At 42.0% G+C, this 64,825-nt stretch overlaps 4 protein-coding genes and 2 pseudogenes across 8 annotated transcripts; 2 read left to right on the forward strand and 4 right to left on the reverse strand.

The window, feature by feature from the left end:
• The first annotated feature begins 1,586 nt into the window (after positions 1 to 1,586).
• Positions 1,587 to 26,184, forward strand: dnmt1 (DNA (cytosine-5-)-methyltransferase 1). Of its 4 annotated transcripts, none has more exons than XM_088330346.1 (35): positions 1,587 to 1,791; positions 2,111 to 2,147; positions 4,728 to 4,832; positions 5,064 to 5,268; positions 5,337 to 5,412; positions 5,551 to 5,629; positions 5,719 to 5,756; positions 5,827 to 5,878; positions 6,414 to 6,497; positions 6,575 to 6,684; positions 6,762 to 6,880; positions 7,717 to 7,809; positions 7,889 to 8,040; positions 8,156 to 8,343; positions 8,514 to 8,528; positions 11,381 to 11,561; positions 11,850 to 11,947; positions 12,577 to 12,721; positions 12,795 to 12,910; positions 12,984 to 13,185; positions 17,245 to 17,378; positions 17,448 to 17,624; positions 18,349 to 18,573; positions 18,658 to 18,850; positions 19,586 to 19,676; positions 19,843 to 19,983; positions 20,056 to 20,338; positions 20,410 to 20,551; positions 20,918 to 21,084; positions 22,037 to 22,214; positions 22,306 to 22,501; positions 23,009 to 23,172; positions 24,423 to 24,539; positions 24,614 to 24,707; positions 25,678 to 26,184. In XM_088330346.1, the coding sequence occupies exons 1-35, from the start codon at positions 1,745 to 1,747 to the stop codon at positions 25,716 to 25,718; spliced, it is 4,485 nt and encodes a 1,494-aa protein (XP_088186472.1). In that variant the 5' UTR covers positions 1,587 to 1,744; the 3' UTR covers positions 25,719 to 26,184. The 4 variants fall into 4 exon arrangements, with proteins under 4 accessions (XP_088186472.1, XP_088186480.1, XP_088186488.1 ...); XM_088330354.1 differs by having other exon boundaries at positions 25,681 to 26,184; XM_088330362.1 differs by lacking the exon at positions 8,514 to 8,528.
• A 1,228-nt stretch (positions 26,185 to 27,412) lies between these two features.
• On the reverse strand, positions 27,413 to 27,533 carry LOC148373936 (U2 spliceosomal RNA; annotated as a pseudogene).
• A 620-nt stretch (positions 27,534 to 28,153) lies between these two features.
• On the reverse strand, positions 28,154 to 31,478 carry eif3g (eukaryotic translation initiation factor 3, subunit G). 2 transcript variants are annotated; one of them, XM_088330383.1, is made up of 10 exons: positions 31,356 to 31,478; positions 31,232 to 31,278; positions 30,732 to 30,820; positions 29,365 to 29,424; positions 29,189 to 29,293; positions 28,927 to 29,122; positions 28,724 to 28,834; positions 28,503 to 28,639; positions 28,334 to 28,440; positions 28,154 to 28,261 (listed from the first exon to the last, which is right to left on the reverse strand). In XM_088330383.1, the coding sequence occupies exons 1-10, from the start codon at positions 31,376 to 31,378 to the stop codon at positions 28,246 to 28,248; spliced, it is 891 nt and encodes a 296-aa protein (XP_088186509.1). In that variant the 5' UTR covers positions 31,379 to 31,478; the 3' UTR covers positions 28,154 to 28,245. The 2 variants fall into 2 exon arrangements, with proteins under 2 accessions (XP_088186509.1, XP_088186517.1); XM_088330391.1 differs by lacking the exons at positions 31,232 to 31,278; positions 31,356 to 31,478 and adding an exon at positions 30,918 to 31,032 and having other exon boundaries at positions 30,732 to 30,864.
• Positions 31,479 to 34,106: 2,628 nt separating this feature from the next.
• LOC148373938 (U2 spliceosomal RNA) lies at positions 34,107 to 34,254 on the reverse strand (annotated as a pseudogene).
• Positions 34,255 to 36,325: 2,071 nt separating this feature from the next.
• On the reverse strand, positions 36,326 to 41,826 carry ppan (peter pan homolog). Its single transcript, XM_088330404.1, has 12 exons — positions 41,590 to 41,826; positions 41,185 to 41,355; positions 40,992 to 41,093; positions 40,246 to 40,296; positions 39,905 to 40,075; positions 39,535 to 39,611; positions 39,000 to 39,107; positions 38,183 to 38,306; positions 38,021 to 38,099; positions 37,719 to 37,848; positions 37,323 to 37,483; positions 36,326 to 37,252 (listed from the first exon to the last, which is right to left on the reverse strand). Exons 1-12 carry the CDS (start codon positions 41,602 to 41,604, stop codon positions 36,849 to 36,851), a joined length of 1,593 nt encoding a protein of 530 aa, XP_088186530.1. The 5' UTR covers positions 41,605 to 41,826; the 3' UTR covers positions 36,326 to 36,848.
• A 6,241-nt stretch (positions 41,827 to 48,067) lies between these two features.
• angptl6 (angiopoietin like 6) lies at positions 48,068 to 54,722 on the forward strand. The gene is made up of 7 exons (XM_088354118.1): positions 48,068 to 48,243; positions 49,516 to 49,986; positions 51,539 to 51,676; positions 51,751 to 51,943; positions 52,528 to 52,721; positions 54,058 to 54,328; positions 54,394 to 54,722. Exons 2-7 carry the CDS (start codon positions 49,516 to 49,518, stop codon positions 54,576 to 54,578), a joined length of 1,452 nt encoding a protein of 483 aa, XP_088210244.1. The 5' UTR covers positions 48,068 to 48,243; the 3' UTR covers positions 54,579 to 54,722.
• Positions 54,723 to 64,825: the final 10,103 nt, after the last annotated feature.

Here is a 64,825-nt window from a genome sequence, read left to right on the forward strand (position 1 = left end):
GGGAATGGGCCAGTCATGCGCGTGAACACAAACGCCAGTGATTCTGCGATCGCTGAGCGTAAGAAGTAAGACAGAAGTTCAGCGTGGAAAAACAGGAAGCCGGAGGCCGACGAGATCGATACCAGATAACAGACAGACAGGGTCGATACCGGACAGGACGGGACAGACAGGATCGATACCAGATACAGGAGCAGATACCGGACAGGACGGGACAGACAGGATCGATACCAGATACTGGAGTCAGATATCAGACAGGACGAGACAGACTGAATCGATACCGGATACTGGAGACTGGCGCAGGATATCAAACGGGACGAGATAGACGGGATCGATACCCGATACTGGAGACAGATATCAAACAAGACGAGATTGAAGGGATCGATACCGAATACTGGAGTCAGATATCAAACAGGACGAGATAGACGGGAACGATACCGGACAGGATTCACAAGCAGGATAGCGGACAGAGTAAAAACACACGTCTTGCGGGTGCAGAGGTTCGTTGACGGACTGACAAGGGGTGAGTGAGAGTACTGTGTTTACATTGTCAATCAGGCAATGAGCCGCAGCTGGCGCCAAACGAGCGGGGCCAAGTGAGAGCAATGGGCAACCGTGGCACAAATTTGTTTTTGAGGGAATATCGTTTAATGTAATGAACAATACTAAGTACAAGTTATGTACAATATACTTAAAAGTGCGCCGCGTCGTTTGAGGTGTCCTTAAAAAGTTAAAAGTCAAATAATTTACCTATTAATTATGTGTTAACAACGCCCAATGGAGTTTGAAGTGCTTCAATTTCCACCACATTTATGTATCTTTATTTTACTTTTACCAAAGCTGTTCAGGGCGCAACACATTAGGTAGACGGAATAGGGGACAGGGGAAATGCCGGAGAGTGCCATCATGCTTGTCAACTGTTTTTTGTTTTATATTTATTTGTTAGTGTAGCATAAAAAATGGTGAAAGTAATGAGACGCCTTCTTAAAGTACAGTCCAAACCTAAACCAAAATTCCAAGAAAGATTTGAAAAAAGTTTATTGTAGCGTTTAAAGCAATGCACATACTTGCACGCACATCATGGACGAGCTGACAGAGGCTGCAACCCAGGAGATGGCAGCAGAAGGTAAAACTGTTCCAAATTCTGTACATCTCCTTTGAGAGTCGCCTTGTTATTATTTATTCGTGTGTTTAATTGTGTTTTTACTTAGTTATTTCTTTAAAGGCAATTCAGCAGCGTTTATTGCCCCCTTGAAAATGGTCGATTTTGTTTTGTTGTTTGATTGTCGGAACGATGCGATGTTCTATTTCCGTGTGTCCTGTCGTCCATAACTTCCGGTGCAAAATAAGAGGTAGGCATGTGATATTTGTTCGAACTACAGAGTCGTTTAGTACAAATAAAAAGGCATACAATCAACGTTAATGTGGAAGGATTTAATTTTATGTGCAAACACTATGTGGTTTCATAGCACTATACCCTGCATTGAAGTCCAATAACTTACTACTTTTTACGGATCTTACCCGTTATACCTTGCAGTTGGAACAGTCTGAAACGCCCAGATTTCCGCGCGAAAAGACGGCGCAGGGGCGCCAAATGCTTCTTAGGGTCGGTCCCACAACACAACACATGCTAAGACTAAGCAACGCAGTCGCTGTTTGTCTCGCTATCCCGGCCGCCGCTTTTACGTTCTTTTAAATCACCTTTTTTAAAGTTTTGACCTACGCTTTTAAACGTTAACCCTGCGTCATGCCAGCCAGGACCTCCTTGTCTTTGCCAGAGGATGTCAAGAAAAGGTACGGTACCATCGTGCGTGACCCGGATGCTAGCTTTTTGCGTGGCGCTCAGACTCCACCAGTTAATTTTGTCCCTTTCATGGTCTGCCTGACTTCAATTGGGCTTGAATGCATCTTGTAAGCAACTATCTTGGATTAGTTTCGTTAGCTCGCCTCGCCATTAGTATCATCGTTAGCATGCTTGATAGCGCCTGTCAGCGCGTGTGTGCGCTGCTGGATTTGGCGCCATATGAGCCATTGCATGATGGTAAACATAAGGCATGCTAAAATGGCTCAACGTTGTTTGACGTGTGTTTTTCTCCTTTGTATTTGCTTCAAGGCTGAAGGTGCTGCACGAAGATGGATCTTCTGAGGAGGTGAGCTTCATGCAGCCGTAAAGTCAACGTTTCGCTCGCAGAGTAATCTCATGATGTGACTGAACTTCTCGGAAATGCCAGAATTGACAAACAAGTCTGCTTAAAAAATGACGCTGACACTGTTCTCTGGTGACTTCGCTTGGTCATCGCATTTCGCCCTTTGAGTTTAACGGCAGCTGGTATTAGTTTGTATACCACTGCCCGATGGGGTCAGGCCCTAGAAGACAGGTGCATGCTACGCCTTAACAACGCACTGTGAAATGTATAATAGTACAAGGGTTGGGTATTATGATATCCATTATAGGCCATGGCAAAAATTAAGGCAGGGTTTCCCAGTGGTAAATTGTAATGGGAATAACTTACTGCTACTGAATCTAAACTACGTATTACTGTCATATTTACCCAACACTTACCGAATATTGAGAGGTATTTGTTTTTAAAGATTTAGACACGTGTTTTTCATATCAACAAATGTATCTGCATTTTACTAAAGATCTAAAAATCATTTGTCTTGTTAAATGCACATGTAGGAATATAAATTGCTTGTGTGATTCGCAGCTATATTTGTTGATCTCCAAAATACACGATTCACACAGAAAGTCTTTAATAGTCCCGGAGTAAATAAAAAAATATATATTTGAAAGTCCCTAGAAAGTGCTTGGTTTTGGTCATGAACAGGTGCACGAACGTTGTAGAAAGCGTTTGATTTCCAGTGTCAAGGATTATTACCATCTTGGGAATGACAACTTTCAACAGCTATTGCAATTGGTTTTATTTATCCTTCACAATGACAAGCTCTTAAATCTTCCCATCATTGCTCCTGCATCCTTCTTAGGATACTGACATCATTTTGCAAGATTGCCTATTTTACGGGTTCTGACCCTTATGAACTACATTTACTAAAAAAGTGTTTTCCCCTACTCAAAAAAAAATGCTTCATATAATCTTCAAAACACATTTAAAAAATTGAGAATGGGCTAGGTAATATGAATAACCATCAGCAGTTATTTCACTTATCCTGGTTAGTGTGGAAACACTGAATTTGGCAGCCATTCATGAAGGTTTTTGATTTTTCTCTATAGCAGGTCCAAAAGGAAATGTTCCAATGACCTTGTGGTTAATGGATGCAGTACACTGATTTAAGCCCGTGATCTGGTAACTACAGCTGAGTACTCAACTAACAAATACGTTGTAGTTCCAAAGTGCATTTAGCTTACCTGAATGCTGTTAGTTTAAATCCGTGGTTCCCAAAGTGGGTGGTATCGTGGAATGATCTGGGGGCAGTGAGGAAAGCGGGGGCGGCAGTCAGATGTTTCAACGTTTGTTTGACGATTTGTACACAACGCGTTGGGGCTGCACGATTAACCAGAATCGAGTCGACATCGCGATGTGGCGAAGTGCGGCTGAAACTGCAAAGCATTGCGTTTTTTCCCAAAGTTTTGTAGTGAGTGATGAAGTTTTGGCCAACCACAATGTTTATTGTTCGGGTTTTAAATAGGCTGACCAATCAGAGGCAAGTTTTGATAATGGCACAAGCCAATAATTGCGATTCAAAGTTTGCAAGCACCACACGATGACACAACCACCGTGTGAGCTTATTGAGTGTCATGGCGGACTCCGTAAACATGGTCCCATAGTCAACAAACGAGAAGGAAACGCAGTTTGCACCGAAGGGCGGTACATCACTTGTTTGGACCTATTTTTGTTTTGACGAAGCGGACGTGGAATATAATAAGACACCTGTTGCAGAATTTACTTTTGCGTAGTTGCTAGGAAAAAAGAAAAGTTATTTGTACCAGCACCCTAAAAAATGATCACGGCAGGTAAAAAGGATTACAAGTAAATGACGAAGAAGACGTATCTACGAAAGCACTGAGAGGTAAACAAACCTCCATCAAAGCGGCATTTGCGCCGTACGAAAAAAGTTCGCATAGGCACAAATAAATAACCGATGCTGTGACTAGCTAAAAATGGCTAATAGTGTCCAACACCGAAACTGTTAATCAGTTAGAGGTAACACTTTTTATTTATGCAAGTTGATAAGTGAAATGTTGTAAGAGTAATAAATAGTTGTACCAGTAGTGATAATAAGTTAGCAGGAATGGTAGGTTTGAATTGATACTTGAATACATTTCTTGCACTGATGAACATTCTGCAGTAGCACATGGGGAGCCAAGGGGGCATCAGTCTGCAAAAGTCTAGGAACCATTGGTTTAAATGGTATTGTTAGTTGTTGGTTACTCGATGTTTGTATCACAGGGTGAAAAGGTTGTAACCCATAACCTGTCTGTTGTTCTTCTGCCTAGTGTTTTCCATCCCGATGGGTCGACTACTTACTTTACCCCACAATGCACCAACAAGCTTGTTTTGCTTTAGCCTTTATGATTTCTCAAATGCATTCAAAGAGGATATACTTATTTTTCATTTTTGTTTTACATTTGCCGCTGTTTCATTGAAAATTGCTCCTAATTTAAGCTTTTGTAAACATTTAATTCATAAGGTCATGCATTAGTTATTTCACACACGCAGTCGTCCGAATTTTAAGATACCATGTTTGAATTTGCTCTTATTACCATCCAGGATGTAAAAGAGAAGCTGAAGCTTGTGCAAGACTATTTGCATGCTGACACTCGGGATGCACTGGGCACCCTCAAGGAAAAGATGAATAGCTCAGAAATTTCTATGGTGAGCGCTTTTTTTTCATCAGGGATACGTCAGTTTTCCTAGGACTTCATGACGTTTGACATGATGTCATCATAAGGTTCGGTTGCATTTAAACAATTTTTAATTCCTTTTTTTGGCCAAAACTGAAGATTTTTCTCTATTTTCCGTGTGGAAAATTAAGTGCATCCCTACTTTTTATTTTGAAAACTTATTTCTGTAATGTTGTTACTTTTTATATAACCCATTCTTTAGGAAGATTACATCTCCAATGTGAAGTCCCTGCTGGGGAAGGAGTTAAATCTGGAGACTGAGCTGGAGAGCAATGGTCATACAAACGGCCACAGTAATGGCTCTCACAAGAAAGAGGACGATGTCATGGATGTTGTAGACGACAACGAGGACATCAAATCGCCCAGCGCCCGAGGAAAGGGATGCAAAAGCAACGCTGACACCAAAAGTTGGTTAAAAACGCATTACTTTCTGGTGCTTTTATTTATTTACAACTTTTGACGCCCTAACTCTCAGAGTCACCGAGCAGTTCCAGGGTGACGAGGAGTGGTGGCGGCAAGCAACCGACCATTATGTCCATGTTCTCCAAATTGTGGGTTTGCTTCCTTATTTGTACAACTCATATTGTTAGATGACAAAATTAATTCATATTCTAGTGTTGCTGTTGTTGGGTCTTTTGTTTTTCTCTCCATCGTCTCATATGAGTGTTTTGGGACAAAATCTCTTCCAGTCAAAAGCGCAAGTCTGAAGACCTGAATGGCGACGTCATCAATGACGAAACTGCATCAAAGCAAGATTGTGCTGAGGAGGTGAGGTGTCATATTAATGGCTCAAACTCCCCTCCCCCCACACACATCAAGAACTAATGGCCACATCATTTTGTCCACATGTGTCTTAGTCCCAGGAGAAGCGTCTTAAAGTGGAGTCTGATGACCAGTAAGTTCCTCCAAAGCACTACAATGGTGCTTCCCAAAATATGTTTTGCTTAGCTACTTGTTTTTTCCAGAGATACTCCAGAAGAAGCCAAGTCAGAGATCAAAACAACCCCTGCAGCTAAGGTAAGTTTTTGTGCCTGAATGGAAAATAATCCCTTACAACAGGGCTCTAAAACCCAAATATAGGGCCGAACAACAATTATTGCTACAAGAGAAAATCTCAGTTGGAAGGAAAACCTCCCGAAAACTAGACCAATACATTCCGACCTCAAAAGATAAATAATGCAGTGGTTTCTTATAACATTGACTTATGCTAGTTTCACATTCCTATAACTACAAACTTATGCAACCTCATTTTTTTACATCTTGACAAATCTAGTATGTTTATGTTAGTCAATTTCATTGAAGAGCAGATGTACATTGAGTCCGTTTTTTTTTTTTTTTTTTTTTTTTTTTTTTCCCCCTCAATCTTATGTTTGCATTAAAACCTGCCTACGGGCCTTGACTTCAACTTCTGACTTACAAGATTGCAAAGCGTTGACACATTCTAGGTCTAATCAGTTGTTTATTATTTAAAGTAGGATCTAAACGTCCCATAAATAAATAGCACCTTTGTGTATATATTTAATCCCTACATGTATCCTTCTGTTATTTCTAGACTCCACCTCCTAAATGTCCAGATTGCAGGCAATATTTGGACGACTCAGACCTCAAGTTATTTCAAGGGGATCCCGATACTGCGGTGAGCCCTAGGGCTTTCTTGAATCATTTTTTTAATCCGCACAAACGCATATAAAACCAGCCTGGCCGTATCTACAGCTGGACGAGCCGGAAATGCTGACGGACGAGCGCCTCTCCTTGTTCGACTCAAACGAGGATGGGTTTGAGAGCTATGATGATCTGCCTCAGCACAGGATTACAAACTTCAGGTAGAATTCTTAATTTTTAACATCATCATTGACAAGCTTAATGAGAACTAAATTTAGGAAAATACAAATTTTTGCAGCATCTATGACAAGCACGGCCATCTTTGCCCCTTTGATGCTGGACTTATTGAGAGAAACGTGGAGCTCTATTTCAGTTGCGTTGTCAAGCCCATCTATGATGACAACCCATGCTTGGATGGTAAAGACTATTAAGACACATTTCATGTATTCTCATTGAATAACAGATTAGAAACTCCTGCATGCTCTAATTACACACGAGATGTCATTATGAAAATGGACTCCATTTCTGCATTTAACTTTTGACACGAAAGGATGACTTTACACCATCCCCCCAAAAAGTACCATAGTTGTTTGCTCCTCACTCCAGAAGTGGGTTCCATCACTGTCACTACCGTCGGTTTTACAAGTTCAGCTTGTAAATGACTTACCAGAAGCATAGACTTACACTATACACGGATTAAATACAGCCGTCATTTTAGCCATTGGGGCATAAAACAATGGAAATGTCCCCGAGAAATCTAACACACGAGGCTTTTATGGTGAATAAGTGGAAGTTTGCATGTATCAAGTCTCTCTAGTACACGTCTACAGTATTTTGCGGCATAAAAATTTCCAATATGAGGGAAATGGTGCATGAGCAGTAATGCTTACCAATAAACTCATCGTGTTACACTATAGTGCTTGTGTGAGTGTATTATATGTAGTAGTTTTGTGCGAGTGGGTTTTTTTTATGCATACTGTAATAATACTCATGTGTATACGGTTCTTACTTTGCAGAAATTCCCTTGTGTAAAAGATAAAGTGCCAAAATCAAGGGAATACTTTATTGCGATTACAGTGTTTGCAGTGGTTGGACTTAATGCTACTTTATGGAACAGTTAAATTATAGCAAACATTCCACGTAATTTTTAAATAATCTTATAGCCATAATTATCTTTTGAATATATCTTGACTCTTATGACACAAAATCAGATGTTATCAATATATATGTGGATTAATGTCTTCCTTCTATAGGTGGCGTCCCTGCAAAAAAACTTGGACCCATAAATGCCTGGTGGATTACTGGTTTTGATGGAGGAGAAAAAGCTCTCATTGGGTTCACCACAGGTATTGCAACCGCCATCATTGTTGAACACTAAATCTTCCTGACTAATGGAAATAACACTTTTTTTATTCTCTCCTCCAGCGTTTGCTGACTACATTCTCATGAATTCCAGTGAAGAGTACTCCCGTATCTTTGCCTTGATGCAAGAGAAGATCTACATGAGCAAAATTGTAGTAGAGTTCCTACAGAAGAACAGAGATGCCAGTTACGAGGACCTGCTCAACAAGATTGAGGTGAGGATGAGGCCACTACGGAATTCAATGCTTTTGCATGCATGGTTAAAAGTCATTTGAAGAACTAAGCTAAACCAAAACGTCCATTGCTGTATTTTTCTTTGCCTTCCTTCAGACCACAGTCCCACCACCAGGCCTTAACTTCAACTGCTTCACTGAGGATACACTGCTTCGCCACGCCCAGTTTGTGGTTGAGCAGGTGGAGAGCTACGATGAAGCGGGCGACTCTGATGAACAGCCGATCATCGTCACACCCTGCATGCGGGACCTCATCAAGCTGGCCGGCGTCACGCTAGGGAAAAGGTCTCACTCACTTTGCCAAAATGTTCCGATTCATGTGAGGGTTCTGCCTTGGCTGGCTTTTACTTTGCAGCTCCTTCAAATGATATCCAAGTTTAAGTGTTTCTTTGAAAGAATAATTGGCTTGAAGTGCTGGCTAACGTCTGCAATTCTTCTGACATTTCTAAACGCAGCATGCTGCTGTACTGGTGGGTAGGATGAAATGCATTATTGGCTTGTGTGATGAGAAAACATCCATGCTTCCCATGTTTTGGTGGCTTCACATCGTAGGTTGTGTGCATTAGTGTCATAGTGCCATCCAGTTTTCAATTTCATGGCATTCCATGAGCTGTGTGCTGCAGAATGACAACACCTAATGTAATATAATCCAAACAGAACGACGGTTCCTTCTGATCTTAATGGGAATACTGAGAATTGATCAAAATATTTTATGTAACCGCTAAAAAAATCTTGAATGCCTTAAACTATTTAGGAGCAGACAGGAAAATGGAAAGTCTTTTGTCTACTACTGCCTTGCCGGGGCAACCTGGGTTGCCATGGAAACTAAATGTTCTTCCAATTTGGAATCCTCCTCTGTCTCAGTGACATTCTTTGAATTACTTTCATTAAAGCTCAGATAATGATCTCTGAAGAGTGCGCCACAAACATGGACTGACTGACCTGTTGATTTGTTAATTAGTTTAGTTTTGGAATGTCTTTATGGCAAAACTGGATTTTGTTATTGAGCTGATGCACTTGTTTGTAGGGCTGCAACTTACTTATAATAGTCTTAGACTATTTAACTGATTACCTTAAATTCCAGACTAAAGAGCACACCTGATTATAAGCCGCACCCAACACATTTTAAGAAGAAAACCGATTTTTTTTACATGCACAAGCCGCACCTGTTTATAAGCCGCATGCGCCCACATTAAACAAATGTAACACAAACACAAAACCAACCCAGACCAGACTTTAAGTCCCGCGATTGAAACTGAATGTCCTTCATTAAAGTAACTAGTCCAAAAGTCACAGCCGGCAAAATTAAGGGAAAATTATACCGGTACTTAAGGTAGAGTCCGGGTCCCGTTGAAAGTAATCCAAAGAAAAAAGTGTATATTTCCAAAGGTAAGGGTGGGAAAATTATATGTCCACAAACACTCACCTTTACCGGTCCCCACTTCCCGTCAGCCCGCGTTTGTTACGCCCCTTCTTTTTAATTTGCTTGTCCAAAACATATCAGAATAAGTGTCCAAAATAAATACAAATAAATCCATTTCAAAATATACAGTTGCAAATACATATTATACATGGGTACACATATTTACAAAGAAAGACGGTACACCTAGAGAGTTTTCAAAGCTTTGATAATATAACTTTCATCCAGGCAGTTAATGGTAGCAACACAGTAAACGGGTCTGTTAAAAAAAACATACGGTACTTGTAAAACTAGCGATGAAACGTCCTCCTCTTCCTCCATAGAACTGAAGCCATCAAAGTCGTCTTCCTCAGTTTTGGAAAGAAACTTTGTCGTATAGACATCGTCCCACGCTCCCGCAGCCGGTGTTATGCCGAGAAATGCATCCTTGCCAAGAATTGCATCCTCTGTCGCGGGAGCGTGCACCTGTCACTCCCGCTACTACAACCACTTTTACTTACCTCGTTTTATCTAACTTTTATATCTGTTGATGATTTGACAGTTCGTTCCAGCATAATAAGCTTTATGGTTGAGTGCATTTAAATACGAGCGATTTGAGTGGAAAAAGGCAAAATAAACACGTTACCTCCTCAAAAGTGGTTTACATTCGGTGTGCATTACCGTTCAATTACATTCCCAACAAATACAAGACGAAGTGGTCTGGGATATATGTTCGCCATTACATTCCCGAAAAGTGAGATAAAACGAGGTAAAAGTGGTTGTAGTAGCGGAAGTGACGTGTGCGCGCTCCAGCGACAGGGGATGCAATTCTCGGCATAACACCGGCTTTTCGGAACCCGCTGGTGATGGTGGATTTTTTTGATGCTGCCCCACGGTGTCAGGATCCACTGGCAGACTTGCGAAAAAGTTGCCTTTCGCATGCGGCCAGTTTTAGTGAAGTTGCAGTCTTCCTCGGCGCATATATTCCACCAGTATAAATCTTACCTTTTGTACTCGAGCGCCGCTGGCGGCCGTTAGAAAAATTTCATTCATTGGCCGCATCACTGAATAAGCCGCAGGGTTGAAAGTTTGGGGGGAAGTAGCGGCTTAGAGTCCGGAATTTACGGTAGTCTGATAATTCTTTTTTTTTTCTTAAACTTGGGATCAGGTTGATGTAATTATGTGATAAAAACATCAAAAATAGGTACAAAGAAAAATGCATCTTTTATTGAAAATACTGTGGATTCGTTAAGTTGAATAAAAACGGAGACAAATTCATGAATAAGCCTCTGTCTCAGCTTAGAATATAATCCTGTAGCAACGCCTCTGTGTTGGACAACAATGAAATCATTGTCAAGTATTCAGCTTATCGATTAGGCAACATCAATTAATTATTGCAGCCCTACTTATGGGCAGTAATGTTGCTTTTGGTTTAAAACAAAAAGCTATTACCGGGAAACGTGTGTGTGTGTATATATACACTCCCATTAATTATCGGCACAGCTTATCCTCAGTAGGGTCGTGGGTTTCCTGTAGCCCATCCCAGCTGTCATTGAATTGGTTGCCATCTAGTCGCATGCATGTTTTTGGAATGTGGGAGGAAACCGGGGTACCTGGAGGAAACCCACGCAAGCACGGGAAGAACTTACAATCTCCCACGGGAAGGCTGATAGCTGGATTCGATCCCATGACCTCAGAACATGCAAACCACTCAGCCGGCGTGTCACCCCATCATACCCTTGTCCTGGTTTATTTTTTCTCCTGCTAAACTGTTTTGCTGGTTTGGTTTGCATGATTGAACACTTCAGCTAGATGTTTGACCCACACTTCATCAGGCCTTTACCTCACAGAACTACCAGCAGCCCTCCTGCTCCCGATTAATAAACGACTGAACACAAATGATCCTTTTTGTATTGAAAAAAGGCGCGCTGCCCGACGGCAAACCATCCGTCACCCCACCAAGATTGAGAAAGACAGCAAGGGTCCCACCAAAGCCACCACCACTAAGCTGGTCTACCTGATCTTCGATGCCTTCTTCTCTGAGCAGCTTGAACAGGACGACAAGGAGACCGCCACCAAACGCCAGCGCTGTGGTGTGTGTGAGGTGAGCTTTTGCCACAAAAGAATGTGTGTGAATTTTTGAACGGGGATTTTCGACAATCTTTTTTTTTTTTTTTTTTTTTTTTTTTCATTGATGGCCAAAAGTAATTGATTCAATCTTCCAAAATATCCAAGGACTTTAATTATATTGCTAGGTGACTCCATCAAAAGGTCATTATTATTATTAGTTTTCGCAAAGTAAGTTTTTTTTTTTTTTTAATGATACAATTTGAATGCATTTGTGATACCTGCGTTAGAAACTAAATATGAATATTTTTTAAATTGTATTTAGGTTTGCCAATCACCAGACTGTGGGAAATGCGCCGCTTGCAAGGATAAGATCAAATTTGGAGGAAGTGGCAAAAGCAAGCAGGCTTGTAAGCAGAGAAGGCAAGTGTGTAGAACTAACACACACCATGTTTTGTGACTTTTCTTTTTCCCATCAGGGATGTTGTTACCTTCTGAAACTCTTGAGAAACTTGCGAAGCCTTTTTGAGAATGTTTTTTTGATTTTAGTACTATGCAAGTAGTTGTGACTAGAAGCTCCAAAATGTCCCCCATACCAGAAATCATCCTTTTTTTTTTTACAATTCCTAATCCCAGACTAAGTTAATTGCACGAAGTTCCTCGTCAAGTCACATTTATTTATATAGCCCTTAATCACAAAAATGTCTCAAAGGACTGCTCAGGATTACAATAACACCATTACCTGATCTTAAACCAAGGAAAAACTCAGCGTGAGGAAAAAAGAAACCTTGAGAAGGGGCCTCACAAGTGGTAATCCCCCTTCCAGGATGGCCCGGGTGGAATAGATTTAGCATTGAGTTACAGTACACAAACAATTGTAAACATCAATAATGGACACCACTAGGTAACATATTGAAATTTGTCCGGAAAGTGTATGACGGCACCGACGCCCCAGTCTGTAAACTAGTCCAAAAAGTCCATGATGGCAATGACGTCTTAGTTTGTGGCTATCCAATCATAAATGATTTTTTAATAATTTTTTTCTCAACCAGGTGCCCCAACTTGGCTGTGAAGGAAGCTGAGGATGACGAGACCATAGAAGAAGAGGATGTCCCCGTAAAGAGCAAGAAAGCGTCTTGCGCGAAGCGGAAGAAGCAGACTCAGTGCAAGCTGACATGGGTTGGGGAACCCATTGAGGTAGTAGCAGCAGCTCCTCACTGATGCTCAAGTGCGTAACCAGCAGACACTCAGTTGGTCTTGTTTATTTCAGAGCGTGGGCAAAAAGCAGTACTACAAAAAGGTCTGTGTGAACAATGAAGAGCTAGAAGTGGGCGACTGTGTCTCGGTTTCCTCAGAGGACCCGGGCACTCCTTTGTACCTGGCTCGGTAGGCAGACTCCGTTCTCATGCCATATAGGCTATAAAAAAGAACTCTGCTAAATACTTTGTTGAACAACTAGGATAACGTCGCTGTGGGAGGACAACAATGGCAAGATGTTCCACGCCCATTGGTTTCTCCGCGGCTCACAAACTGTGCTTGGTGAATCGTCAGACCCCCTGGAGTTGCTCCTGGTGGACGAGTGTGAGGACATGTCGCTCAACTACATCCATGGCAAAGTCAACGTCACCTACAAGGCGCCTTCCGACAACTGGTTCATGGAGGTATGGCCGTTTCACTCGGATTGAATTGATCTGAATTGTCCGTTATTGATAGCAGTGAAGTGAAAATTATTTGCAGTGTGATTATCGTTGGCATTCAAGGATAAAAATGGAATTAAGGCCTAAAAGAAAATTAGAGGGAACATTGCTCGTAGAGGAGAGATCTGTGTTTTAACCCTCCCACAGAGACACCGGCGTGCGATAAATGAACGAATCATGATGGCTCCTCGAGCGAAAACATCTTGTTGTTTCCAGCCAGTGTGGACAGACAAATGAGGCTTTGTGCAATAAATGACCGTGCTGTTTTGTGCATTATGCCTCGAGAGTTGTACCTCGCACAGCAAGTGTTAAACGTCACTACGAGACGAAACATGAATTCAAGGATGAGTCTGACATGGCGAAGACATTAAAACGTGCAGTGTCCAGGTAAAGGCAACAAACTCAGACCCTGAAGACCTTTGTCAATGCTAAAAACACCACCACTGAAGCAAGCTATCACAGTGCTCACTGCATAGCAAAGCACAGAAAACCATTTACTGATGGCGTGTGTATGCGTGTGTGTGCACGTGACTTGTGCTTTGCTGCTGTTATTTCAAGTTTTGATATTTTCTGCAACAAGATATCATTGATGAATGGTATGGTAGCTCTCCATAACACTTGTTTTTTGATTGTAGTTCATTGTTAATGAAGAATGGTTGATTCTGTTTAATTCTTGTGGCAAAAAGTCAAAGTCATGGATGGCTACAGGCCTTTCCACTTGTTGCTCACATTCATTTTTTTAGTTTATTGATGAACAAGAATAGTGGAAGATAAATACCCGTGTTTTTCAACCAGTGTGCCGGGGCACACTAGTGTGCCATGAGACCTTGTCTAGTGTGCCGCTGGAATTTGCTCAATTTTATCTTTCCAAAAAATCAGGCCATTATTCAGTATTTTTGCAATCTTCAGACGAGGAACTGAAATAGTCATCCATATCAGTTGGTGCCAGTAGATTTGTATATACTTTTTATGTACTAATTATCTGCTCTTTATAGTTTAAATGCACCGGTCAGGTGTATCGACATTTCGTTCTGTGTGCATGGTTACAAAGAATGACATTAAAAGTAAATTCTATTCTATTTCTCTTGAGGTAGCACAGTACATTTTATAACTAAATTTGTTTAACAAAGCGGTTTAAGATTTCACTGTAAAAAATAAAAACATAAAGCAAATCGTTCTATTTTTATTTTAAGTATTGTCTTCTTTTTATGTACTAATTATCTGCTTATGAAGTAGTACAGTGACATCACTTAATTTTCAAACATTTTCGACGGACGGTTTGCCTCGGAGCTTTTTAATAAATAAAAGTGTAGCTTTGTTCGAAAAGGGTTGAAAAACATTGAGTTATACGATTAAAATCTATATCCATGTTGTATATTTGGACCGGTGTAAAATGACAACTCTGTTAGATATTAAAAAAAATGTTGTGCGAGTCATCAATCTTGGTGTGCCACACTGATTTACAGGGACATTTGAAAGTGGCCCTCCACACCGATAAGGTTGCTGACCCCTGGTTTAGATACTACTGGCACTGAATTTCGAGAGTTTGAAAATCCACGCAAAAAAAAAATATTTTATGTTTCACAAACAACCCCCCCCCTATTTTTTTTTTCTCTAAAAATTGACCTGGAAAATGAATGTAGCAAGGTGGTGGGACTGAATAACACAACAGAATCCTGGTCAAGAAGACCGGTGCAGGCTTCATCTAAACAGGGTGCTATGAATTGTGTACATGGGCAAAGGGTTACGTATCAATTATGGACATCTATTATGCGTGATAAAAAAAATTAACGAAGCGTTTCGCAGTGGTAAATTGTAGTGGGAAGAACTTCCTGCAACTGAAAATGTAAGCTGCATATTACTGTAATTTTTACCCTAACACCCATATGGGAGAGCTTTGTCTCAATTTTTTTTTTTTACACTTGTTGTTTGACCCACAAATATTTGCGATTTATTCAAGATCTACAAAATCATGTGTTAATAAATTCACATACAAGATTGTACATCGCACATGTACAAAAGTCAATTCCATTGAAGTTGGGAAAAAGTTTAAAATGTCAGTAAAATTAGAATAGAATGACTTGCAAACCTTTTCTAACCCATATTTAAATGAATACACCACAAAGACAAGATTATCCATGTTCAAACTCATAAACTTTATTTCCATAAGCAAATAATGATAAACTTAGAATTTTATAATTGCAACAAGTGCCAAAGTAGTTGGGAAAGGGGCTTCTTCACCATTGTGTTACATCACCTTTCCTTTTAATAACACTCAATAAACGTTTAGGAAGTGAGGAGACTAGTTGTTGAATCGTTGATAGTGGAATCCTTTCCCATTCTTGCTTTATGTACAGCTTCAGCTGTTCAACAGTCCGGGGTCTCCTTTGTCTTATTCTGCGCTTTATAATGCGCCACACATTTTCAATGGGAGACAGGTCAGGACTGCAGGCAGGCCAGTCAAGCACCCGCACCCTCTTACTACGAAGCCACGCTGTCGTGAGACGTGCAGTGTGTGGCTTGGCATTATCCTGCTGGAAGAAGCAAGGGCGCCCATGGTAAAGATTCTGTTTGGATGGCAACATACTTTGTTCCAAAACCTGAATGTACTTTTCTGCATTAATGGTGCCTTCACAGATGTGCAGGTTACCCATTCCTTGGCCACTCATGCACCCCCATACCATCACAGATGCTGGCTTTTGCACTTTGCGTGCATAACAGTCTGGGTGGTTCTGTTCTTCTTTGGACCGGAGGACACGACGTCCACAATTTCCAAACACAATTTGGAAAACTGACTCATCAGACCACAGAACACTTTTCCACTTTGTATCAGTCCATTTTAGATGGGCTCGGGCCCAGAGAACCCTGCGGCGTTTCTGGATGTTGTTGATGAATGGCTTACGCTTTGCAACATAAAGTTTTAACCCACACTTACGGATATAGCGTCGAACTGTATTGACTGACAGTGGTTTTCCAAAGTGTTCCTGAGCCCATGTGGTGATGTCCTTTACACATTGATGTCGGTTCTTAATGCAGTACCGCTTGAGGGCTCGGAGGTCACGGGCATTCAATAATGGTTTACGGCCATGCCGTTTACGCACAGTGATTTCTCCAGATTCCCTGAACCTTTTCACAATATTATGGACTGTAGATGATGATATCCCTAAATTCCTTGCAATTGTACTTTGAGGAATGTTGTTTTTAAACTGTTCAACAATTTGCTCACGCAGTTGTTCACAAAGAGGTGAACCTCGCCCCATCCTTGCATGTGAATGACTTAGCTTGTTCGGGTCTCCCTTTTTTATACCCAGTAACAACTCTCACCTGTTGCTAATTCATCTGTTCACCTGCAAATAGTTGGTTGATTTCCATTCATCCACTTTCTGAGTAGTTATTGACACCTGTCCCAACTATTTTGGCACGTGTTGCTGTCATCAAATTACAGAGTTGATGATTTTCTCCCAAAACAATAAAGTTTATGAGTGAAGACAATAAATATGTTGTCTTTGCTGTGCATTCATTTAAATATGGGTTGAAAAGAATTTGCAATTTACTTGGATCAATTTTTATTTGCAATTAACACACTTTCCCAACTTCATTGGAATTGAGTTTTGTATTTGTGTGTCTGCAAAATACATGGTTCACACCAGATGTATTCTTTTAATGGGACCAGAGAAATTGAAAATTAGGCTTTGAAAGTCCCTTAGTGCCTGAATTTGGCCATGACAAAGGTGTACAAACCTTGCAGAGGGAAACTTCAAAAATGTGGTGCCTGGGGTGAGAAGAGTCCCTTATGTTGATGGCTCTGCTGTAGGACGACAAGCCTGCAATGCCCCCCACAATTGTGAAAGAATTTAAAATCCAGTCTCTGTCCCAGATCAATAAGTTATTGGCAAATATATTATTGGTCAAGCATGTGTCCAACAGAGAAGGTAAAAAAAGATTGGAGAACTGGAAAGCTTTGAGCTGCTGCACACCGCCATTGTTCTCACTTGGATGCTGAATGCTGTTCTTGCAATTCAGGGTGGGATGGATATGGACGTCAAGGTCATTGAAGATGACGGGAAAAGTTTCTTCTATCAGTTCTGGTACGACACAGATTTTGCCCGCTTTGAGACTCCGCCCAAAACCACTTCACCAGAAGACTGCAAGTCCAAGTGAGCACAAGCATTTCTTCTTTTCACGAGTATGTTCCTCCCCGCTAATTTCCTTTGTGTTTTGAATAGGTTTTGCAGCAGCTGCGTGCGGCTTAAAGAGCGTGAGGACAGTGAAAAGCCTTGTGCCTTTGAGCCCCTGGATGAGGAGCATGACTCCAAGGCACTCTATGCTTTAGCCTGCTTCAGAGGCGAGCAATTCAGGGTGGGAGATGGTGTCTACTTGCCTCCTGAGGCATTTCACCTAAGGTGAGCCACAGAATACAGACAAATGTTCAAATGTTGGATAGGTGAAAATATTGACTTTTTCTCAAAATAAATCAAACCTACCTTTAACACAAGAGATTGGTAAGAAAACAATTACATGACTTGACAAGAATTGGCTAACTTCAGCAGATGGGAACACATGATGGCAGTCCCCTGTGTTAAAGAATTAAAAAAATTAACATTGGTTTGATAGTTCATGTATTTTTGCTGAGAATTCAAGTCAAAGTTGGTTTGTCTTTTTTTTTTTTTTTTTTTTTTTTTTTTTAACCACTAAAAGGCACTAAATATTACGCACTGTTCCTTGAATAAAATAGTAACTTATTGTACCCTTACAATTAGGCCTGGGCACTTCAGTCCTAGAGGAGTGTATAAACTACATGATTTTGGATTGTTCTCTTCAACTCGGAGGGTGCAATTTATCAGCTGATCAGCATGCTAGCAGGAACTAGTTAACAGTCCTGATGAATGGAATCACCTGTATTAGATTGGAGAAACCTCAAATATCTGGTGGGACATGCGGCCCTCGAGGACCGGAGGGCCCACTTCTGTTTAAAATAAACAAAATGGCAGATGGAAACTTTTTTTCTGATTTACAAATGAAATATTTATAATAATTCTTAGAATACAAAGTTTCTGCATGTATAAACTAAGGTTTTGATCATCAGTATTCATGGTGTTTTACTCCCCATTTTCTCTCTGACGTTAGTGTGAAAGCTGCCAGCCCAGTCAAGCGTTCCCACAGGAAGGACGACGTTGACGAAGACTTATACCCAGAATACTATAGGAAGTCTTCGGACTACATCAAGGGTTCTAACCAGGACGCCCCAGACCCGTTCCGCATCGGCCGCATCAAGGAGATCTTTTGTCACCGACGCAGCAATGGCAAACCTGATTCGGCAGAAGTCAAACTGCGCTTGTACAAGTTCTATCGGTAATAGGTTAATTATTCCAGTGCTTGTTTGACCGCTTTTGTTATTATATATTTTTACGAGGCTGACTTTTTGTTTCCTTTTAGACCTGAGAATACCCACAAAGGAGTAAAAGGTAGCTACCACACAGACATCAATCAGCTGTACTGGAGCGACGAGGAGGTCACAGTCAACATGGCTGACGTACTTGGACGATGCCAGGTCGAATACGGAGAGGATCTTATAGAGTCCGTCCAAGATTATTCCAGTGGGGGACCTGACCGCTTTTATTTCTTGGAGGTATGTCGTGGGTTTTTTTAGGTTAATGTGTCATTTATTTTAGAATCATAAATTGAGGCCTGGTTTTAATTGTCTAACAGTGGTCGGCGACCACCGGGCCACACAAAACAAAATGTGTTTTTGCATATAGCACATTGTTTTGTGTGCACGCGCATATTTTTCACTAAATATAGTAACTCAATGTTAAGGTGCACGTTATAGTGAGGTTTTGCGGCAATTGAGCAATGATTGATTAGTCTACAACTATCACTACCCTCAGCACTGGGTGCAACAGGAATTCAACTCGGATCGCTGCGGCGAGAGCGCTGAATCCTAACCACATGGTCACTCCGATTGTAGATGAAACCGGAAACTGCATTATAGTTGATCGCAGCTCTTATTACTCGCAAAGCCACATTGTACAACGATGTTATGGAGCATTTTAGTAAATGGTTCTGCCAAAATTACATATGTGGTAAAATAGTGTGGTGATGAGATAATATTGAGTGCCTTTACTATGTCATCAAGATCTGTAGTGATTTACTATTATTACTGTGGACTTGGGCTTGTTGTTGTTACTAATTTTGGGCCGGGCCGCAAAAATAGTCAGACATTAAACCACCCCCTACTAAGTATGGTTGCCGACAACTGGTCTCATAACATCTTCACGATAACAAACTACAGTGACTCCATTGTTTATTGTTTCACTACACACGAGAATCACATTGTCACGACTTCTACAATATTTTCTTTCAGGCCTATAATGCCAAGAGCAAAAGTTATGAGGACCCTCCGAACCATGCTCGCTCTGCCACGCACAAAAGCAAAGGGAAGGGCAAAGGAAAAGGTAAATAAAAAAGGACTTCATTCAATGTTCTTCTACCACTAATGCCAATCTTTTAACTCAACCTTGGAGAATATTTGACCGTTTCGGTACTCGATTCATTCTCAAAGGGCTAGAAACGGTTATCTTTTCAATCCACCGCTGATGTAACACCTTTTTGTGTTCAAAGGTAAAGGCAAAGGGAAGGCCTCAGTCACCCAGGAAACGACAGAACAGCCTGCTGAAACCCAGACTCCCAAAGTGCATAAATATCGCACTCTTGATGTGTTTTCGGGCTGCGGCGGTCTCTCAGAAGGATTTCACCAGGCTGGTACGAGCGGCGTCCCACACCGTTAAATCATCCAATCCGCGCTGGTTAACAAAGGTGGATTTGATTTGGTAGGCATTTCTGAGACCGAGTGGGCCATTGAGATGTGGGAGCCGGCGGCGCAGGCCTTCAGGCTCAACAACCCGGGGACTACAGTCTTCACAGAGGACTGCAACGTGTTGCTCAAACTGGTTATGTCTGGCGAGAAGAACAACTCTCTGGGCCAGAAGCTGCCACAAAAGGGAGACGTGGAGATGCTTTGCGGGGGGCCTCCCTGCCAAGGCTTCAGTGGCATGAATCGCTTCAACTCGCGCACCTACTCCAAGTTCAAGAACTCGCTGGTGGTGTCCTACCTCAGGTGACAGGCCAAAAAAATGACGTAGCAAAGGATGTGAACGAATGTCTCACGTTTTTCTTGGTGCGATGCAGTTACTGTGATTACTACAGACCTAAGTTCTTCCTGCTTGAGAATGTGAGGAACTTCGTGTCATTCAAAAGTTCTATGGTTCTCAAGTTGACTCTACGGTGTCTCGTCAGAATGGGATACCAGTGCACCTTTGGGGTCTTGCAGGTACGTTTTGCTGTAACGCATCATATACTTTTCTACTTTGTCATTATAATATTTAAATGTGTCACAGTATATATAGCCATAATTATGAGATAATCTAACTTTTTTTATTTCTGTCATTTATCGCTCTACATATTTAGTCGTGATCATGGCACTTCAAGTCTTAAAGAATGTTTGAGCTAGACAGGGTCTCTTTTAGTATATTATTGGACTATCGATGTGATGGTTTTCTATGTGAATTAATGTCTCTGACACCTATTCTTGTGCCTCCCATTATTTTATAATACATTTACCATTTATTGACAGATCATTTGAGGGTTTTTCCCACCCCTGCCACTATTTCAACGTTTGTGTCCTTTTTTGGATCAGGCAGGACAATACGGTGTGGCCCAGACCCGCCGAAGAGCAATCATCCTTGCTGCCGCTCCCGGCGAGAAGCTGCCTCGTTATCCTGAGCCTCTTCACGTGTTCGCTCCCAGAGCCGTCTCTCTCAGTGTGGTGGTGGATGAGAAGAAATACGTCAGCAATGTCACACGGTAAGCTCAGGATCGAACACACATTGTCCTTCATCAAACAATGGTTTGATGAAGCCCCTGTTTTCACTACAGCCCCTTTTTATACTTTAAAAACGTGGAATAAGAACCATACACAGGGTAGGATATCGGGATCATACTAATATTTTATTCATGCAGTCCAAATTATTAAAATTGGATGATTTAATAAAATGTTTCACTGCACAACTGTTATTTAAGGTCAACAAAAACATGGTGCCAGAAAACATCCAAAAATTATTCATTCGGAAAGAGGGAAATTATAACTTGAGGGGGCTGTAGTGAATTCAAAATCCCAAAGGTGATAACCAGGTAAAGTATGAGTGTGTCTGTGTGTGGAGTCAAACTTTGGAATATTTTACAAGATGAGATCAAACGATGTCCAACTATCCATGTGTTCAAATTTAAATACAAAAAAGCATTACTGGCGAAATACAGGGATGAAGACAATGGGATATGAGGGAGATTAGAAATACTGCGTTTCAAACTATGGTTAACTTGTTGTCATTGTTGCTATTATTATATCATAACTGTTATTATAAATAGTATGTTTATTTTTATTGTTGTTATCATTGGTGCCGCAGTGATGTTTGGTAACTAGTGGCATTATGACGTTGAGGGATGGGTATTACGAAGATTAGTGTATAAAATATGTGATTATTGTAATTATTATAATTATTGATATCTGACCTGTTATAAGTATATCCATGAGATTTTGTTATATTAGACACAAGAGGAGAAGAGGATTTGTAAAATGTATTTAATCTGGAAGATAAAGGGGTAGGGAAAATAAGCATCTGCTTCTGACTACCCCTTTTCGAACATGTTATGTGACATTATTTTGTTGTTGACTCATTGTTTTTGTCCTGTTTTTATTTTAATGTTCGAAATAAAGTTTCCATTCATTCAATGTTGTGACATGACGTCCTGCGTACAGCGGCAACGGCGGAATATACAGAACCATTACTGTCCGAGACACCATGTCCGACCTGCCCGAGATCCGTAACGGTGCCGCCGCCTTGGAGATTTCCTACAACGGCGAGCCTCAGTCCTGGTTTCAAAGGCAAATCCGCGGCACACAGTACCAGCCTATCCTCAGGGATCACGTCTGCAAGGTAAGCGCGCTTGCAACATGGAGCAATGCTCGGGGTAAGAATTAGGAAGGTGTTCCTTCACTGAACTTTTAAAACGGTTGTGTCTGTGTAGGACATGAGCGCTCTAGTTGAGGGGCGCATGCGCCACATCCCACTGGTGCCCGGCTCTGACTGGAGAGACCTCCCTAACATCGAAGTGCGCTTGAGGGATGGAACCATGACAAAGAAGTTGCGCTACACGCACCCGGACAAGAAAAACGGCCGCAGCGGCACGGGCGCACTCCGAGGCGTCTGCACCTGTGCTGGAGGTGCCTTTTTTTTTTTTTCCCAATTAACCATTTTTACCATTTATGTTAAAATTCAAACTGCTGTCTGCCACTAGTAGTTGGTGAGCATGTTTTTAGGATTTGTATTTATTTTATTGCAGTGCAAATTAAAAACTGTTGGCACGATTTGGGTTTTTGCAAAGTCAAGTAATGAGCAGGTCAACATGCTCTAAAGACTTTCAATTACCTTAAGGAGACATTGTGTATTGTTTAGCCCAGGCATGTCCAAAATCTGGCCCTGGGCCAGTTACGGCTCGTGATAGTTTTTCCTGGCCTGCCATCTATTTAGGAATAAAAACGATTGAAAAGAAATTGTAATGCAGTTTCATGTAAAGTTAACATAAAATGTCCTCGGTTGTCACTTGGAATGTTGTTAAAATGATACAATGATTCCCAATTTTACCGTCAAAATCTCAAATGTGCTTTAACTGGAGTTAATAGAATGCCAAAGATTATTTATGTATTCTTTTTTTTAATGCCCTGGTGCAGGAAAGCCATGCGATCCGGCCGACCGGCAGTTCAACACACTGATCCCGTGGTGTCTGCCGCACACGGGGAACCGACACAACCACTGGGCAGGACTCTACGGAAGACTGGAGTGGGACGGCTTCTTCAGCACCACTGTCACCAACCCTGAGCCCATGGGAAAACAGGTCCAAAAAAATTACTGTATTTTGGGGAATTGGAGTTTTTACAGCAGGGGTGCCTTAACCTTTTCCTGCGAAAACACTTTAAATAATGGCCAAATAACTTTGTGGGTTCTTCACAGAATAAAAGTTCATGAAACATAAACTTGCTGTTGTGCCACGCACAGTCTTAACTGGCCCAAGATCAGCTTTAGTTGCCAGAGCACTGCACCACCAGGGTTATAGATGACTTTTTTATCATTATCAGACTATTTTCAGTCAAAGTACCGGACTCATGTTAATTTCGATATGTGCTATATGTTTTGTTTCTCGTTTACTTCTTCTTTTCAATCCTATTGCAATAAACATCAGAAAATAAACGAATCATCTGAAAAGAAAAAATGGATGACTGGTTGAAGCCAAAGGCTTATAAAAGACCTGTCCCAAAAATAACTGAACGCTTCTATCAACCATATGCAGTAAACAAATGATCATAAATCCTTTCATTTCACTCCTTATTTTTTGTTTCATCCAGAGATTCTCTCATATTTCCATAGCTGATTTTTATCAAGTCCAGCAGAATACTAGAGACTGACTTTCCACAAAACTCCAATCCTTGTATTAAAAAGGAAAAGTATTGGGACCCAAGAGCTTTTCGCAGACCTGTTTTTAGTGTGTCGCAGGCATTTGCCTTGGCAAAATAATGGCAATAATAGTGGGTCCTTTGAACAGATACACCCAAGAATATATTACATATGGAATTCATTGTCTAGAAGACAAAGTCACAGAAAAGTGGAATTTCATTGAAAACTAATGCAAATTGAGAATTAAAGGGAATACGATTACTTGAAGTTGTTGATTTTGCTGGTATTTGTTTTTAATGTAATTACTTTCTATTGTCTACAGTTGGGACTGCACAATCCTCCGTTTAGTAAATTTGAGAAATATATTTTTTTTCTTGATATGGGTTGCGGCTTGTCATTAAGGTGCGTCCCTAGTGAGACCAGTTGAGAACCATGAATCTATATCACTGGTAGTCCAGTGGTAAGAGTTAGGTGCTCTCTCTCCCGTGACCCTGGTTTAAGCCCAAACCCTCACTCAGACTTTGCGTTCTTTTTTTAGGTAAAAAAAAATGTGTGTCAAAATGCTCTCAGGTATTGTTCATGGTGCCCGGCCAAATGTGGAGGTGGGCCATATCTGTCCGGCCCCCGGGCAGTAGTTAAGGGACTACCGGTTTACGGAATGTTTTAAAAGACAAATATTTGTCTTTACTTCAGGGTCGAGTCCTGCACCCAGAGCAGCACCGAGTGGTCAGCGTGAGAGAGTGCGCACGTTCGCAAGGGTTTCCCGACACATACCGCTTCTTCGGGAATGTTTTGGACAAACACAGACAGGTGAGCTACCGCGTTGGCTTTTTGAGATCAATTATAGAAACCGTTTTATTGGCTATCTTGTCTATGCCTGGTAGGTGGGAAATGCTGTGCCCCCGCCGCTGTCCAGAGCCATCGGGTTGGAGATTAAGAAGTGCGTTATTGAAAGGATGAAGGAAGAACATGCAGCAGGTGAGCAAAATGAAGTGTTCTACAGTGCCTAATGAAAGTATTGCCAACCCACCCCAATGGATTTGTCATCTTGCCACATTACAGGTTTCAAAATATTCTAAGAATCGGCACCCTGTGAGACACAATCGGGAAGTGGAGCCAAATATTGCAACATTTTATATTTAAAATTAAAAATAAATTACAAGTAGGTGCTGCAAAAATTTGGCCCCGTTTTCTCAGCTTCTCAGAAGTTCCTTGACATGATGGTGGCAGCATCATGATCTGTGGTTGCTCTTCTTCAGCAGGAACTAAAAAGATTGTTAGTTTATGGGAAGATGGTACCTGAAGATTCTTGCAGAAGATTTCTTGGGAGTTTGCTAATAGGGTGCAGGTTTACCTTTCAACAGGATGTTAAACATAAAGCAAAATCTTCAATAATATAGTTTAAAACTAACAATATACAGGTGTTAGAAAGGCAAAGTCCAGACCTCAAGCCTATCGCGCATTTCTGGGAAGATCTGAAATGCTGTGCACAATCATCAGCAAACCCAAAGGAACCTGAGCTGTTTTGTAAGGAAGAATTACTTTAAAGGGGCGCAATATTTTTTGCAATGCCTATTTGTAAATGGTTAAGGTTTGCATTCATATTGCACTTTTTTTTAAGTCACTGAAGACCTTCCAAAGCGCTTTACAATGTGATTCACACACACACACCCTCACAGTGGCGACAAACATGCAAAGCGCCTACCGGCCTATCAAGGGACTTAGGACATTTACTTGGAGGAAGCTGGGCATTGAACCTGTGACCTCCGGGTAATTTCACGATTGTGTCTCACATGTTGTTTCTTGGAGAATTCTTAGTTTTGTCTATAGGTTTCAAGCCTGAATTATGGCAATATGGCAATGTTTGTGGGTGCTTGGGTGGAGGGCATTATTGCAAATGGCTGTTCTGTAATCGGTGACGGAACATACATGTCCTTTTGTTTTCCAGCAGAGAACATCAAACATGAGATGATGGAGGTGTCATATTAGTGCGTTCCTCTCATGCCAGCAAGAAGCACTCGCTGTAGGAGATGACTTCCGGGCAGGCCTAAATTTACTGAGCAGAATTTTTAAAGTGTTTTAATCTCTGACATAGTGGATGAATTGTATGTAGTTTTATATGTAATATTTCAAATACAGCTCTTATCAACTTGGCTGAGTTGTTGACCAGGTTCTGGTTGAGCCTACATTCAGTAGCCTGGTTTATACATGGCAAAGGTATATGATGGTGTGTGTGTGTGTGGTTTTTTTTTTTCCTCTTCCCCCTCAATTAAAAGATTTTGGTCCAGTAAGTGTGAATGCATTGTCAAAAAAATTCAAGATGATGAATCCTGTTCGGGCTATTTGCCTGCATCTTAAGGCTGATAAAGGGCAAACCTGATCAGATGACTAGGATAACCCTGCCTATGTGGGGGGAAACTTGTTTTAAAGTGATTAAATAAAACATTTAAAATGATCCAAAATTGTGTAAATATTGTTGTAAATTGCATGATCCTTTGCGTCCAGTGACTGGTGTGGTGCTCATCTAAATAGTGACACTGATATAGAATATCCCTTTTATTATAATTGTTACAAAATGGGTTGAACATATTGTGACAACGAAATTGGATGTGGAACTCAAGTTACACATTTTGACAAGTTAAAAATATTTTGTGTGTATGTATATATATAAGTGTGGACATGTAAAAGCAGAAGATATTTACATTTGTGTTTACTTACAGGGTAAGTGGCTACTAAAGGCCACTGTTTTGGGTAATGTAACCAATGTAAGTGCTAAAAGACAAAAGGGCAAATACAAATTAGACACTAAAAGACAACAGCACCACTTACATTTTTGGCCAGCCTTTCACAGGGTTTTGGGTGATACCCTTCAATTTTTAAAAAATGCATGTTTTTGACATTTCTGCTATTTAAATCACGAGGGTTTTTTTTTTTTGCAACCCTATGAAGCATTAAATATCCAATGTCACTTTAGGTAAACAGGAGATCACTTCAAAATGATTTGGAACGGAAAACATTCTCTATAATTGAATGAATACTGATGAAAACTGCTATTCACTAGGGTTTCTGTTTACCTCACCCTTGAAATTAATTTAATATAATTGGCCCCCAACAGGAAACGCAAGATATTCATAGAACCTACACCCCACAGCGAGACGAGCCAAAGAGTGATAAGGCTTTTATTGGACATCAAAGTTCTATATTAAATGTTACAATATATCAAAAGCCATCGTGATATAAATGTTTTTAACATGTATATCTATTGGGTCAAGTGTTAATAGAAAATGAAGACGTACAATTATATCTGTCCCGTGAATCATTCTATATACATCTACTATAATGGCACAGCTCGAACTGCTGATAACTACAGATCCTATAATGCTGCGCTTCAGCTGCCTTGCCGCCTCAGGACTTCTGGAAACGTTCCCGCATCAATCGAATGAGCTGGAGACTGAAGAGCACAGCTACTTTTAAAAGTCGACTGTACTGTCAAACAACAGGTCGGCCTGTTAAAAATCAAGATTGCGGGGGGGGATTTTGTAGAGGTTTATGGTTCTATATTCTTTATCAATTATCCGTTATCGGTCAAATCATAATACACTACAAAGCCAAGAGGCAGAGACACTTGCTCCCAGCCAAGAGGCTGAGTCAAGGTCCTAGCCAAGGGGCCAAGCAGCGATCAGTGCGAATGCACCGTTCCCGGAGGTACTGCAATACCGGGCCGATGCGTGGAGTGGACAGAGCAAGCTCTTATTCCATCTCCCAATTGCAAAAATTAACTGAACAGTACCGGTACATAGCATTAAGAGTGAGTTTTTAGTTTCAGGAAGTGGAGAGGCAGGTGGAAAACTGGACGCACATTTGTCAGTCATACCTCATGAAAATGGTGGTTTTCATTGTCCACTTTTCATCTTTTAGTCATCGTAGAGCATGCCATTTTAGCCGAATTAGATCTTTCGCTTCTTGCAAGTAAACAGACAGATTGTACGACTCCTGTTAGTTTGTCCAGTCAGGTAGCAGCATTCACGCTCTGTCAGCCAATCAGCGCATCGTTGTCATAAAGATGACAGCCCATAATTCATGTCACTCAGGCAACAGCCAATCAGTGCAGTCTCCCGAAATGAAATGATCTGCATTTATATAGCGCTTTTCAAGTCGATGACTTCACAAAGCCCTTTACAATGTGCTTCACATTTCCCGAAAGCGGCCGTGCAGCCATGTAAGGCTGCTTATTGGGGGCATTAGGGGTTCAGTGACTTAGCAAAGGACACTTCGACATATAACACAGAGGAGCCGGGATTCGAACCTGTGATATCTTGATCCCCAGACGAGCGCTCTACCCCCTGAGCTAAAGTCACTCGGTTCAGGGTGACACAACACACCCTTAATAGTTATTACAAGTAAGAAAAGATGAACATGCTAAATGATGGTAACATTCTTTTTTTTTATTGAAGTAAAGTCTATGAATGACTTATGACAGAAATATTTGTCCATCTGATGGAATTTCCTGAGGACATCAGTTATTTGATGGTCTGGGGGAAAAAAAAGGAAGCCAGGTTCAGTTTACTTTGGAATCTTTGGCATTAAGAACAGTGTCTACTTACTTGGCCCATTCAACATTGAGAATAAGATGATCATATCCGAAACCCGACACGCCTGCAATGGCTCTGGCCGCATCCTCCCGACGGTGGAAACTGATAAATGCGAAGCCCTGCAACACGTAGACGATCTCAATGAGTTTGTCCTTCTAGTCGGTAGGGTGAGACAGCTCACCTTAGACTGCCCGGTGTTCTTGTCTTTGGCCAGGTAGATTCTGGAGATGGAGCCGAAGGGTCTGAAAAGCTCCTGCAAATCGGTCTCACGAGTGTCTTCTGAAAGGTTGGTCACGCGGATGGTGGCGTTGTCATCGGCTACAGACGTGTCATGCTTTGGGTTAGTGCCATATCCCACAAGAATCATCTTCAATTGGCTACCTTGCTTTCAACTGAGCTCACCTCTACGGTTGGGTTGCATGGATTCACCCTTTCGTGTACTGCCGTCCCTGAGGCTTGGGGGCACGTACTTGCCAGTCTTGCTCTGTGCGGGCTGCGCAGGCTCTGGCTCGGCTAATAACAGACAAAATATGCAACATTCACAAAATTAGCCATAAGATGCACTGCTTGAACCTTAAGTTGTGATTTTTAAAGTCATGCAGTACCTGAGCCAGCAGGCTTATCCTTGTCTGCGGTGGACAACCCCAGCTGCTCGGCCAGCTCCTTCTGCATGGGCCCCAAGGTGTCCTTGTAGGGGCAGCGGGTAGTCCAATGGTCACCTTTGCAGATACGACATGACACCATCTTCCCTCCTTTCAGCTTGCTCATGGGGTCCTCATCCTGGTCTTGTGCATTTAGATCCTAAAAAGGAGTACGGACAATCATTAGAAACGTTGGCGGATTTCCAGGGAGCAACAAACTCCACACCTCTTTGCCGGAGATGAAAGTCATGAAGACATCATCACTAACAGTGGTGGTGGCCACATTTGGACCTGCTGCATCAAACTCAGATAAGCCAAACTTTTTCCAGTTCTGGAGGTCAGAGGGAAACATTTGCATTGTCATGGTTGCTCTGATTCTATTGTTTTGATCTAAAAGCTCACCTTCCTCCTTGCAACAGCTTTGGAGGCTTTCCTAGTTTCAATCTTGAACACACGTACAATCTACAAACAAAATAACAAGGATACATTTGATTTTTAATCGCCTTTCAGGACACCCAAGGTCGCTGTACACAAAACAAAAACCAGGGGGGCACCATGTGAGGCAGTATAGGGTGTGTAGGCAAGACTAAAAAAGGTGGGTTTTGAGTCTGGAAGATGAAAAACCTGGCAGCATTACAGAGGTCAGGCGTGAGCGAGTTCAAGAACTGAAAGCTCTGCTCCCTATGGAGCCAAGACGGGCAAGCGTCTACAGAGAGATGGAGGAAGGAGGATCTGGGACGTGACATGGAAGACGGAAAGGTAGAGAGGGGCAAAGTTAAAAATTGAACCGGAGTCCAGGTCTTATTCTTAAAGCCATGAATTCAATGCCGTGAGGAGATCATTGGTAATTTTGATAAATGCAGCTTCTGTGCTGTGACATGTAAGAAAATCAGATTGGATGTGTTTAAAACAGACTGTTCAAAGTGAGATGCGGACAGAGTTGGGAGACTTTTAAATTTGGAGACAAAAGTTAAGTTGGAGGCAAGACAGGGGGATGCTACTGAGGTTGTTTGGAACTAAACCGTGTTTTTTTTTCCCAGAATTGGTGAGACAGCAGCAATATTGAAGGTGGAGGAGATGATGCCAGTGGAAGGGGAATAATGGCTAACAGGATAGGTGAAGGAGAGCAGAGAAGAGAAGCAGGAGTTCACCTGGGATGAGGAAATGGGTACCAACAAACACATGGAACACTTTGATAAAACCAAATTAGTTTGGATGATTCAGAGCCACTGCAGTCTTGAAAGAAGGGAAAACAGTTAACTATAGGGAAATCATTCAGGTGGGGAGAGAAAGGCAGGGTACAGAGGAGCTAGATAGATAGATAGATAGATAGATAGATAGATAGATACTTTATTCATCCCCGAAGGGAAATTCACTTTTCCAGCAGCATCCCTAAGCTGAGAACAATCGAAAATAACTGAGAACAATCGAAAAATAACACGGGAGCTGCTGGAGTGGCTGCCATTCGTGACGGCGCCGGAGAAACGATTCAAGCTAGTGGATGGAGACATTTTTTTTCCATTGAAGAATTGCAACCCACAGTGTAAGTTAGAGGTGTCAATAGAGTAGAGCATGGTGGTAAGGCTGCATGATCTAATTAAGAAAAAAAAATAGTGGCTTTGTGTTGACTGTATGGGATGTGATTAGACCAGAGTAACATGCAGATTTACTGTGTGCAATAGTCTCTACAGTGAAGAATGTGGGTAAATTATAAGCTCTTTTGTTTACATAGTCATATTACTATGATTTGGCTGTTAATAAGACATTACCTTGAACTTTTTGCCATCTTCATCAATCTTATACTCAGTTATGGTTTTGATGTTTCCTTTGATAGTTTCCTTAGGCGGTGGGAGAGTTCCTGTTAGAATGGCAAAAATCACATGGAAGTAAAATAACGGCAACAAATGTGAATTTCCCTTCGGGGATGAACAAAGTATCTATCTATCTATCTATCTAAATGTGTCATTGTGGCCATCATGTAAGCAAGGAAAACAACAAGTTGGGTTTTGCATTCGTAAAACGTAATAAAGTTCGCCTCGCGGATAATTCAACTAGGGACTAGCTACCGGTGACGTAAACGGATGAGGACGCCACCTCTTTCATGACAAATAATGGAGAATTGTGCACTTTTTCGAAAATTGTTGAAAAGGTTAAAATCGTCTGCGGTATGAAATATGCACAAAGATTAATTCTCAAGCCATTATTTAGGCATTAAGCACATGGAGCCACAAGATACGTCAAGTATGTTAGCACGCTAAGAATGCTTTACCTTCGTCAACTTCCTCTTCGACTTGGTCTGCCCAGCTGGGCTTGGAGCTGAGGAAGGAATAAGTAATTTATTGAATATGAATGATAAAAATGTCAGTTCGACCTTTGAAAAAGCCTGCACTTACTCGTCGAAATCGATCGACGGCATCCCGCGCGTGTTGCTAGCTTAGCTTCCGAAGCGCAGAGACCGGAACTGTGACTGACTCCAACGTTATTTCCGTTTTGTGAAATATGGAATGTTTTGGTTCTTGTTGCAACGAAAGACATTCGTGACGTCAACTCGATAAATTCACGCAATACTTTTTAAAATCATCTAGATATCTTATAAAATATTAATTTATAAAATAATAATTTAAAACAACAACATTTGAACGCGGGCAGCACGGCGGCGCAGTGGTTAGCGCGTGTGCGGCACAGTTCTTAGGTCTTGGGAACCTCCTTTGTGGGTTCAAATCCAGCTACCGGACTTACTGTGCGAAGTTTGTATGTTCTCCCCGTGCTTGCGTGGGTTTCCTCCGGGCACTCCGGTTTCCTCCCACATTCCAAAGACATGCATTTCAGGTGGATTGGCCGGTCCAAATTGTCCCTAGGTGTGAATGAGCAAGCGAGTTGTCTGTCCCTGTGTGCCCTGCGATTGGCTGGCAACCAGTTCAGGGTGTCCCCTGCCCACTGCCCGATGATTGCTGGGATGGGCTCCAGCACCCCCGCGACCCTACTGAGGATAAGCGGTGCAGCTGATGAGATGAGATGAACATTTGAACGCAGGGGTACTACCAGAGGGGGGCGCCTCCTCCCACAGACACGCTCTGCCCACCCAGAGAAAACTGGATCTGAGGGCAATCTCCGCACTGCACGTGGCAGGGATCCACAGGTCGATCACAGAGGTAGTAGGCCTATACGGGATGTTGAGAAAGTTAGTATTTAGCACTTTGTATTTGTTCCAACACGCTGCTACCTAGCAGGCAAATGCAAGATTAACCTTAACGTTTTTGATGAGGCAGATCGTATTTTTGTCTGGCAGCTTTTTTTTATTTTATTTTTTGCTATGCTGTTCATAAAGTTAACTGCACTCATGTGGCCTCAATTAATGATCCCCAATCACATATTGTAGCAGTTTTGCAGGACTGGCATCTCTTTTTTTCACTGTTATTTTCTCCCTAAAATTAACTGACTTAATGCGTTCCATCCGGTTATCCTAAGTAGGGTCGCAGGGGTGCTGGAGCCCATCCCAGCTATCATAGGGCAGTGGGCAGGGGACACCCTGAACTGGTTGCCAGCTATTCGCAGGGCTCACAGATTTACAACGCACTTGCTCATTCACACCTAGGGACAATTTGGACCGTCCAATTAACCTGACATGCATGTTTTTGGAAAGTGGGAGGAAACTGGAGTGCCCGGAGGAAACCCACGCAAGCCCGGGGAGAACATGCAAACAACGGCTGGTAGCTAGATTTGATCCCATTACCTCAGAACTGTGCCGAGGATGCGCTAACCACTCAGCCGCACTCCATTGTTTCCAATCCCATATTGCATCAAACTGGGACTGTCAGAAGACACTTTTGTCAGGGAGCGTGCAATATTAGCCTGCCTAAAATGTGTGTAAAATTGTGGCTGGAATCCATTATCCCAAGATGACTTTTGTTGTGAGCAAAGGCCATTTTTCAGCACAACACAGACAAGCTTATAAGTGTGCTACTTAAAAAAACAGCAGTAGCAAAACTGAGTTTGGTTGTAGTTTATTCATTTATTGATTAAAAAGTAAAATACACAGATGAAAACTTGCCTAATTTTGTTTTTCAGCTTCCTCCACTTGCAAACCTATGATTCATTAATTTTCAATTCAGTGGACGAAAAGATGGAAAGCATTCAATGGAGGAAACGTGAGGTATAGGATTGAATTCATATTTGGGGGGGGGGGGAACTCTTCAGCCTCAAATTAGTCTTGCTCTTCAGATTGTTTCTGTTACTTTAATCCATATATCACCAATTGATATGTAACATGCACAAAAGGGGGGAAATAAAGAAAGAAAAAAAAAGTAGAAATGAAATCCAAAAGGTAAGCAGAGAAAAGAAAGCAAGAAAAAGAAATAAAAGGCTACGAGGAAGGAAAAAGGGAAAAGGGACAAAAAAGCCAGGGATAAAAGAAAAAAAAGTATTAGGAGAGTCCCTCTAATTAGTAATTACCAATAATAATCAAATTTTATGCACAAAACGAATTAATACTTTTGTTGCCGAAAAATAAATAATTTTTTCTTATAAGTATACAGTAATAGTATTTTTTTTACCCTCTGGGAGATTTTAAACTTGTTTAAACATTTAACATTTTTATATTGAGCAACTTTAAAGTCAAGCAAGGGGAATTCCTACACACAAGATGTCAATTAAAAATATTGACTTTTCTGTGCAACAACATACTACGAAATACAAGAGTAAACTACTTTTTAGAAAGAGCTAATCAGGAAACACATCACTGTAAAAACACTGGAAACTAATATTTACAAATCTAAAAAAAGATATAATACAAGACAATGTTAACCTTGTTACTAAAAAAAAAAATCAAGTCAACCACACAGACTCCATGAAAATGCTAATTGGGGAAAAAAAAGCGTCTTGAAGTGAGCCGGCTGTCTTGTTTTAAATAATAAAGCCTGGTGTAAAAGGTTGCAGGATGAGCTGTTGGTTACTTTGAACGTGTATCAGCGCTTTGCAAAAAGGTTTGGAGTGGGGGGGGGGTTAAGGGTTATTTATCTATCTTCGTTATTCATTATCCGTTAACGGTCAGTTCATAATACGCTACAAAGCCTAGGAGCCGGGACACTGTCTCTCAGCCAAAGGGCCAAGCTAAGGTCCTAGCCCTAAAGCCTTGTTGCGATCATTGCGAATGCACCGTTCCCGAAGGTACTGCAATACCGGGCCGATGCGTGGAGTGGACAGAGCAAGCTCTTATTCCATCTCCGGAATGCAAAAATCAAAGCTAAAAGGCCAAGCTAAGGAACTAGCATCAAAGCCAAAAGGCCAAGCTAAGGACCAAAAGGCCAAGCTGAGGACCTAGCATCAAAACAGTCGTAATAACAGGTGCTAATAGTTGTTGGCTAAACCAAGCCTCTAACTGCTTGCGTTTAAGCAGATTAGAATTAGCCCGTCTCAGTTACGGTGGTGATTGCCACATGACCAGGCTAAGATCATCCCCAGAGGTACATTTGGAGCTCCAAAGCATATAAAAAATGAATGGATTGTATAGCATGTTTGTGGCCTTTTTTTGATATGTTGCATCAGTTCAAACCATCCTGCATTAAACATTTTCTATGTAGGCTATAGTTGTATTGCCATTTCATGAAATTTCGTTGACTGTATAAATGCAAGCGTCATTTTATTGCCATGCCAATTAAGAATACTTGTTAAATGGCCATCACAGCTTTTAAGAATGTGTATTATTAAAACTGTTCCAAAAAGTGATGCAAAACTTGCTAAGATGGTATCAAAAAATATATTTACATGGTAATATAAAATATATGTTCAATTTCCATTTGTTACCTCATCAAAGAGAAGACGTTTGTTGTCTAGTAAAAAAAAAAAAAAGAAAAACTCAAAAACAAAGTAAAATTAGAATTGGTAAACATGCAACAGACTAATCCAATACGCGTCGGCCGGACTGGTTCAAGATGTGCTTAGGTAGTTAGCCTCTTTATTCCACTTGTATCATGTATCACATAGGCGCAGTAATTGATTATTCTGCGTCCTGATTGGCTCAAAACGCAGAAATCTGGTTCAATTCATCTATTGCTGTACAGTATCTTCCACGGCGATGATCCTCTCTTTTAATATTGCAGTTTCACGGTCAAGGGCAACTACTCCACCCGACTCAAACGCAGCACCTAAAACACCTAGCTCATTTTCAGCAAAATCTCCCATAACCCTTTCCCCTCCACAAAACATGTTCTCCTTGGATCTGCGGAATTCACACAAGTCACCCTTATTTTACTTCAAACAGTGAAGGTGAGATATTTTCATGCCAGCCAAGTAGGATATATGAAATGGTTGACCAAGTGTGCCCCACAACTGACTGGCAAAGTCCTGGGTGCCAGCGACCAAATTATTGTCTCAGACTGAACATTGCCAGCTCAAAATGTAGCAGGCATATAATGTTGTGTCTAAAAGCGCAATGAAATCTACAGTTAGAAAAAAAAAATCATTCAATTTAAGATTTTACTGAAATATGTTAGCAAAAAACTTGAAAAGAAAAAAATGGTTTAGGTCGGAAGGGATGCGAATCTGGTGTTATAACAGCAGTTAGTAGTCACAGTACACATAGACTTAAAACAGTGCAGAAACTGGCCAAAAAGCAATAGTCAATAATAGTAAGCTGAAATAGAAAAACGTTTAGGGGCAAAGGCATTGTTCAACCACTCACCCTCTCAAGGGCCAATGTGTTGCTGGAGCCAATCCCAGTTGGCTTCAGGCAGCATCCTGGTATGGTGGCTAAACAATCACGCAAAGTTGCAACCATTTTTAAGCATTTCATTTAGCTGATTACTAGTAAGTGAAGGTTGCCTCTATACAGTAGAACCCTGCTAGTTCGCGGTTTCACTTTTGCGGGTTCAGAGCTTCGCGGGTCTAAAAAAATAAACCTTACCTTCTCAATAGAAGCATTTATTGACTTGACGCCATTGACCGCGAGCTTATGTCAACTGAGGACACGGTGTGGACACTCTTATTGCGAAGGGGAGGCCCTGACACAATGCTTAGTCATGGTGAGTTACCGCTTAGCTCACCCCCCCCTCCTTTAACTCCCCCCACCTCACCCCCTTCCTATGTGGCTCTCAGTTTATGATGAAGGAACTCGGCGACACGACGTAAGTATATTCTCTTCTGTCACATTTCATCTCAAGTTTGACTTTATTATACGAAAAGCGAGCGGTTGTTTGTACTACCTGAACACGGCTAATTGTGTGTGGTTTCGTGTATTTGTTGTAAAAGCCGTTCGATGCCGCTAGCTAAAATATGTTGTCAGAAGGTAGCCCTTTCACTTTCATTAAAATGAACACAGAACATTTCTTAACTGCCGTTTCCCAAAACGCTCCACACTCATCAAATATCACATTTCACGGTTTTTATTTTCAATATGTAACCGGTAGTGTTAACAAGCGTAATAAACTGCGATTGCTGCATGTGGTCATACTGAATGGTTCGTTGTGGTTTCGTCGCAGTCCTATTCCATGTACATACAACATATTTGAGTTTTTTTTTGTTATAACATGAATTTCACTCTCTCCCTATTCTATATGGTGTACTGTATACAGGCGGGTATACTGTATACGTTTTTTAAGCATTTTTGAAGAGGCGCTGCTACTTAGCGGATTTTCAGTTTGCGTGGGTGGTCTTGGTCCCTATTAACTGCAATAACCATGGGATTACTGTATTCCAAAACACATTACTTAACTGCAATTAGTCAAAACATTTAGAATACAAGGTTAACATTGCATTAGCACCAAGCATTTTTCTCTTAAACAATTTATTACGTATGAACATCTCCAGAATTTGCACAGCACAACAATCTGATGAATGTTTTTCCTGCTTTACTTTATTTCTTAAGAGTCAGTGAGCCAAGAAAATGATGCTCAGTTTTTTCCCTTCTTGTGCTTGTAGCTTTTCTTTGCACCAGTGTTACTTTGCTTATTGAAGGCCGTTTTGCTCTTGTGGGCCTTAGACGGAAATGCTTTACCTTTGTTTATCTTTCCTTCAAACCTTTTCTTCCGGCCAAATTTGTTTTCCCTATCGCCGTGGTCATTTCTGAATGGCTTTCCTCCTGGTGATTGCTTCTTCCCAAATGGTTTCTTTCCGAAGGAATCCTTATCTCCACCGGAAAACGTCTTTGTCCGTTTATCCTTGTAATGACGTCCTGGGACCCTTCCTTCAGCGCCCTTGTCTTGGCCGAATGCTCGTTTTGCAGAAAACTTCCTCTTTTTGGCTGGTCCCCGAGGCCCACTTCTGCTTCCACTCCTCTTGGCTTCAGGGAACATATCTGAAAAGAAGTGATTGAGTAAGATGGCTATTCAAATAAGAGTACCGTTTCAAGTTGTCAGGACAGTCACCTTCATCTGGCTCCTCTCCCACAGCCTGTCTGTAATATTCAGCCTCGTCATCGGACTCCACAGCTGCTGCAGCTCGTTCCCCTTGAGCGCCAGGGTCTTCCACCTCACTGTCCTCTTCCTCGGCTTCTCTTTTTCTCTTGATGCCTGCTAAGCTCTTCTTCCTGTTTGCCAATTACACAAGGTGGTGAAAAAGAACAGTCTACCGTGAAACAGGGACACATCTTTTTATAGTCATCCATGTCTAATTTGTTTAACATTTGGCACAATATCAGTGTCCTAGACATTTGTATTCAATATGCCAACCTTACAATTAAATCCCCCCCAAACCTTCTATTTCTAAGAACCTATTAGAAAGCCACACCGGAAGCCTGATTTGGAATAAGCGAAGAGACGTACTTATGCTCCTCCTTTTTAATTTTCTTCAGAGCGACGTTGTTCTCTTGCTTCTTTCGCCGCTCTTCTTTAGCCTTTAGTTGGTCCTTTTTCCTCTGCAGTATTGCTAGAATGTCTTCTTCTGTCTTGGAGACTGCGAAAACAGATAGCTTTTAGTAATATTCTCTTTGCTTAACGTTCATGTGAATTATCATTGTGTGCATCAGTAAGCGTTTACTTAAGTAAAATCACAGATTTCATAACGAACTTGTCATCTTTAGCACAAAAACTAGCAAATGAAAATTAGGAAAGCTTAAGTCGCTTACTGTTAGCATGATACATGATGTTGCCACAGGCCATGCCATCCTGGATCTTGATCAGTTGCAGAGTCATACGTGGTCCAATCTGCACAAGTTAGAGGTACACATACCAACAAGAGTTGGCGTTATAAACCCCCCCAAATGCTATTGCAATGTGCATGAGCATACCTCTGTCAAACGGATAGCACTCTGCTCAGCTGCCATGTTGCCGCGCCCAGAGTACACCTGAGGTAACTCAGTGATGTTGTGCTCGCCGTCTTGCTCCGCCTCACTTTCTGAAAGGTTTGCCCCTCTGCGAAAGGTGGTCATTTTAATCACATTACAAAACCACCAAAATTGTATTTCCTACCTCTATATTTCCCTTTTAAGCCTAGCTTAGGCTGCATAACTTTTTAAATTTATCCCAACATTCATTCTGCCACATTGAATGATAAAATTTGCTTTTAGCGAGAATCACGCATAAATTAAGGATGAACGTACAAACTCCTGTGCATAGGATTTATTTCCCCTTAAATAAGAATATGAAAACCGATTGCTCTTGGTGCAGTATAATCTGTTGCAATAATTACACTGTTAAAAACTAGCCTAGAAGTAAATATCCAAGGAAACAAAATAGAGAGTGCAGTGCTTGTAAGGGAGTCACCAGCATTTTGCACCATGACTATGTTGCCAAACAATGACTTAATACATGTAAAATGGCGTGACAAGATGAGCCAAAACAAAAAAAAAATTCCAACAGACATACTAGCACAAAAATCTACAAATAAGCTAAGACATTGAATGAATGAATGAAAACTTTTATTTCGAACATAAATATAAAAACAGGACAAAAACAACGAGTCAACAACAGAATGTCACATAACATGTTCGAAAAGGGGTAGTCAGAAGCACATTCTATACTTAACAGCAACAAAACATCCTCATTTGATCTGTGCGTGGCAGGATTGTGTATGAGAATTAAATCAATTTCAATAGTGTCACCTACTTCATAATCAGCTCACTGATGTCGTCAAACTTGCTCATATTTGGGAACCTCTCTTGCATGAGCTTCTTGACACCGCGGCTCATGCCAACCGGCACCACCTTCAGGCTGCTGCAGGGTGGAACAGGTAGCGATGTTTGACATTGCTTTATGAGCATTTTAAAAACATGTAATCATTGGGAGGCCATCAGTGCGTTTACTTTGAACATGCATCACTGAGCAGTCAAGTCCGCCATTTTTCATCATTTGGACAACTACCACACACAATCAGCACCTTTCATTGAATTTTATCTCACAAAATATATTTAGTATGGATAATTTTCCAATTGCCCTCCTTAGTGGCGTTAATGAATATAGAAGCATATTTACTCACCAATTTATAATATAGCAAAAAAAAAAGAAAACACATGGTATTGTAAGCTACTTAATGTTGCCATCCTCTTGCCCCAAATAACTATGACCGAGAATGTGTGGCTCTTAAAGTTGCAAGTTGTCAAAGTAGTCAAGTCTATTAAAAAAAAAAAGGGTGTCAACGTACTAATGACGAAACTCGATTTCCTCCTTCGCCGGGTCATAATTGATCAGCACGCACCTCTTGATGGTGTTGAGGCTCACCTGATAGGAAAGAAAATGTTCATTTCTAAAAATAATTCCGCTAAACGGCTCACTAAATGATGAAACAAGCTGAGTTATCAGAAAGCGTTTACTTTTGAAAAACATCTTCACAGTGCAACTCTGAAGACTATACCTTCATCATTTTACTCAGCATGTTCTAATCGTAAGAAAAAGGGAGATCTGCGAACAGGCCAATGTCACCAATGACGTTTTGAGAGAATAACTGAAATGCTTTGGTGTAGGCACCAGGTTGTTAAGACTGTTTTCCTGTGTAACGTGAAATGTTGCAATACCTTGTGCACGTTAATGGAAGGGAACATGTTCTGGAACAGGGTGGCCATCAATTTGATGTGCATGCCGTTAGAGCCGAAGTTGTTGAGGATGAGCAATGGGTGTTGTGTGAACTGTTGGCTGTGCATCCGGTGCCTCTTCAGAGACGAGACCACATCCTTGACCAGAGTGTACTGAAACCACAACCAATGCTTAATACAAGTTCCAATTTAAAATGAATCGAAAATGAAAAGCCCTTATACATCAGTGCGTTTACTTTAAAAACATCACAAGGAAATCAGTAGGAAAACCTGTCATCATTTGTACCCACCCATAAGCCATCATGTTCAAAGCACTTCCTTACCTTGAGCACGTTGAAATAGAGCATGGGCCCTTTGGGGAGTCGAGCCAGCCTCTGAGAATGATTGAAAAAAAAAAACGTTATTGCACTATGACCGAGAATGTGTGGCTCTTAAAGTTGCAAGTTGCACTTAAACAGATTTGACTGTGGGTTGACTTTTTGAAATTGAAATATTATTTTTTTTGCATAATTTGGCGCCTCCTAGTGTTAAATAAAACTTAGTAATAACAACGTAGAAAACATTGTTAACAAGATTAGACATGGCACTCCAGGACAAACATGTAACTGAAACAAACAATGTCTGGATGAATAGACAAAACGTGTTTAGAGACTGGCCTAAGCTTAAGTGCATCATAATATTAGTGCAATGAAAAAGTGCAACAACCTTTGGCAGCAAAACAATCCCAATAGAGTCAAGAAACAAGATACAAATATCATTTTTTTCTATACAACTGGCTAGATATATTTTTTTGTCACGCACACTTGTTTAGGGTGGTAATGTTCATGGGGGAGGAAATCTCGGAGCCTATTATATTTTGTTTCAAAGGACTTGCAGAAACATTTGTTGGCCTGGAGAAGGATAGGCACCACCAGGCTACATTTGCCCAAGACACGTCACAGGAGATGGTGCCCTACGACGCTAGTGGGTAAGGGATACAACCAGCAAAGTTATCCCTTTCGGCTGTTTACTAGATGCAATTATTATACCTAAAAGGAGAACCTCAATTGTGCATTGTGTGTTTTCCTACCAAAGTGATGCTTCTGGGAGTCTTGGTGAAGATTATAAAGTGCGTCACTCCGATTGGCCCGGCCACAGTTACGAAGTCTTTCAGCACGTTATTTTTCCGGACCTAGTGCAACATATGGTGATTAATTTTGATGGATTAGTAATAGGCAATGAAAATGTAAACATAAAATACTAAGATCGCCAGACATACAAACCTTTAAAGACTCTGCAGTGTAGGGCTCCATGACTCTCCTGACATCCAAGACAAGCTGAGCCACGTTTTTCCCCACTTGGCCCCGATGAAAGACGAAAGAATGCGGGACGGATCGATACGTCTCCTGGGCTAATTGCTGGGCTTCTATTCGGGTCTTTTTCTGATTCTTGCTCTAAAAGTAAATCAAGTTTTTAATGAACTTGTAGAGATAGAACGTCAGTCGAGTGGCGTAAAATGAGTCTTTAAGGCCAGTAAATGTTTGCAGTGTTTTGAACAGTGTCGCAACTTAAAATCAAAATATGTTTACAAAAACTACTTTTTTGGTGCATAGAATGACCCCAAAAACTTAAATTTACTGTCGACCACGAGAGCTAGCATGCTATCATGTGGAATGGAGGGTACTTACCTTTGTTTTGCCCATGATTACACTAAACACAAAGGTAGAGTCCAAATAATCGAAGTTACATTGAATGTTCTAAATAAAAAAACACCATGTCGATTTTATGCATTCTGTAGTTATTTTACCCAGAGGAAAATTCCTACGCGTTAAGACCGATTCACTACTTCTATCGCCATTTGATCCACATGGTTCCGCTCTGTTCTAGGAGCAAACATGTCCGTGTTTCAACGCACACAGATGGTGAAAGTTCCGACTTGTAGTAAACGGGTATAAGATGTCTCCTTCTCGCTCCATTTCAGGCATTCTGTTATACATTGAAGTGACATTTACACGTGTACACAAAGAAAGTTACTACATGAAATGAATAAAATCTATAGAAATAATGAATAAAATCAAATTAATAAAATTAAAGGAAAACATCAATTGTGGTTAAACTTTTCAATTTCATTTGATCAAAGTGTTACAATAAAAAACATCCGGGTGAAGTTTAACAAAAGAAAAAAATGAGCAAATTAATACTAATACCTGTATATGCTAATGACATGAGTTCACCTTCTACACTACGCCACACGCATTAGGGGAGACATCAAACCAAATCAATGATTATTGTGTAGTGGGTTTTACATAATTCACCCAAGGAACCATTGTTTAGTTAGCGAGTTCCTAGGGGGACTCTTAATTCGGCCGTCTCGAGCCACTCTCGTGTTTGTTTTGTTATTGCAAGTTTAAATGTCAATTAAAGCAGCTTTCGTTGGCACCTTTGTTTGACACTCCGCCTACGACTCCCGTCTCTGCTCGCTACATTGGTGACCCCGACATTAGTCTCGTGGAAGTTTCCGAGGCCGTGCATAATACTGAGCATACCGACATGGCATACGCGCCCGTTCTCAAGCTCCCCGAGTTCTGGGAGTCATCGGCGTTAACATGGTTCGCACAAGCAGAGGCTCAATTCGCCCTGCGCGGAATCACTGATGATGACTCTCGCTATTACCACGTGGTGTCTGCTCTGGGGAGCTCAACTGCAGCCAGAGCGGTGAGTTTCATCACATCCCCTCCTGAACTGGATAAATATAAGGGACTGAAGGCATATCTCCTCAGAATCTTTGAACTGTCGCGTTCTGAGCGTGCTCGACGCCTCCTTGCTATTCAGGGCTTAGGAGACAGTAAGCCATCGGATCACATGGAAATGATGTTAAACTTGCTTGGCACCGAAGAGCCAAATTTTCTTTTCACGGAACTTTTTCTGCGTCACATGCCGCCGCATGTCCAGACGGCGCTTGCGAATACAACCATTACAGATCCGCGTGCACTGGCAGAGGAAGCGGACCGGTTCTTCCTGGCCACACATAGATACACACATGAGGTGCTGGCCCCTACACGCACCTACACACCATCAAGTGCGACGCCCCCAGCCAGCAAGGCACGCGCGGCCACTGACGATCAGAATGTGTCAGGTCTGTGTTACTACCATGCACGTTTTGGGCCCAGGGCCAAGAAGTGCCGTCCCCCTTGCACCTCCAACGCGACGGGAAACTTCAAGGCCTGCTCTCTGTAGCGGCCGTGAGTGCAGGCGCAAGAAACCGGCTACTGTTCATCGGGGACGCCATCTCCAGCCAAAAGTTCTTGTGTGGCACCAGCGCCCAGAGGAGCGTCCTCCCTGCCACTGTGGACGATGTGGGAGGGGAACACATGGACCTCCATTAACTTCTGCCAATGACACCCCCATCCGCACATACGGGACACGGACAGTGGACGTGTGTTTTGGGGGTCAGCAGTTTACATGGGACTTTGTCACTGCGGATATTGCTTTTCCTCTTCTTGGTGCAGATTTTCTGTGTGCCAATGGATTACTCGTCGATGTGAAAAATGGCCGCCTCGTTGACGCATTGAATTTCTCCTCTCTCGCGTGTGTCCGCGACAAAGGGATTTTTGAGGGTCTGTCCAGCTCTCTTTTGGACGGTGATATTTACCACAGGCTCCTCGCCGAGTTCCCCAGTCTGGCGAAGCCCACCTTCTCAGCCTCCACGACCGGACATGGGGTTGAGCACCACATTGAAACCAAGGGGCCCCCGGTTCATGTCATGGCCCGACGACTCAATCCAGACAGACTGGCGCCTGCTAAATCCGAATTTGCTAACATGGAACGTCTCGGCATCATTCGCCGATCAGACAGCCCCTGCGCCTCTCCACAGCTCCTCAGAAGAGGAACACTTGGAGCACCTCAGCGACCTCTTCACCAAGCTCAGTCAGCATGGCCTGATTATAAATCCCGCGAAATGTGTTTTTGGCGTACCCTCCATCCACTTCCTTGGGCATCTCATCACCAAGGATGGGGCTTCCCCCCTACCGTCTAGGGTAGAGGCCGTCTCCACCTTTCCTCAGTCGCCAACAGCACGGGGCCTCAGGGAGTTTCTCGGCATGGTGACAATCTACCATAGGTTTATTCGCCAAGCCGCTGATGTCATGCGCCCACTTCACGAGGCCCTCAAGGGTAGGTCACCCAATCAAGCTGTTGAATGGACCGCTGAGAGGACCAAGGCATTCGAGGACACAAAAACCGCGCTGTGCCAGGCAGCCATGCTGGCTCACCCAGCCCCCGGAGCCCCAGTCGCACTGACTACAGACGCATCAGACCTTGCAGTGGGTGCCGTGTTCGAGCAGTGGGTTGACAATGCTTGGCAGCCACTCGCCTTTTTTAGTCGCCAGCTGGTCCCCAGAAAACATAAATACAGTGCATTCGACAGAGAACTACTTGCCATCTGGTTGGTGAGTCGCCACTTTCGTTTCATCTTGGAGGGCCGTGAATTCATCGTCTTTGTTGATCATAAGCCTCTTACGTTCTCCATGTCCAAGACGTCCGAACCGTGGTCCGCCCGCCAGCAGCGCCAGCTGTCATTCATATCGGAATACACGACTGACATCAGGCACATTGCTGCGAAGTCCAACGTGGTTGCGGATTGCCTGTCCAGAGCAACCATCAGCGCTGTGCAATTGGGGCTTGATTATTCCAGTATGAGTGTGGACCAGGCTTCTGATAACGGCGTCCAAACGCTCAAGAGCTCAGGCACTGGTTTGCGGCTGGAGGAGGTTGCGGTCGGAGACTCAGGGGCCAAGCTTTGTTGTGACCTCTCCATGGGTTGGCCTAGGCCGCTTTTCCCTGCTGGCTGGCGTCGGGCTGTTTTTGAGGCAATACACGGCCTGTCTCATCCTGGCAGGAAAGTATCCATTAAGCTAGTGGCCCAGAAGTTTGTGTGGAAAGGGATGAGAAAGGACGTCCGGGACTGGGTCGACTCATGCGTGGCATGTCAACGCGCCAAAGTGCACCGTCACATCAAGGCCCCATTGGTACCATTCGCCATCCCCGAACGGAAGTTTGACCACGTTAACATTGACCTGGTGGGCCCACTACCCCCTTCACACGGTTTCACTTACCTCCTGACGATGGTGGACAGGACGACCCGTTGGCCTGAAGCAGTTCCGCTGACTTCCACCTTAGCTGCCGATGTGGCCCGGGTGTTCATCGGCACATGGGTCGCCCGTTTTGGACCCCCTGCAGATCTCTCATCTGACAGGGGCGCACAGTTCACCTCCGAGGGGTGGAACACGGTTGCCGAGGGCCTGGGAGTCAAACCTACCACCCCCAGGCTAACGGGTTGTGCGAGCGGTTCCACTGCTCGATGAAAGCGGCCCTGCGCGCCAGCCTGACCGATGGGGATTGGGTCGATAAGCTACCCTGGGTCATGCTGGGACTGAGGACCGCTCCCAAAGAGGACCTTCAGTGCTCTTCAGCTGAGTTGGTTTATGGTCAAGTGCTGCGGGTGCCAGGTGATTTCATCCCAGACCCAACGACACCCTGGGCTGCATCCAGGGAGAAGTCCATCTTGCAGGGCACTGCGGGAGCGTTTGTGCCTATCCCCACATCGCCACACGGCAGGCCAGTTTCAAGGGTTCCCTCCAACCTGCGCTCGGCTGGTTTTGTTTTCATTCGCCACGATGCCCACCGCGTACCATTGCGCCCTCCTTATGATGGACCGTTTAAGGTCCTGCAGCATGGTGACAAGACCATGGTCGTGGACATTGGTGGTAGGCCAGAGACTGTCTCCGTGGACAGGGTTAAGCCTGCCCACATGGATATGTCCAAGCCATTGGAACTGGCCCAAGCCCCACGGCGCGGCCGTCCTCCTGCGGCACGACCCTCCGGCCCCGTGGGTACCCACTCTGACCCTCCGCCCCAGCACCTGTGGGCTCTCCAACTGAGTCCACAAGCTCTCACCCCCCCGCTGTTCCAGCTCCTTGTACCCGCAGTGGCCGGGTCAGCGTCCCAACCAGGCACAGAGACTTTGACTATGGGTGAATTCTGGGGGGGCTTGTGTAGTGGGTTTTACATAATTCACCCACGGAACCATTGTTTCGTTAGCGAGTTCCTAGGGGGACTCTTAATTCGGCTGGCTCGAGCCACTCTCGTGTTTGTTTTGTTATTGCAAGTTTAAATGTCATTAAAGCAGCTTTCGTTGGCACCTTTGTTTGACACTCCCCCCACGACTCCCGTCTCTGCTCGCTACAATAGGATACAAAAAACACGTTAGTGAACCAGTATATGGGGCAGAAAACAAATAGAATTCATGACTAATTGCTATTTTTTCTTCTTTTGGTTTATTTCTATCTACTCTGGTCATATCCTTCGAAAGGGGTGACAAACAGCAAGACAAACACATACACAAAAACAAAGAAAAGAAAAAGTAAAAAATAGCAAAAAACATAAAAGAATTGACCATGGCCAACCCAAGTTGGTCATGACTTCGTCACTCCAGACTACCGGTACTCTAAATGTGAGAGTAGTTTATTTACAACATTGAAATAATCAATGAATCAATATATAGTCTACTACAGGAACACTAAAGTAGTGTACACTATTTTGCTTCATGTAATTATTATTATTATTATTATTATTATTATCAATAATAGTATTAGTATTATAATTATTTTTAATACACTGTTTTGCATAATGTATTTGATACTAATTATTTCGCAACAAAATAGTATTTACCCAGTATGGGTGGAAACAAACGTTAGCCTGGAGAGGGGTGGTCGCCACCAGGCTGTAATTACCCAAGACACACCACAGGAAATGGTGCCCCTATGATCCTAGTGGTTAAGGGAACCAACCAAACAACTAACCAACCAACCAGCAGGATGATGCTTCACACCGAAAAACAACAGCACCCAGATGATAAAGGCGCTGTATCTAAGACAGATCAGGAGGCTTCTCCTTCTATTGGTATCCCTGGAAACCAGTACTATATGTTTCATGATGGGGAGCAAACCCCCAGGATCCCCCCAAAAACCGGCCTTGATAGGGATGGGCGCCGTCAGGCTGTACTTGCCCCGGACACACCACAGAAAGTGGTACCCCGACCTTACCGTTATTTGTTGATTTCATATTTCACAGTAGTACTAATTGAGACATATGTTAAATATATTCTTGAATTTGATAACAACTAACAATTACTTAGGAAATACTGCGCATATAGCATATACAGTAAATGTTTAAATATAGTAAAGTATATTTTACACACACACACACACACACACACACACACACACACACACACACACACACACACACACATATTTATATATATATATATATATATATATATATATATATATATATATATATATATATATATATATATATTGCCATGATTACTGGTTTGGATATTTGGATGACCTGTGCCCGTTCATTTGGCGCCAGCCGCTACGGGCTACCTGATTTGTTCCCTGTCCTTTTTTTAAGCCCTGTCCTGTCACTCTCCGGTTGTCAGTCAATCAGGGAACCTCTGTTATTACAAGCCTAGCATTTTGACCATGACTCCCGCCTGTCCCGTTTTTGCACCCGTTTTTCCACCTGTCCGTTCCTGATCTCCTCGTTTGTCTGCGGCTACGACCTGTTTTTGATTCCGACCACGTCTGCTCTCCCGTCCCGGCTTACCACCCGTTTTTGATCCCGACCACGTTTTTGCACTCCTGTCCCGGCTATCGACGTGTTTTTTTCATCCTTGACACCGCCATCTCCCGCTACGGAAAATCCACTTCCGTATTCGGATCACGATCCGATTGCGTGAGTGGCTTGCTTCCAGCGAGCACCGGATCACAGGCACTGCCTTTCCTCTTCTATCAATAAACTTGTGGTTAACGCGATATATATATATATATATATATATATATATATATATATATATATATATATATATATATATATCTGCGCAGAATCCTAGAGGAGATGTGTTCGAGACATGAAACACTACCCGGGGTGAGGAGGATATGTATGGAATTCAGTGTCAGTCTTTCAAGATGATGGTGATGAAGGGGTGGGCACATCCCGCTCCTCTTCCAGTGAGCTTGTAGCTGAGAAGAAGCGTCATTTTGCACACATTCATCCCTTGTAATTAGCCTTCTCCCTCATTCAACTTCCAGTACAGGCTGTGACCTCTTCATACAAGCAAGGGGCTGCAGGACAACCCCCTGGGTGTCATTTCTCTCCCTCTCCCCAACCTTTTTGACAGTCCTATTGGATTTAATTTCTCTGAAATTCTGAAGTTGTTTTCAGTAGAATTTTATGTACCAATCCAATTGAATTCCATCAAACCGGCAACCACAGTAAGTTTCACTGTCATTACCCTGTAATGTATCTTTGATTTTGACTTTCATTGCGGAGCATACATTTTAAAACTGACAAATACTTGATATTTATCTCTAATTTACAGTTAAAAAATAATTATTAAAAAGTAAGACACACAAACTGAGATTTAAAAAGCATTTTAACAAGATAAATACAGATTATTACAGTTTTTTAACTAGTTAAGGGTTTAAAACCATTGTCAAAAAGCACTTGTATTCTGGTGGAAGATCACGGTAAAATAGTAAATTTCCACCCACTACCATTCTGTTTAGGATTTATTATACTGGATTTTGGACACCCCCTACTGTTTGTAGCTTTGAAAATGTTTAGATGACATCTTTCTTAGTCTGTTGACCTGTTTTGATAATAATGTTTCTTCTTTAAAACAAAAATCGAGATTTGAACGAGAATGCCACTGGAGTAGACATTTCATGCAGAGGGTTTATTCACATGGTGAGACTTTTACGTTTACGACATTGTGTTTGTTGTGACAAAGCATCCGTCTCACTGCAACGTGGAGGTGTGTGTTGACACTTGGTGGCTTAGTCATTAAATATTTTGTTTGCTGTCACTTTGCAAGAAAACATGTGGTCAACACAAGGCACTTGACAAGGTTTTACACTGGAAATGGGCAATTTTCATACCTGCCAACTTCACCCAATTGCTCCCCTTATTAATGATTGTAATTAACCTTATTAGCAATAATTAACCTTACAAACTCAAAGCGACACCCATTTACTCACAGTAAGACAGACTATGTTGAAAAAAACAAATATAATTTTTGTAACCAAGTTTAATTTATTTACCAAAAAACAACATTAACAATTATTTCAGCATCTTTCTTAGTTCTTTTCACACTTGCAGTAAATTTAGTGTCGCTTATTATAGTTAGCAGTGTTGTCTGCTCCAGGGGACCAAGACAATACAGATTAGAGCCGAAATGGGCAAGACGAAATGAGTCTGACAAAAAACGAATTGAAAAAAATAAATCCCCTACATAAATTGTTACACGGAGTACATAATTTGAAATGTTCCAACACATATAAAATACAGGGAAATCATGTAAGTTGACAGGTATCACTTTTACTCTATTTCTTTTTCAGTCCAATGCTGTAGCAGAATCGACGTAATAGAATCATTTGTACACATTTAGCAAATTAAGTAAAAAGTCATGTTGCTTTGAATCCAACCAAGTATTGCAAATATTAAATATTTAAACACTAATGTGTTGTTCTTTTCTCCCTCAAAAGATGAAGCACACATTATCAATAGAATTTATTCTCCTCTTGGTTCTAAGTCGGGAGTTGCTCCAGGCTACAGGCCTGAGATCCACTCGAGAGACCTCAGAGAAGAACCCACCAAGTTCCTCAGATGTCAAAGCAGGCCGTTGCTCCTATACGTTCATCGTCCCGCAACAAAAAATATCTGGGGCGTTGTGTTTGGACACTAAGGCCACCACCACTGCCGCCAACCAGTCGGAGGTCGCAGCCTTGCGAGGGCAGCTCAAGCGCCAACAGGAGCAGTTGGAGAGGCTGCAGGCACTGCTGGAGCAAGAGGGCAGTTTTATCACAGAAATGAGGATCCTGCGCAAGGAGAGCAGTGGCATGAACTCCCGCATCGCCCAGCTCTACAGTCAGCTGCTGCAGGAGGTCATTAGCAAAAAGGACCAGGCCTTGGAACAACGCAGGGTGGAGAATCTACTGCTTAATGCAACTACACATGTAAGTTAATTCAGTTATAGCTTGATGAAATAAGACTTGGAGATATTGCAATAAATATTATTCCGTTTAAGAAAATACCACATGTGAGATGTGCAATAAATAGTTTTTGAATTATCAGGCATTATTTGGATAGGTTAGAACTGGTTATATGTCACTTTTCAATAGTTGACTACATATACTGGTTAGAAAGAGGTAATATGGAATATCCCCAATCATACTGTATATCTGCCATGTAAAGGAAAGTGCATTATGCAATATAGAATGGACATTAACGCATTCAGTTGGCATCCTAAATACTATAAGACCCAGCAATGTAAAATACAGAATTTTTATTCTTTCCGAAAATCATTTGAAATATTTTGTTGTTCTTAACATTCTTCATTTTAACATAGTCTTTGGGTGCTATTGCAGACTCACAATAATTTTTGGTGAGAAATTTGTATAAAAACCGCACACATTTTCACAAGTTACAAAAGTTTAGCTGCTCAAAAACACTTTGTTACCTTGGATTGAATTTATTGGTGTTAAGCAAGTATAACAAGGTTTTCGTAAAACTTTATGAAAAAAATATTTGACTTTGGGGGTAAAAGAAAAGGGTTTAAATGTAGAGATTTCTTGATGACTGGGTTATTGTAGACATGCACATTTACTGCTTAAAAAAAATAAATCATCTCACTGTTGTTTGTATACTCTTTTAGGGATGTATATCACCGCCCTCTTAAATTGCAAGAAACCATCCATCCATTAACTGCAACGCCTATCCTCAGTAGGGTCGCGGGGGTGTTGGAGCACATCCCCGCTATCTTCGGGCAGTGGGCAGGGGACACCCTGAACTGGTTGCCAGCCAGTCGCAGGGCACACAGAGACAGACAACTCACTTGCTCATTCACACCTGGGGAAAATTTGGGCCGGCCAATTAACCTGACATGCATGTTTTTGGAAAGTGCGAGGAAACAGGAGTGTCCGTAGGAAACCCACGCAAGCCCGGGGAGAACATGCAAACTCCACACAGGAAGGTTCGATCTCATGACCTCTGAATTGTGCTGCACACGCGTTAACCACTGCGCAGCTGTGCTGCCCCTTGCAAGAAACTAGTGAAAATTTAAAATCTATATAATATCTAGTTCCTTATTGTAAAACAGCCACTAGAGTGGAGCCAATATGGACGGGCTGGAATAAGGTAAAAAAAGAAACAACACTAAGGCTATTGCTGGTGCTACTAGCTCCTCCCTATAGTTCAGTCCTCAAGAACCGCAAGTCCTGCATGTTTTGGATGTTTCTCTTCCCTCACTCAGGTAATGCAAATTTTCACCCTGTTAGCAAGCTGTATGGGAGCTTGGTAGTGATCCACGTGATTGTAACCAACCGTATTGGAGCAGAGAGACTCAAAAACATGCAGGACATGCGGCTCTTTAGGACCGGGTTGGCCACCCCTGCTATAGTTGATATTTCTATCATGAATATTCCGTAACATTTACTTCCCGTTGTCCGTGTATTCTTTACACCACGAAGACATTGCTAACATTTAATTTGGATGTTGGAATCTCATCAGGCACTGCAGGTGTCCAGTGACTTCAGGGAATTGCAAAAGAAATACGGAACACTCACATCCATGATGAGCTCACATAGCCAATTGATTTCCCGTTTGGAGAGGCAATGCCAGTGTAAGGCTGAGGCGCATTCAAACCCGGTACGAAAGCGGTCAGTCATTTGTACCCCAGCCCTTATTAGAAACTCTAGTGAATTTTTCTTCCCTTTGTGCAGATGCCGACAGACCCGCCGTTGAGCCAGTCCAGCACGCTGCTTAATGACAGCGCTGAAATCAGCAATGGCCTTCAGAGGGACCAAAGTGCTCTGCTGGAAGACAACCCCTTGGGAGCACTTCTGATTCCCAGCACGACTTCCAGTCCATCGACCGTCCAGCCTGTCATTAGCTTCCCTGTCACTAAGACCCCAGGTAAATGGGAAAACATTTTGTATATATTTCATTCTACAATTGTGCGGACAGACTATGGAGTATTTCTGTTTCAATTATTGCACCTGAATAGAGGAAACTGGATTTCCAAAGAGCCATGAACCTTGCTTTTGAAACAAAAAGTCAATCTTACCTTTTTTTTGTTGGAAGCGAACTATCAAAATGCAAGACATTAAAAATGTGTTCCTGAGATCAAAAAAATAAATGACCAAGCCTGGTAAAACCTATTTTGGTTGATTTGTCTCAATGCTTCTGTCTGCATACCATGATGCTCTTCCGTCCCTGCACTTACAGCAAATGCAGTTGGAGTCAGTGACCTCGTTGGAAGGGAATTTTATCGCTCTGGGAATGCCCAAACAAAGTCAATGGCAGAATGCCTGCCTTATCAAAATGTTTGAGATTAGCAAGGAAAGGCCTCAAATTCACCTTGGGATGATTATTAGGAAAGAGTGTGGGAAACAGGGCCTTGTGTATACCTTAGTGCATTCCCTCATTCCAAACTCTTGTTACTTGTCCTTCTCTTTATGGAAATGTGAATTCTGACCTTCTTGTTCTTGGGGACTCAGGGCCATGGCGAGACTGCCAGCACGCACTGGAATCGGGAGAGACCGCCAACGGTATTTACCTCCTGCGCTTGCAAAGCGCAAACCGACTCCTGCAGGCCTGGTGTGAACAGAATCATGCTCATGGAGGATGGACGGTCATCCAGAGGAGGCAGGATGGCTCGGTCAACTTTTTCAGGACTTGGGAGCAGTACAAGGTTGGGGAGAAAAAAAATGAAGCCCTAAGGTCCGAGTAAAAACTCGCCTATTTGAGACTCGTCTTGTCGACTTGTCTCTTGATTTTCATTGACAAACGTTCTAGGCGAAAATCTTGCGATCACCCGCAAAGGTGGGGTATATCGTTTGAGGTGTCCCTAAAAAAGTTGAAGTTGTATTCCTTTCTGCACTGCCCAGCTGAGTTCAAAGCACCCTTATGCTTTATTTTTTCAGTTCACCTATCTGCTTTGGTTTGTACTTTCAGCAAAGCTGTTAGGGGCGGTAGGAGGAATGGGGGCAGGGGTGTGTGCTGGACAGTGACTTCATGTTTGTTTTCCTTTTTTTCCTACATCTTAGTGTAGCATGAAAATGGTAAAAGTAAGAAATACAGTCCATACGCTGACCTTAACCCCAACAAAGATGAAAAATTAAGTGTTTATTCAAGCGTGTCTAAGAAATGCACATATTGTTTCCCCATCATGAACAAGCTAACAGAAGCTTTAATGGTGACACAAACCAGAAGATGGCGGCCGCGAGTAAAAAAATTCCGGATTCTTTCCGGCTTCTTCAAAGCGTGACTATCCTGTGATTTCAAGCCCTTTCAAAATAAACTGTTATCATTAGTACAATTATTTCTTACCTTTGATGAAAAGGCAATATTTTTTCGTTCAAATTAAAGGTCATTTTGGGATAGGCCTTGGGTCTCTAGCGTGTTGGCCGCGGGTTGGTAGCTCACAAAGAGCACTTAAGTGGTTCAGAGACAGGTTCTGAAAATAGCTTACTACAGTAGTCATGGGTCATTATGATTTTCTAGAAAATTTCATCTTTAACTGCCATTAGTTTTCAGGCATTGACTGGGCCACTTTTACTTCTAATACATGCAACCTGGTAATAACAGAAGTTGTTATTTTAGAATGCAAATAAAATTGGTTACTCTTCGCGCCAATGAGTACAGGGAGCGCCTAGCTTCAAAAAGGTTGGTGACCACTCATGTGGGCAATTCTCACCAGGAAGTAGGACACCAATTTCACAATAATCAATCCTCACCAAAGCAAAGAAAAAGCCACGGCAGCTGAATATTTGAGTTTTCAGGTATGTTCCAGATGTTGATTGTGAAATAACTTTTTTTCAAATTTAAGTTTTTAAAATAAGCTTCACTTTAACCAAATCGCTAGTTGGAGTTCAAGAGTTTGTCAAAATGCTTCCAGGCTACAGATCAAGAAATTTGACTGAGTGAAACTCCATGCTGACTGATTTTTTTTGTGAGGAATTGATCTTTGCAAAACAGTGAAAAGCAAAAAAAATATTTAGCCAGCCATATCTCTTGTTGTATCACAGCAAGGCTTTGGCAACCTGGATGGGGAGTACTGGCTGGGCTTGGAGCATCTCTACTGGCTGGCTAAGCAAGCCAAATACAAGCTGCGTGTGGTTCTAGAGGATTGGCAGGGTCGACAGGTGTTCGCAGAATATGACAGCTTCCGTCTAGAGCCGGAGAGTGACGGGTACCGACTGCGCCTGGGACAGTATCGGGGCAACGCAGGCGATTCGTTGTCATGGCACAATAATAAGCCCTTCACCACTCTGGATCGCGACAAAGACAGCTACACAGGTTCATATTTCCATCATTTTGCTTTCATCTGGTAGGTTAACTTATCTTCCTTTACACATCTACAGGTAATTGTGCCCACTACCAGAAAGGAGGGTGGTGGTACTACATGTGCGCTCATTGCAATCTCAACGGTGTATGGTATCGGGGTGGTCACTACCGCAGCCGCTACCAGGACGGCGTGTACTGGGCAGAATTTCACGGAGGAGCTTACTCGCTTAAACGGGTTGTCATGATGGTCAAGCCTGTATAGTGCCTTTGAATTACAGTCATCACAGAGGTCCTCCAATCACATTTTCTTAAATGATGAATTGTCAGGACTCCGACTTGTTTTTTTTTTTTCATAAGTACGTGTACTGTTTTTATGAAAAATACAATAAATGACCTAGCAACTGCAGATTATTTTGATTTATTTAAGAAAAGATGAGCATAGTTCGTCACGTTTTTAATGTTCCTAAATGAAAAAAGTCCAAAAGTTACTGTACATGCATGTTATTCTAGGGAAAATATGTAAGTGGTGTCCATATGTTTGAGAAGAAGATTATAGCCATTATATGGTCATCATATAATATTGTGAAACATTCCGCCTGCAGGGCAGCACGGCGGCGCAGTGGTTAGCGCTGGTGCGGCACAGTTTTAAGGGTCTTGGGAACCTCCTGTGTGGGTTCAAATCCAGCTACCGGACTTCCTGTGCGGAGTTTGTATGTTCTCCCCGTGCTTGCGTGGGTTTCCTCCGGGCACTCCGGTTTCCTCCCACATTCCAAAGACATGCATGTCAGGTGGATTGGCCGGTCCAAATTGTCCCTTGGTGTGAATGAGTGAGCAAGTTGTCTGTCTCTGTGTGCCCTGTGATTGGCTGGCAACCAGTTCAGGGTGTCCCCTGCCCACTGCCCGATGATTGCTGGGATGGGCTCCAGCACCCCTGCGACCCTACTGAGGATGAGCGGTGCAGCTAATGAGATGAGATGAGAGATTCCGCCTGCATTTATTATTATTATTCTTTTTAATAAACTGCTGTTCAACTTTGAGTTGAGTAGCAGGGAAGCTGGGCACATTACTTTAGATTTCTGTCGGAAACCACTAGTCCCTGAAATCAGCACTATTTGCAAAACTGCATGTTTGTTGAGGACCTAGATATGCTATGTTCTTATTATCGGAATATGGCATTACAGTATTGAAGCAAATATGGATTAATATCATCCAGGGAATTATTCCCCCCAGTTAATGTTGTAATATTCAAAATTGGTTAGGCTGTCAGAATTTAGCGGATATCATAAAATATCAAAAATAAATACTTTTAAAAGATCAGTTGAATCGTGACAATGCAGACATCCCCCATACCGCTTAGCTCAAATCTGCTCTAGTCTCAGCAGAATAGAATAAAAAGGTAGGGGCAGAATTTCTGGCAATGGAGCCATAAAAATGTTTGCGACTTTTGCAAAGGAATTAAAAACAACAACTGCAAAATATGCACTTCGTTAATTGATGGAGTTAGTCTTTAGTGCTGAAGTTGTTACATAGCTTAAGTTTATAAGCAGAGAGGGAAAATTGCTACTTACTTACTTACTTACTTACTTACCTTTGATTTGTTTTCTGTCAAAGCTCTACAAGATATGGAAACACTTTGCTTCGAAAGCTTTTCTGCAATCTGACTTGTCCACATGCCAAGACATACTCCAATTTGATCAATATAGCGTACTCCCTACTCATAATTGACCAGAACAGAGTATGGTGTTTATTGCCCAGCTAGAATGGGAAACTCAAAAGGTTTGAAAAACGTGGACTAAAGTGTACATTAATTTTCAAAAGAGCAATAGATTTTTTCAGGGAGTAAATTACACAAACATTCATAGATACATGCAGGCATTATAATTACGAGTCATCATCAACCAATTAGGTTAACATTCGATCGTTCAGAAATCATACGGAATCTTTGCGAGTCGATTGGGTCTACCGACAAAAAAGGCGTTACATAATTTGAATAACCTACCCATCAGCACATTGTATGTGTAAATTGTACTCTATTTTGTGATTGTGTATAATTTGGCGTTTACTCTCTACCTAATTATAAGGACAATTATAAATGTTGTCATCATCAGCCAGAAACAATCAATATTAATGATAATAATAGGGCCAAAAACCCAACTTGCCAACCTATTAAAATGCCTGTCCCTTTCCTAAAGTCTTACAAACATCAAACACTTAAACAAGGAAGGAAAGTTGAGGAAGAACATATAAAAAGTTGAATCATTTTGAAATATTACCATCTTTACTGCTTGACAGTTTAAGAACATTTTGTTGTGTCCATACCATGCTACTACAACACCTTTTTCATAAAATCGATAAGGCATCTAAACAAAAAAATGCACTGATCAAAATTAGAGAACACTTTTAGGGTCCTCCCACTTTAAGGTGCTAGCACATGGTGCTAATATTCTTGATTATCTGTCAACCCCCATTTAATTGGCATCCTAACAGCCAGTTCCCCCTGACTTTGCGAGATGGTGGGCTGTTCTAAAGTACCTGAAAACCTCTGAGAGCAGGTTGTCCAGATGACAACGAGAGGGATGACTCTATCAGCCACAGAAAGACACCTTGATCATTCTAAATCTGTGACCTTAAGAATATTGAATCTTTACAAAACTAAAAACTCATTCAAGTTGCCCAAGGAGGCTGGTCGTCCACGGAAGACAAAAATGCAAGACAGGACAGGTCTTTGCTTAGGATGTCAATGGATAATCGTTTCCACACTGCAGCTAAATTTGCTCGTCAGTTCAGTGTTGAACATAAAGTGTCTCACCATTTGAGAGCATTTGGACTGAAGGCCCACACCGTAGTGACCAAACCTCTCATTAGCAAAAAAAAAACATCAAAAAGCTAGACTGAGCTTTGCTGGGGAGCATGTTGTGTGGACAGAAGAGAATTGGTCCAGAGTCCAAAAATTATTTCGGTCTGATGGGAAGAATTATGTTTGGCGACACAATAAAGAAAGATTAGTGAGTATGAGCGATGCAGATAATGGATGAATGGATGGATGAAGCCAAAGTGTGTAAAAAAGTCAGTGAAAGGTGTAAGAGTAAGTGTCATGGTTTGGGGCATGTTCTCTGCAGCAGGAGTTGGGCCCCTTGTACAGATACATGGCCTAGTGAATGCAAATATCTATCAGAACCTTATTTAACAGCACATGGTTCCTTACTTGCGTTCATCGCCCAATCAGACTGCAGTCTTCATCCAGGCCAACGCTCCATGTCACAGATCAGAATGGGTAAATAATTTCCTTGAAGGTGAGAACATTGAATGAATGGCATGGCCTTCCCAGAGTCCTGATCTAAACCCAATAGAGAACCTCTGGAAAATCCTTGGTGACAAAGTTATGTTCAAGAAACCTACTACAATCACCAAACTGTGGAGGAGGCTGAAACTTCTTTCATGGACCAAAATCATACCAAAGCAGGGTGAGTGACTAGTGCTATCTTGTGGCCACAGATGTGCTGTAATCCGCAGGCCTGTACACTTCTTACTAATTCCTGACTGTTGTAACCGACATCATTTTTTTCCAACGTTTTTTTCTCTTCATAAGGGGTCTATTGATCTGCGTTTTGTCTGGCCACTCACCTAGAACCTGTTTGCCATGGGTGACCCTACCAGGGGCTTAAAGCCCCCCGACAACATAGCTCCTAAGATCATTGGGACACACAAACTCCTCCACCATAAGGAAGCAGATCATGGAGGTGTCTGGGTTTTCCCTTAGAGATAAGGTGAAAAGCCCAGTCATCCGGCAGGGACTCTGTGTGAAGCCACTGCTCCTGCGCATTGAGAGGAGCCAGTTGAGGTGGCCCGGTCATCTGATAAGGATGCCTCCTGGACGCCTCCCTCGGGAGGTGTTCAGGGCATGTCCCACCGACATGTCCCACCGGCAGAAGGCCCTGGGGGCGACACAGGACACGCTGGAGAGACTTTGTCTCTCGGCTGGCTTGGGAACGCCTCGGGATCCCGTCGGATGAGCTGGAGGAGGTGGCTGGGGATAGGGACGTCTGGGCTTCCCTTTTAAGGCTGCTGCCCCCGCGGCCCGAACCCAGATAAGCGGAAGATAATAGTTGGATGGAAGTCATTGTTATCTAATTTTGATAAGTGTGTTCTCTAATTTTAAGCAGTGCATTCTGATTTTTTTTGTTTTTAGGAAATGACTTATCATTTTGTAAAAAAAAAAGTGTTTATACTATAAAATGCAGTTTAACCGTGGACCAGTGAAAATGGTATTATTTCAAAATGTTTCTATTTTTTATGAGTTCTTTAATTTTAGTTTCCAGTGATTATTTTCAGCTCGTCAGCTAGTTTTTTTTGTTATCAGTATGCTTTATGCCAATTATTGCAGTTGGCTTTATGTATCAAATTTATCTTGTGATTAACTTATAATTTGTTTGCCTAAATATTGTAACATTCAATACTATGCCCAAAAAGTTAACATGTATCTTTTGTGCAATTATTGTTTCAGTAAGTGCTAACTACATTTACATGGGTAATGTCTTTTATACCGGAAGCAGAACTTATTTTTTATATGAAGAACGTATTTATTTTATTAAATTGAATCGTATTGTCTCTGTGAGACACAATGAAAACAAGTCTCAATGCTTCAAACTTGGTCCGTTGCAATCTAACTTCAAACTCTTGGACACGCATATCTCCAACTACCTGTCCTGGTTTGCCAACACCAGGGCTGTGGTAGAGAAGGCCCAGTAGTGTATCCACTTCCTGAGGGTTTTTTAGGAGGAACAACCTGGAACAGAAGCTGCTGGTGTCCTTCTACAAAACCGCAGAGGAAAAAAATTCTGGCGTCGCAGTGTGGTATGCAAGGAGCACAGGAAATACACATGGAGAGATCTCTGCCCATTCTAGAGGACATTGCAATATCGCAGCAGAGCCATCAACATTATAAAATAAACTACCGACCCCGGCCACCACCTCTTTGAACTGTTGCCCTCTTGTAGGCGCTACAGGTGCATTGAGAGAGAATGATGGACCCGAATTTTCCGGGCTCCACCTGCTCTCCATCAGTCTTTTATTTCCTCATATTTGGTCTTTGCATTCAGCCTTGACCCAGGTTTTAAACTGGAAGTCATTAATTAAGCTGAACGTATCTTTATTATGGGTGTAGATATTTCCAAATAAATAAAACCTTATATGTCACTTGAGACATTGGGTGTGATGCGATTCAAGAACTTTTTAAAGGGCCATTGTCTATAATTCAGCACATTCTCGTGGTAAATTTTTATTTCACTCATTAAAAAAGCTTTTGGTGTGTGATTTCCTATCACTTGCAATCCTGCCCTGATATTTATCTGACTGAACAGAAAGCGACGGAGCCAGTATAGTTTCAATAGCCAGGCCGACAACATCCTTGCACCCGGGGTCTTGGAAACAGGCTTGTGCAAAAGATTCTGCCACGTTGACTCATTAATTGCATCTGAATTGAACTAATAAGCATCTCCTCTTGTCTTCTTAAAAATGACAGGGACTCAGGGCCACATAGTAAACTTCACATGAAGCTGCTTTCAGAGTATCCTCATGGAACATTTGATGTAAAAATAAATCATTATAAATTTGGTTTCACCTTTATCAATGCACAAAATTTGATTTTCTCTGTCTTCATGCTGTACCAGTAGAACAATTAAGAAAACAATAGCTGTGTAGTCAGGTTACCTTTGCATTTAGCATGACTTCACTGTCATTTTGTGTAATTCCCTTGAGACAGACATGTCCAAAGTCCGGCTCGGGGGCCAAATGCAGCCCGTGGTCAATTTTCATCCGGCCCGCATCCTCTGTCATTATATCAATAACACTTGGCCTGCGTGTAAAATTATGTACCGGTAATACATTGAGCAGCAGCGCTGTTACCTGCGTGTTCTAATGCTGTCATCTAGAGGCTCAAATAAGAACAGCAAATTAGTATGTGAGGCCCCCCAATTTTCTAAAATGGCGGCAATTGACAAAAGGAGGAAAGTTGACTGCGAGGGCCGACGGTTCAAGGATGGGTGGAAATTGGATTTTTTCTTCACTGAAATACGTAACAACTGTGTTTGCCTCATTTGTAAAGAAACAGTGGCTGTTTTAAAGAGTTCAATGTAAAGCGACATTACCAAACAAAACATGCTATGACAAGATCCCAGGTAATGAACGCAGCGAGAAACTGAAACATCTTGAAGCTAGCTTAATGTCACAGCAGCAATACTTCACAAAAGCTCAAGAGTCAAACGAGAGACACAAGAGTTAAGAGGTAGCAGCGCTGATCGCAAAGCATTGCAAACCTTTCACGGAGGGTGAATTTATCAAAGACTGTGTGATGACAATGGTAAAAAATATCTGTTCTGAGAAGCAGGAAGAGTTTGCCAAAGTCTGCCTGGCACGTAACAATGTGGTGCGCAGGAGGTGTCATCGGACATCAAAAGACAATTGGGAATCAGAGGAAACGAGTTTGATTTTTTTTCACGAGCTTGCGACGAAAGCACAGACGCCTCTGATACTGCTCAGTTACTTATTTTTTTGAGAGGAGTGGACAACGTAATGAATATTACCGAATAACTACTTGACCTACAGAGTCTGAAAAAACAAACAAGAGGAACAGATTTATTCTCTTCTGTTTGCGCTGCAAGTGGATAACATGAAACTCCTGTGGAATAAAATTTCTGGAATAATTACGGATGGCGCGCCATTGATGACTGGCAAACAAAGCGGATTAGCCACACTAATAAGTAACAAAGTAAGTAAAGAAGGAGGGAAAGCTGTAAAACTCCATTGCATCATTACTCAGCAAGTTCTCTGTGCTAAACATCTCCATTACGAACATGTTATGGGACCGGTGATAAAATCAATTAACTATTACTGCTCCAGAGCGCTATGCCTCCAACAGTTTCTCAGTGAGATTCATGCGGAATATGGAGATGTAGTCTATCACAATGACATGAGATGGCTCAGTCGGGGTTCTGCACTGTCACGCTTCTAATCACTTAGGCAAGAAATCGGTGAGTTTTTGGCTGAAAAAGGACCACCTATGGGAGAACTAAGTGACCCTATTTGGCTGGCTGATTTGGGGTTTCTAGTTGACATTACAAAGCATCTTAATGTCCTCAACACCAGTCTCCAAGGACCACATGCAGTCATAAGCCAACTACTGTATATTCACATGTCAAGGCCTTTGGAAGCAAGCTGCAACTGTTTGAAAGTCACCTGTCGTCGAGCCAGCCCAGCACTGCACACTTTCCAGCGCTGTAAGAAATCATGGCCAGATTCCCACAGAGCGATGTCAGTGTGCAAACAAGGAGGTACGCGTCAGATATTTCATCTCTGGCTGCAGACTTTAAACAACGCTTTCAGGACTTTGCAGCAATCGAGAAGGAGATCACTCTTTTTTCCTCACCTTTCTCCGTGGACACAGATGATGTTCCAGACCATTTGCAGCTGGAGGTCATTGAGCTGCAGTGTGACGCAGAGATCCGCGGTCAGCACCAGCAGCTTACTCTCGCCAACTTTTACCGACAGTTAAATAAGAAAAAGTTTCCAGAGATTCGAGCATTTGGTAAGAAAATGCTAAGCTTGTTTGGGTCGACGTATTTGTGTGAGAAGACATTCTTGGTTATGAACTTAAATAAGAGCCATGTGAGGACACGGCTATCGGACTCTGACTTACAAGACATCTTGCGCATCAATACTACGCCATTGAGCCAGACCTGGCCTTTGTCCTGCACTCCAGATCTCAGTTTCACCCATCACACTAATGCGGACAAGTCATCATTTTTCATTGAGGGGGGGTTATGTTTGTTTATTATTCTGGAGTGAGAGCCTTTAGGGTTGGACTGTAAGGTATGCACAAAGCGCGCTATACCGCTAGTGCGCACATCACCATCGCGCGCCCTGTCCCCGGGCCGCCAAGCGAGAGGGAGGGAGAGGTGTGCCAATCAACATTTACAGTTACTGTCATATTTTAAATGAGCCCTGCACTTGTTGATATGACAATTTCTCTGTTATTTGTTTAAAAATTCTGTAAATATTAATAAAATTAAATTAATTAAAATTAATATTTTTTTATGTTTCAAATGTAATTTGTACCCAAGATTACAATTATTTCTCTTCAACTGTTACAAAAAAGTTAATTGAAGTGTTAAAAAAAGTGAAGTTAAGTGAATATTTCAATGTCAATGCATGTTTCAAATGAACCAAAACTTAAGATAGCTGAAATTAAAATTAAAAAGCAATGTGAAACACAGAACGGTTCGCTGTGGACGCGTTCTTAAGGATGGGCTGGGCACCCGTATGATGCGGCAGGGGTAAACCAGGGAAAGCTGTCGGGACCTGATGTTGAACAAAAGAGTGTGTTGTGTCACCCTGACCCGAGTGACATTGCCGCTTTCTGGTGTCCCTTTTCATCTGGAGGGACGAAAGCATGACCAACTTGGGTGCCGAGGTGCCTAAGTCGTTTGGGTGTTTGGGCAATTGGGTTGGCCATGGTCCAAAAACTTTCGTGTATTTTTTTTTGCTATTTATTTCCCTATTTTCTTTGTATTTGTATGTGTGTTTCTTGCTGTCAGTCACTCCTCTTGAGGGATATAATCAAGGTAGATAGATAGATAGATAGATAGATAGATAGATAGATAGATAGATAGATAGATAGATAGATAGATAGATAGATAGATAGATAGATAGATAGATAGATAGATAGATAGATAGATAGATAGATAGATAGATAGATAGATAGATAGATAGATAGATAGATAGATAGATAGATCGATAGATATGTAAAAAACGTCCGCCAAGGTTGCCCCCCCTACATTTTTAACACACCAAATCTGGCCCCCTTTGCAAAACGTTTTAACACATCATTGTTCAGCAAGTTCTCTGTTCTCTCAAGGCTTGAGACAATATTACAAGATTTTAGAAATTTTACCTATTGTTCATGTCACATTATGTTTAAGTGATGATTACAGGATTTGTTGTCAGGTATGGAATAAAGTTTTAAAAAAATATATATTTATGTTTTTAACACTAGGATGGGCTAAATAATACACGATGCGGCCATGCACAGGAAGTGACCAGAATCTCCAGCTGTATAATATAATAGAGATTCAAAACCCCAAAGTGTTCATATCTAATGAAAAGAATCTGTGTGTCATGTTAATCCCAGGAATTAGTTCGCTATGTGTCAAACAATTATAATTATTCTTATAATTATAATTAACCACTTAGAGGACATTATTTTGGAAAGCAGGAACTCAACGGTGACTCAGACTGCACCTCTTGACTGGGACTTCCATCCATCCATCCATCCATTATCTGCACCGCTTATCCTCAGTAGGGTTGCGGGTGTGCTGGAGCCCATCCCGGCTATCTTCGGGCAGTGGGCAGGGGACACCCTGAACTGGTTGCCAGCCAGTCGCAGGGCACACAGAGACAGACAACTCGCTCGCTTATTCACACTTAGGGACACTTAGTTTTTGGAATGTGGGAGGAAACCCATGTAAGCACAGGAAGAACATGCAAACTCCACACAGGAAAGTTCGATCTCATGACCTCAGAACTGTGCCGCACACGCGCAAACCACTGCGCAGCCGTGCTGCCTGACTGGGACTTCCCACACCTATAAAAGGAAAAGCAAAGCTCCAAACTGCCTTTTATTTTTTGAGCAGCCTACACACATGCTCGGAGGGGAGCACAGAGGGGCCTAGGCCACCAGGAACAATGGAGACCAGGAAGTCCAAAAGCTACATCCTCATCTCCCCAGTCAGGAAACATGGCAAAACCAAGCCACGGTTCTCATTTTCCCAATCCCTCGGCTGAGGGATGCAAAAAAAAGGATTGAGAGACTTTTCATGCGGCCAACCCAAAATTTTTCATGCAAATAAATGTAGTTTGTTAATGTCAAACATGTGCATTATTTATTTGTGTGTCTCTACTATTTTCCTTCTGAACTGATTGATTATTATCCATACAAATTAACTAAAAAATCACTAATTTAAAACTAAAATTCCTTCATGATGAATGCTAGACACAATACGAGGCTATGTCAGATAAGTTCCGGTGTCAAACCTTGAGCACTACCTGCTGGCAGAATAGGTAACCACCAAATTAGATTCTGAATTAAATAAAATCGATCTTATAGCAATTACCCGGTACTCTACACTCATCTTAGCTTTGGGTAGGGGGCATTTGAATGCCCATTCTTTTTCAAGGGGTCACTTTGTGTCTACACTTCATACTCAATGCATATACTCTGCTGAATGCACTGCACGGTGGCTAAATGTAAACAAAACACTTTGCCAATGAGAATAACATGGCTTTGCTGGGTATTATGAACTGACCGATAACGGATAATTTGTCATTTATTTATTTCTGTATTTATTGTGTCGAGTACAGCAAATTGTCGTGGGGATTATATATACTGGACGATCGCTTTCGTTGGAAGCGCAGCAGAATGCGCGTTCACGCAAGTAGTGGTACTGATATTTGATG

This window comes from Urocampus carinirostris, chromosome 1 (genome assembly GCF_059441175.1).
Source record: "Urocampus carinirostris isolate Australia breed hairy pipefish chromosome 1, RoL_Ucar_1.0, whole genome shotgun sequence".
Lineage (NCBI taxonomy): Eukaryota > Metazoa > Chordata > Actinopteri > Syngnathiformes > Syngnathidae > Urocampus > Urocampus carinirostris.

What these genes read in the sequence shown, in the direction of transcription:
- ppan (XM_088330404.1), bottom strand. An exon ending in CTCCCAGAAGCATCACTTTG is followed by an intron (nt 40,297 to 40,991) that starts GTAGGAAAACAC and finishes AATCATTCTCAG; the next exon opens with AGGCTGGCTCGACTCCCCAA. An exon ending in TCTATTTCAACGTGCTCAAG is followed by an intron (nt 40,076 to 40,245) that starts GTAAGGAAGTGC and finishes TTGTGGTTTCAG; the next exon opens with TACACTCTGGTCAAGGATGT.
- angptl6 (XM_088354118.1), top strand. Translation starts at nt 49,516, where the DNA reads ATGAAGCACACATTATCAATAGAATTTATTCTCCTCTTGGTTCTAAGT. An exon ending in TGCTTAATGCAACTACACAT is followed by an intron (nt 49,987 to 51,538) that starts GTAAGTTAATTC and finishes GAATCTCATCAG; the next exon opens with GCACTGCAGGTGTCCAGTGA. An exon ending in GGACTTGGGAGCAGTACAAG is followed by an intron (nt 52,722 to 54,057) that starts GTTGGGGAGAAA and finishes GTTGTATCACAG; the next exon opens with CAAGGCTTTGGCAACCTGGA.
- dnmt1 (XM_088330346.1), top strand. Translation starts at nt 1,745, where the DNA reads ATGCCAGCCAGGACCTCCTTGTCTTTGCCAGAGGATGTCAAGAAAAG. An exon ending in ACCTGCTCAACAAGATTGAG is followed by an intron (nt 8,041 to 8,155) that starts GTGAGGATGAGG and finishes GCCTTCCTTCAG; the next exon opens with ACCACAGTCCCACCACCAGG. An exon ending in AGAAGGATTTCACCAGGCTG is followed by an intron (nt 19,984 to 20,055) that starts GTACGAGCGGCG and finishes TTGATTTGGTAG; the next exon opens with GCATTTCTGAGACCGAGTGG.
- eif3g (XM_088330383.1), bottom strand. Translation starts at nt 31,378, where the DNA reads ATGCCGTCGATCGATTTCGACGA. An exon ending in CGAAGAGGAAGTTGACGAAG is followed by an intron (nt 30,821 to 31,231) that starts GTAAAGCATTCT and finishes CCATTCTAACAG; the next exon opens with GAACTCTCCCACCGCCTAAG. An exon ending in CTTTCATCTCCGGCAAAGAG is followed by an intron (nt 29,123 to 29,188) that starts GTGTGGAGTTTG and finishes ACTCCTTTTTAG; the next exon opens with GATCTAAATGCACAAGACCA.